The sequence below is a fragment of the Zingiber officinale genome, chromosome 7A (genome assembly GCF_018446385.1).
Source record: "Zingiber officinale cultivar Zhangliang chromosome 7A, Zo_v1.1, whole genome shotgun sequence".
In the NCBI taxonomy this organism is placed as follows: Eukaryota; Viridiplantae; Streptophyta; class Magnoliopsida; order Zingiberales; family Zingiberaceae; genus Zingiber; species Zingiber officinale.
In genome coordinates, this window is record NC_055998.1 from 59,967,340 (window position 1) to 60,039,428 (window position 72,089).

Genomic DNA, 72,089 nt, shown 5'->3' on the forward strand with positions numbered 1-72,089 from the left:
ACCGTTCTAAGCAGAAATAAACCTAGTCCTAAGTATTGAGTTTGGTTAGTCAAGTTGGTTGTATTATTTTTCTACTTGCTCCCCCTGAGTCATAGCTTAGATAAGGTCTATCTAAGTAATGGATTTGACTCTTAGGGACCAAGTATAGATTTGGTTCAATTTGTTTGATTAAAAATTTTGTTTGAACCCATGCTTGGACTTGCCTTCCATTATTTTGACTGATTAAGGATAAGTATGATTTGTTTGTTTGTTTGGGTTTATAACAGAGTCCTGATTTGTTGTACACGGCTCGTTGCGATCCAAGTACCATATTTAGACACTTGGATCCCATTTCAAACCTTTCCAACATTTTCTTGAGTCGTTCGACTTGACCTTTCAAATCAGAATTTTCTTCCTCAAGCTTTTCAACTTGAGTTGAAGTTCCGATTTGAACTTGGTTAGTCGAGTCACTCAAGTTAACTTACTGCTTAAGGTGGTCCATTTCCTTAAGTAACAAGTTATTTTGTTTTTCAGATTTTGATAATTTTTAAACAAACATTTAACTACTTTAAGTAAATTAGACTTGGAATAAATTGTTACCATATTTGGATCTTTTGATCCGTTGCTTTCGTCAGACTCGATGTCGATCTCAGATTCGTACTCTTCGTCGGACTCGGACCCGGAATCTTCATTTCTTGCCATAAATGCAAGATGGCTCGAGTGCTTTGTTTGCTCCGTGTCGGATTCGTCGGAAGAAGTTTCATCCCATGTTGCATGGAGAGCCTTCTTTCGTCTTGTTGATTTGGGTCTTTCTTCTTTCCGATTTGGGCATTCATTTTTAAAATGCCCCTTCTTGTTGCATCCATAGCAGATTACTTCTGATTTGTTTTGGATCTAGTTCGGTGGGGTCTTCTTGGCTCTTCTTCTAAACTTCTTCTTAGTCAACAACTTTTGAACCATGTTGACTAATTCTTCTTCGTTTGTTGAGTCCGAGTCTAGTTCTCTTTCTGACTTGACCTTCGTTTTTATTTTGTTTCCTTGCTTGAACCTGCATACAGCGCTACACCTTTCTCGACATGGCTTGTGTTAGACTATTCGTGTAATTCCAATTCACAAAATAACTCGTCTAACTTAGGAATTGAAAGATCTTTGGAAACTTTGTATGCATCAACAATCGATGCCCACAAAGTATTCCTCGGAAAGGCGTTCAGAGCGTACCTTATCGTGTCACGGTTTTCCAGGTTATGTCCGATTAGGTGGAGGTCGTTGAGTATGTCCTTCAGACGAGCGTGTAGTTGCGAGGCCGTCTCTCCAGGAAACATTTTTATATTAAATAAATTGTTTAAAAGTAAATCCCTTTTGTTTACCTTCGAGTCGTCAGTTCCTTCGTGTAGTTTGACTAGTGAGTCCCACAATTCTTTGGCGTTGTCGTAGGGACCGACTCGTTCAACTCCTCCATTGTGAGCCCGCACTGAATGGTGTTGATTGCCTTGTAATTCAATTGAGTCTTCTTGATCATTTGAGGAGTCCATTCTTCTGGTTCTAGGGTTGTTCCGTCTTTCGTCGGTAGAGTGTAACCTTTTAGGATTGTTAACCAGAGCTCGATGTCGGACTTCAAGTAGTACTCCATTCTATTTTTCTAATAACTAAAGTTTTCTCCTTTGAACAGTGGAGGCCTTACGGTGCTATAACCTTCTTGATAAGAATTCGACATCCTTGCAAGATAAGAATTAAGAGAAAAATATTTCCAAGACATTCGTCTTGGGATTAGTAGTGCTTGAGAAGAAAAATAAAATAAATAAAAAAAATGTTTCTAAAAGAAAAGAGAAAAGTTTTAAAAAATTGCTTTCAAAATCGCTTAAGAAATTTCAGAGCTAACCAGCTCTGATACCAATTGATAGATCGAGTAGTTGCGATAGAGTTGCGATAGAGGGGGGGTGAATATCGCTTTTTAAAACTCTTCTTTTCGTATATTAAAAATCAAAGTTAAGCAGCGGAAATTAAACAAAGAGACACGTTCTTTTACTTCGTTCGGAGCCTAGCTCGACTCCTACTCGAAGGCCCGCGGTCCTTGACCGCACCGATGGGCAAATCACTATAACTCTTCTCTCCGATATCCTCGGAGAGAAGCAGATCGTACAAATACAAATAGAATAAGATAGTAACAATCCTACTATCGTATTAAAATTAAGTGCAATATAAAAATATACCGACAATTATGTATAGGTTGAAGCTCGGTCGACACTTCCGGACGGAGTAGATTTGCGGAGTCGAAGACTTGTAGCACAATTCGTACGCAAAGAGAAGACTTGAAGATGATCAGAAAGTTCTATATGGCCTCTGTCTTCGAGCCTGTTTTTATAGATGTATTGGAGGTTCGGTCGACCGATCCCACTGTTCATTCGACCGAACCCACTCCCTTCCTTCCTGGCTGAAGTTCGAAGCTGGTTTGATCTTTCGCATTTACTGGTCTTTAATGGTTCGGCCGACCGATCATGTTTTTCGGTCGACCGAATAGCTTCCTTCTCTGTTCGTCGTGATTCTACCGAGATCATCATTTAATGCTGAATAAATGTTGATTGAATCGGTCGACTGATCCCCAGTTTCGGTCGACCGATCAACTTATTTCCTTTACTGCAGATCGATGCTGATGATCTGTCTTGTGCTGAGTCACTATGGTTCGGTCGACCGATATGTCGGTTCAATCAACCGATCAGGCTTTGATATGACTTGGACTCAATTCTGATCTGATATAATTTCTGTGCTGATTCTGCTTGGTTCGGTCGACTGATCCTACTATTCGGTCGACCGATCAGCTCAGATCTGCAAAACAGTATTTAGACAAAAAATCTCTTGCAAAAAAGATGTTAGAGGAATAATATAAAGCAGAAATAATATGCAGGACAGTAGGACTGTCTTGATCTCAACTTTTGAAACCTTCTCGGTTTCTTCAGTTGGATCAGCGACCTAAGGGTTTTTCCCTTCGGGAACCTGACCTCACTATCGCTCCTCCAGTTTGTTTACCTCAACCTACCTGCCAAACTTAGATCCTCCAGATCTAGTTTAGACTTTTCACTAAGCCTTGATTGGCTCCCCACGACTTTTCCTTTGATCTTCGGTCCTCCAGACCTCTCGATCACACCGCCAAGTATCTGGTCCCCTCGACTAACTTGGACTTGCACCTAGGTTCCATGATCTGCTAAGATTTCTCCTACCTAGTCTCCAACTAGGTCTTTCCCAGTTGAGTAAACATCCTGCACACTCAGTCAACTTGTTAGATCACAATAAGACTTAACCTGAACCTTTGACAACATCAAAACTTAGGTTTGATTCTGGTGCAACTTGCACTAACAACAGCGATTAAGTTTGTAGCAAATCTAGCGTAAACATCAAATGAACTTAAGAAAATATTTCAAACGGATACAATAACTAAGCAGGAAATTGAATGCAGAAATTCAAACGAGATCAAATTTGTGAATGATAGTAATTTGATCATGAGATCTGAACAATTAAGATTGAAATCATAGGTAAAAAAAAACATTCCACAACTCAAATCGAGGTCAAACTCCTTCTCTCTATAGTGATACAGAGATGCTCCTGGAGACCTCCCTTCAAGTGATTATCGGAGTAGAACCAAGCTCCAAGCCCGTACAGATGACACTAACAGCTCATGGGTACCTCCCTTCAAGCTCGTAATCGATCAACAAACTCAACGCACGATGAACTAGAGTAGTGTAACTAGTACTCACTCATCCGATCAATTGCATCGATCGAATCAGGAGTCGCGGGCAAAATGGCAGACAGAATGGAATCAGAAACACCAAGAAAACTCTGTCGTCATCTCTGATGGAGGTTGGAAACCAAAGATCGAGGAAACTGCCTCTGATCTGCAGTGAGGTAGGAAAACGCAAGAAACAAAATCGCGATCATGGAAACTCCGCCTGCTGCGCTCTAACCTTCGGGTGATTATCGTCGAAAGTTGGAAATTCACCGTAGATGAAGAAATCCAAATCTCAGATCTAGAAGTGAAGCAGGGTCCACGATCATGCTCTCAGAAAGAAACTGGCATAGTCAATAGTGGCGAAGCCACTGTTCATTGTGCCATGATCAAACTTTTAAATTCCCTTCAAACCGATTCAACTGGTCTAGTTGGGTTCAGTTGGTTCACCAGGTTTGGGTCCAAATTACGAGTTGGCTATAATTGGTTGAACCCGAATGCGATCAATGAGTCCAAACCTACAAAACCCAATTATATTTGTAAGGCAAAATGTTGTTAAGAGTAGTAAATGTGGTTAGCTCAAATCAATCCTTGTTTAATAATCCAACTCGCAAATCAATTTCTCATTCAAAATTGTCACGCCCCAGGTAGTCCCTGCCAGAAGAAATTTCGACAGCATCTCCCCTGTACAGGTGACAATACGAATCCAGAATACATATATCTATACATCGGCCACACACGGCCGGAACAATACAATACAAATAAGAAACAAACCACGCAGTTTATATCAACATTTCCAAACAGTTCAACATAAAATCAATCCACGCAGTTTAATAGGGAAATGATGATAAAGAATCCTCGAAGATATATGTAAACATCCGACTCCACTACAACGAAGAAAACAAATCCATGAAGTAATGAGCAAATCCGCAGTGGAAAACAAAAGTAGCAAACCCGAATGTTCAATGTCCACAATATAAACCCACAATACAAGTATATAAGATGCAAAAGAAAAATATAATCCGACAAAGAAAATCCTCGCGATAATGGGGCTAGCGACTGGAATATCTCCCGACGGCCTTAACCTGAAAAATAGTAACAACGGAGTGAGTTCAAAGAACTCAGCAGGTAATCCAATAGATATGTACAGGAACATATAACTACCAGTAATATCCTAAGGTACAGTCTCCTAAACCATAGAACCTACAGTACAGTCTCCTAACAATATAACAGGTATGCATAGCTGAATAAACTGTAATGAGTAACAAGAAGCATGTAATACAGTTTACAGTAAGAATAATAAGAAATACATAACTGAAATAAACTGTACTCACCTGCGAGGCTTGTGCAACTAACTGTGAACATACACAAATAAACATAGTCAGAGTAAAAGCATGTATCTTGTATGCATGTCAATCATATGCAATCACCAAAATGCATTATCACAAGGAATGCAATCTGTGCATATGATGCAAATGGCATGCCCTGGTCACCCCTGACACCAGTCTGCCATCTCACACGCAATGGTGAGACCAAGTGGGTAGGGCTGTGACACCGTGCACTCTGCCATCACTACTCCTGATGAGTGACCAAGTGGACGAGATGCTGTCGGAGTACACCTATCCTCCTACCTCAAACATAGTGAGGGAGCGCAATACTCTCATCTGCCGGTACACGATGACGGGGAGGGATCCCTGTCCTGCTACCACGATGCGTAACACTAACCCATGAGTTTACCAGCGGAGCCCTCGACAGAGCAACCTACCATACACACCCTGAGTGCTGTGCCACTACCCATGCAGTGGACACGTTGTGTGCAGGCCCTCATGTAGCCGGTCGACGAGCTCAACAATAATGGAGTCGTCAATCACCCAGCATGCAATCATGCGGTATGGTGCATGCGGCTACAGAATGTCATACCTGAACATATCCTCCTCCATATGCGTAGGTGCCAAAAAGGTAAACGCATATATATAACAGAGATATAAACAACATGAATCCAACAATATATAACAAGTATCTCCAGCAACTAATCATGGGTAGATAAGCACTATAAGTAACCATAACCACGAACACATATACACATGGCAAGAGATAAAAGTAAACTAGACTAATGTAAAGCATCTAACAGTAGAAGCATGTGATAGTTATCAACTAAGCTAAGACCAAGGAAGAGATAAATATACCATCTACTACTAGTAATTATATATAAACTACACATATCATAAGACAATATCAAAAAGATAAGCCAAAGGGTACTCGCCTCAAATAGAAGGTACAATAACGCCAAATCCAACATCGAGACGCCAGTCTTGAATTAAAGTCCTGTGTCAAACAATATATATATTTTATTTAGCTAAATCAAAATGAATAGCTAAATAAAATCCCTAAAACTAAATTAGGGTAAAACCCTAATCACCACAACCTTATCCTATCTACTTAAATCTAACGGTCAATTAGGATTAGTTATCTAATCCCTAATCTCCCATTAGATTAGAAATCCAACGATTGGCTATGGTTAATTATCTTAACCCTAATCATTCCATTAGATTAACTCTAAGCAAATAAATCTAATCACAATATTCCAATCAACACATAATCTACAATTAACATGTATCATCTAATGATATACTAACCATCTAGTAATCCAATTCAACCCTAATCCAATACATGAATCTAATTCATCAATACATCATGTACCCAATTACTCCTACACATACCTTAAACAAGCTACTGTTGATGCTGGTTTGAGTGCTGCCGGCAAAGAAACACCACTGGAACAGAACTTCAATGATGGATGGGTTGCTGCCGGCACCAAGAACACCACAGCAAGAACAGAACAGAACCTCCTGATCAGATCAAGCAATGAATCAAGCAAGAAGATCACAAATCCAAACACCAACCGAATTAATAACCTAACCTTACCTCATTCGGTTGTCTTCAAAGAATTCACCCAATCCGTGACCTAAATCAACCTCAAAGAAGAGGATCAAGATCTGATCCCGCAATATCAGTAGGAAGAATCAAAGGGTAAGGCTTGAAGCTAGGGCACAAATCAAAGAATAGGAAAGAGGAAGGATCAGTCACTTACCCGTGGAACCCTAATTGCCCCCAGTCAGCCAGCATCTGCCAAGATCTAGCACCGGCCACGGACCTAGGGCATGGCTTGGAGAGAATCAAGAGAAGAAGAAGAATTACCGACTGTGCTAGGGCACGAATCGGAGAAAACCCAAAGAAGAGGAAGATCCGGTTAGAGCTAGCTTACATACGCCGGTGATCTAGCTGATTTGGATCGATCCAGCGGCGTCGGCAGTCAGCTATAGGAGACGCCGAAGATTGAAGGAGGCGACATACTTCCCTCCTCGCTCCAAGACCCGATCTGCGCTTGCGACGCCGAGAAGATGAAGAAAAGATCCAGCAATTTGGGTGGCACCGCGAGTCGATCCCACGGCCTCGAGGTCACGGGAACACCACCGGCTGAGGAGGACAACCCGGCAACTGTACCCCTGGTCGGCGGCGAAGACGCAACAGTGTGGATCGGTGCTGGTGAGTCATCCGCGAGAGAATAGAGAGAGGAAGAAGGGAGGTCGTGCCGAGGAAGAGAGGAAGAAGGGTCGGGATCGGCGTTTGGGGGAAATAAAAAGAAAAGGAAAAGGTTTTATAAATAAAACATTTTCTTCATTAAACGGGTATCCCAAACAAGCTTAATCCAAACCCGAAATTGATCCCCTCAAAACCCGTCTTACAAGCTCCGAAAAAATTCCCAGAAAATTTCTAAAAATTCTGAAAAAATTCTATAAGGCTATTTCCCAAATAACCCTATTTATTTAAATTTTCTGATATCTTACATTCTCCCCTACTAATAAAAATTTAGTCCCTAAATTTCGCTATAACCAACAGTAAACACTAGAATATAACCAAACAGTATAAATGCTGAAAGAAACTCTAACCCACATACCCCAAGTAAAAAGATGAGGGTATCGGGCTCGGATCGTATCCTCCAACTCCCAAGTAGCCTCCTCATCAGAATGATGCTGTCATCCGACTTTAACCAGCCGGACAGTCTTGTTCCGCAACTGACGCTCTCTATGATCTAGGATCCGTACAAGAACCTCCTCGTAAGTAACATTAGGCTGAATAAGAATAGATATATCTGACAGAACATGTGCCGGATCGGATACGTATCTCCTCAGCATAGATACGTGGAATACATAGTGAATGCCAGCTAGAGATGGTGGTAGCGCCAGACGATAAGCTACTGCTTCAATTCTCTCCAAGATCTGGAATTGCCCAATATATCGGAAGCTAGCTTACCTCGGAGACCAAATCTCTTCACCCCTTTCATGGGTGAAACTCTAAGAAATACATGATCACCAATGGAGAACTCCAGGGGTCTCCGTCTCTGATCAGCATAACTCTTCTGACGGTCCTGAGCCTCAGACATCCTCCGTCTAATAGTACGAACCAACTCTGCCTCCTGCTGAGCTCTCTGAGGTCCTAACAGCTAGGCCTCCCCAACCTCCTCCCAGAGGATGGGTGTTCGACACGGTCTACCATACAAAGCCTCAAACAGTGCCATCTGGATAGCCGAATGATAGCTGTTGTTGTAGGCGAACTCCACCAAGGGCAAGTGGTCCTCCCAACTGCCTCCGAAGTCCATAACACAAGACCTCAGCAAGTCCTCCAAAGTTTAAATGGTTCGCTCTGACTGTCCATCTGTCTGCGGATGAAATGCCATACTGAAACGGAGCTGTGTGCCCAAAGCCTGCTGCAGACTCTGCCAGAACCGGGACGTGAATCATGGGTCTCTATCTGATATAATACTCAAAGGAACACCATACAACCTGATAATCTCTCGACAGTATAACTCTGCTAATCAATCCAGAGAATCAGTCTTCCGGATCACTATAAAATGTGTGGATTTGGTTAATCGGTCCACGATTACCCAAATCGCATCATGGCCTCGTCGAGTCCTAGGCAATCCTACCACAAAATCCATAGTAATATGCTCCCACTTCCACTCTGGAATAGGGATCCTCTGAAATAATCCAGCAGGTCTCTGGTGCTCGGCCTTCACCTGTTGACAGATAAGTCATCTAGCAACAAACTCCGCGATGTCTTTCTTCATACCGTTCCACCAATAGGAACGCCTCAAATCATAATACATACGAGTTCCACCAGGGTGGATAACAAATCTAGAGCGATGAGCCTCCTGAAGTAACTCTTCCATGACCGGGTGAGACTGAGGTACACATAATCTGCCTCAAAAATAAACAATACCCTCATCATCTTGTGTAAACTCGGTCTGCTGTCCGGAAGCTATTTGGCTGCTAATGAACTGTAAATGCTGATCTCTGGCCTGGGCCTCTCGAATCCTCATCCTGATCGACAACTGAGCAACCATGGTAACAAGAATACCCTGCTCTGTCTGTCCCTGCTCCTCAAGGCCCAACTCGGAGAATCCCTAAATCAAGTCCGTGACTAAAACTCGATGACAAGCTAAAGTCCCTCTGGACTTCCTGCTAAGTGCATCACCAACCACATTAGCTTTACCCGGATGGTAGCTAATAGTACAATCATAATCGTTCAGGAACTCCATCCATCTCCTCTGTCGGAGATTGAGTTCCTTCTGTGTGAAAATATATTTGAGACTCTTAAGATCAGTAAGAACCTCAAAAGTAATACCATAAAGATGATGTCGCCAAATCTTCAAAGCAAAGATAATAGCGGCTAGCTCTAAATCATGTATTGGATAGTTCTTCTCATGCTCCTTCAACTAACGAGAAGCATAGGAGACTACCCTACCGTGCTGCATCAAAATAGCGCCCAAGCCCTGAAGAGATGCGTCTGTGTAAAGTACGAATCTGTCATCACCAGAAGGTAAAACCAAAACTGGTGCTGATGCTAATCTCCGCTTCAGCTCCTAGAAGCTGGTCTCACAAGCCTCTGACCATGTGAACTTCATGCCTTTTCTGGTCAGACGCGTCAATGGCATAGCAATACTGGAGAAACCCTCAACAAATCGTCTATAATATCCAGCCAATCCCAAGAAACTATGGATCTCCTGGACTGACTTAGGCTGCTCCCAGCTGGTAATAGCCTCGATCTTCTGAGGATCTACTGAAATACCTCAGCTAGACACTACATGTCCCAGAAAACCAACTGAGGATAGCCAAAATGCACACTTGCTGAACGTCGCATACAGATGATGTCGTCGCAGAGTCTCCAAGACTATGCGAAGATGCTGCGCGTGCTCCTCCTCAAAATGCGAATAGATCAATATATCATCGATAAACACAATAACAAACTGATCTAGGTACTCCAGAAAGATACAGTTCATCAGATCCATAAATACTGCTGGAGCATTGGTAAGCCCAAATGGCATTACAAAAAACTCGTAATGTCCGTATCTGGTGCGGAATGCTATCTTCTGAATATCAGAATCTTTGACTCTCAGCTAATGATATCCAGACCACAGATCAATCTTGGAATACACTGATGTATCTCTAAGCTAATCAAATAAATCCTCAATCTGTGGCAAGGGGTACTTATTTCTGATAATCACTGCATTCAGCTGCCTATAATCGATGCACAACCTCAGAGTACCATCCTTCTTGACGAATAGTACAGGAGAACACTAAGGCGGAATACCGTGGGGTTCTCCACAAGGACACCGGAATGCTCCTGCCCGTGCATGCCATAAGTAGGTGCTGCAGGGGGATCTGTCCTCTGCTGACGATGCGAAGATTGGGCTTTCGGCCCTCCTCGCTGAGTCCCAGACTGACCAAATGGTCCTCCCGAAACAAAAACTCCGGAAGTTACATGTTGAGGCTTCAGTGAACAGTTTCGACTCATGTGCCCAGGCAGTTTGCAATAATAGCAAATTTACTGCCCCAGGGTGCATGCCGAGATGATGTGATCTCGGGATCCGCATAGGGTGCAGTGAGGGTCACTGGTGGACTATTTCCGGTTCAGCTGAGAAGACCGGGAACGTACAGATGAAGATCGTCTGAATGCGACTGCTTTGCTGCTGTCCCGTAGTTTGTGTCTGCTGGATCTATCCGATCAGTTTGCTTTCTCTTCTTGTCTGCATTCACTCACTGAATGAGCAGACTCAATCATAAGAGCTCTATCCAATGCCTCTATGTATGATGAACTACCAAAATCGGCAATCTTCACCTGAAGATGCCCGTCCAGTCCGTGGACAAACTGAAGCATACGAGATCTATCCTCGGTAACTAACTCAGGACAGAATCTGGTCAACCGATTAAATTTGGCATTATACTCCATCACTGAGTAGTTATTCTGCCGAAGACTCAGAAAATCCTGCCGACGTGTCATCTGATACGCTCGGGGAAAATACTGACTCTCGAATGCCTTTCTAAATCTCACCCAGGTAATATGTTGCTCTCCTATAATCGAGCGCTACGTGTCCCACCAGATCTCTGCCTCATCTCGTACCTCAAGTACGCAGTAGTAGGCACAACTGGAAGGGGTGCCGGGTATACTGAAGGTGATACCACTAGTTGTACAATCAAGATATGTACCTCTGAAGTCGGAACCGTCGAGATCTTATAATCCGACGTGCCTATAATATCTTGACGAGTTTGTCCCTAACGGACAGGCTCGATCCTAGCATATCTCTCTAGAGACTCTGTCTCCGGAGAATCTATCGCCCTCTTACGTGTGCAACCACGTCTAAGTACTAGAACATGTGTAAGTGTCATATCTGTAAATAAAATGTTACTCAGATATCACTACAGGTATAAGAACTATAAAATTATCTAATTTACCTATTTGTCGTCTGGAGATGTCCTGTCACTACTTAGCCCCCAAATAGAACCTCGTCAAAATACCTCGGAATTCCGAAATGAGAAAATCAACGGAATCCGTACAAATCCGAAAATATCCAGATACGCAAAACAAGTATCGTAAATCCGCTCTGATACCAAATAAATTGGAATCAGATAAACTCACAAATCACAAACACGGAAGCAGGTATACCTGCTCTGATACCAAATAAATTGTCACGCCCCAGGTAGTCCCTGCCAGAAGAAATTTCGGCATCATCTCCCTTGTACAGGTGACAATATGAATCCAGAATACATATATCTATACATCGGCCACACACGGCCGGAACAATACAATACAAATAAGAAACAATAACAGAAATCTAAAATAAGAAATCCTTGTAACGAATAAGAAACTGGCACGGTCAATAGTGGCGAAGCCACTGTTCATCGTGCCATGATCAAACTTTTAAATTCCCTTCAAACCGATTCAGCTGGTCTAGTTGGGTTCAGTTGGTTCACCAGGTTTGGGTCCAAATTACGAGCTGGCTATATTTGGTTGAACCCGAATGCGATTAATGAGTCCAAACCTACAAAACCCAATTATATTTGTAAGGCAAAATGTTGTTAAGAGTAGTAAATGTGGTTAGCTCAAATCAATCCTTGTTTAATAATCCAACTCGCAAATCAATTTCTCATTCAAAATAGTCTCCATAACTAGACAATTCCATCAAAATAAAATGTCACATAAACTCATCATCAAGGCCATAACCATGTCATGTTTAATTAGCGTATATATTGATGTATGCCATGATATGCCATAAATGTTCATCATCAGGGCCACAATACAATACAAATAAGAAACTGGCATGGTCAATAGTGGCGAAGCCACTGTTCAACGTGCCATGATCAAACTTTTAAATTCCCTTCAAACCGATTCAGCTGGTCTAGTTGGGTTCAGTTGGTTCACCAGGTTTGGGTCCAAATTACGAGCTGGCTATAATTGGTTGAACCCGAATGTGATCAATGAGTCCAAACCTACAAAACCCAATTATATTTGTAAGGCAAAATGTTGTTAAGAGTAGTAAATGTGGTTAGCTCAAATCAATCCTTGTTTAATAATCCAACTCGCAAATCAATTTCTCATTCAAAATAGTCTCCATAACTAGACAATTCCAGCAAAATAAAATGTCACATAAACTCATCATCAGGGCCATAACCATGTCATGTTTAATTAGCGTATATATTGATGTATGCCATGATATGCCATAAATGTATGTGATGCATTTGTAGTTATTGTAATTAGGTCCTTTTCAAATGCCTACCAAATTTTGATAATCACTCCTACCTCGATCATTTGTAGTCAGGTTTTGCTAAAGTAAAGTGACTCGTTTTATCTTGGTAGAGTGCGAGAGGATAATTGTGATGTCCAACTATTAAATTTTGGGTGTGACTTAACTAAGTTGAGAACTTAGAGGTGTTAGAGTGTATACTAAAAGCCTAGCTTTTTGTAAACATTTAATTTTGAAATAAAGAATCACATTGGTCAAATTGACTACATTTATGCTAAGTGTAGTTGTTCGATTAATTTATATTGTAGATAACATGGTGTGTGGTGTTACATGCGGAAGATCATGTTATCGGTTCTTTATAAATTTTAAACAGTAGCTCACGACTGAGATGGAAAGGAACAAACCATTGGAATAGTCGTAGTGTAATTAGGTGTTAGTTTATCTTGACTAATAAATTACACTAGTACACTATGAGTGTATTGAGTAGGACCATTTAAGGTAAGTTCTTTTTATACTGACTTAATAAAAGAACAAGACCTTAGTTATTATGGAAGTGTATGCTCTTAATCCTAATATAATAACGAGCACATATATTTAGTATTTATTTCTTTGACTTATCAAAGGGTGAGATTTAGCTCGATAAATCAATAGGCCCGATAAATTGGGAAATGATATTACTTATAGTGTGTGTTGTTGATTATAGAAGGAAACCGTGTCCTATTAATCTAGGTTGATAATGTCCCCAAGGGGAGCTCATAAGGATTGTCATGTAAACCCTGCGGGTGGACTTAGTCCGACATGACGATAAGGTTGAGTGGTACTATTCTTGGACTAAGATATTAATTAAAGTGAGTTGTCAGTAACTCATTTAATTAGTGGACATTTAACATCTTAAACACAGGGAGATTAAATATTAATTAAAGCGAGTTGTCAGTAACTCATTTAATTAGTGAACATTCGACATCTTAAACACAGGGAGATTAACACACTCATAATACGAAGGAGCCCAAAATGTAATTTGGGATTGGTGCGGTAGTTCAATAATAATTCTTTAGTAGTATGAATTATTATTGATGAAATTAAGTTGGGTGTTCGGGGTGAACACGGGAAGCTTAATTTCATCGGGAGACCAAAACTAATTCCTCATCTCGGTCTCTATCGTAGCCTCTTAATTATAAAGTATTATGCCCACCTTCTTACCCAACCTTAGGTGGTCGGCCAAGCAAGCTTGGAATCCAAGCTTGGACCGGCCAAGCCAAAGGATTGAGCCAAGTTGAGGGGGGCAACCATAGCTTGGAGCCCAAGCTTGTTGTGGCCGGCCCTAATAAAATTAAAAGTATTTTAATTTAAAATCTTTCCATATATGGAAGTCATGATTTAAAAGAGAGTTTAAAAATTAAATATTTCCTTTTATAAGTTTCTACAAAAAATTAAGAGAAAGATTAGATATCTTTCCTTGTTTGTAGTTAAAAGGAATATTTTAATTTTGGAGATAACTTTCCTTTTTGTAATCATCCACATATTTTTAAAAGAGAGATTTTAATTTATAAAATTTCCTTTTATAACCAAACATGAAGGGAAAAATTATTAGAGAAAATTTTCTTTTAAAAATTTCCAAAAGCAAATAAGGAAGTTTTAATTTTGTGTTTAAAACTTGCCTTATTTGGAGCTTGTGATGTGGCCGGCCATGATAAGGATTAAAAGGAAACTTTAATTAAATTTTCCTTATTAACCAAAGGCAAGGAATATAAGGGAATTTTAATTATAATTAAATTTTCTTATTTACCAATACCAAGAAATATAAAAGAGGGGGTAGAGGTGCCTCACCTTAGAACAACTCTCTTCTATTTTTCCTCTCCCCTTCCTTGGTGTGGCCGGCCCTATTCTTCTCCTCTTCTCTTCTTCTTTAGTGGTTGGTTCATCCCTCTCTTGGACCTCTTGTTGGTGGCCGGTTCTTTCTAGGAGAAGAAGGAGAGAAAAGAGACTTTGCTCTTGCATCCCTTAGAGCTTGAAGGTTGGTGGCCGAAACTTGCAAGAAGGAAGGTGTTGGTGATTCTTATCTCGGTAGATCGTTGCCCACACAACATCCGAGATAAGAAGAGGAATATGATAGAAGATCAAGAGGTTGTTGCTTACAAAGAAAGGTATAACTAGTAATTGTTTTCCGCATCATATTAGTTTTCTTTGTATGAATTTTAAACACAAGAGGCTAGAGATTCTAGATTTTTGGATTTGTAATTCAAAGTTGTGTTTCTTTTATTTTACTTTTTCGATCTTGTGATTCGATTGTTCTTTTTGGTTAAACCTAGAGTTACTATAAGGAAATTAAATATTGAATTTCGTTAAGAGGCTTTGACGAGGCAGTGGTGGATGCTCCCATACCCAAGAAGGCCATGTGCCTGCCATGTTTGACCTAGGAGTCGATTTTCGAAATAAATATTTAATTGAATTTGTAACATAGGTGGATTTGGATCTATAATGTTAAGTATCGTTTGCAATCTAAGTCTAAACCTCTAAGAACAGATACGTTAAATTTGGAATCAATAATGTTAAGTTCCATTTGTGATTCCGAATTTAATTTCTAAAGAACACAATAGGTTGTTAGGAAAAGTTCAGGACTTGTACAAAATTTTTGTACAAGGGAACCGGTACGATGTTCCTAGGATCACCCAACAAGAGGCATATCCCATATGATGAAATCCAAGATATAGTAGTCTTGGGCGATTAGCCAAAGCTAACTCAAGATGAGTTATAATGTGGATTTCATAAGATGGGCAAATGAACAAATAGTTTTGGTCACCCAATGATACAAGAGTTACATAGGATGTAATTGGTAAACATTATCTACATAAGTTATACAAATCTTGGACGATTAGCCAAAGCTAACTCAAGATAAGGTATAATATGGATCTTGTCCAATTGGTACACATTGCCTACCTAAGTTATACAAGTCTTGGGTGATTAGTCAAAACTAACTCAAGATGAGGTATAATATGGATCTTGTCCCACTTGAATGTCTTTGCTCCTAGGTTTAGAGCTAGTAGTGATTTGCTCCTACCAAGATTTAGAATTCAGTGGGAGAATTATTTAATTGAAGGCTTACTTAAATGATCTAAATATGATACCTATTTCTGAATTTTATTGTTATAGATCATCATGTCGTCTAGTACATCGAATACACTATCTCTGCAATCTGTCCTTGTTAAGGACAAGCTCAATAGAGCTAACTTCCTAGACTGGTATCGAAACTTGAGAATAGTTCTCAAGCAATAGAGAAAATTATATGTCCTAGAGTGGCCCATTCCTAACCTACCCCCACTTCTACCACTAGAGCAAATAGGGATGCTTATAAGAAGCATCAAGATGATGCATTAGATGTATCAGGCCTTATGCTTGCCACCATGAACTCTGAGCTTCAGAAGCAACATGAGAACATGGATGCTTATGATATGGTTGAACATCTTAGACAACTATTTCAAGGACAAACAAGGCATGAGAGATTTGAGTTCTCCAAGGCTTTATTTCAATGTAAAATGCAAGAAGCTAAGGAAGTCCCGTAGGGCCTTATGTGCTCAAATTGATCGGGTATGTAGAGAATCTAAAAAGGTTAGGATTTTCACTAGGCCAAGAAAATTGACCACTAACATTATTCTACAGCAATTACCAGAGAGCTACAGTCAATTTATCATGAATTATAATATCAATGAAATTGACAAACCATTGCCTTGAGCATGTTGAGAACTGCTGAACTCAATCTTGAGAAGGCAAAGCCAAGTACCATTTTGATGGTGCAAAAGGGCAAAGGCAAATGGAAGCCCAAAGGTAAGGGTAGGACACAAGCCAAAGGCAAGAGTAAGACTCATGCATTGAAACCCAAAGGTGGAGTTGTTAAGAAAGGAACCTGCTTCCACTGTGGTGAGACCCGACACTGGAAGAGGAACTGCAAGTCGCACCTAGAGGAACTGAAAAGGAAGAAAAGTGAGACTTCTGCCTCAGGTATATATGTTATAGAAGTCAATCTATCTATTTTTTCTTCATGGATATTAGATACCGAGTGTGCATTTCACATTTGTACTAATATGTAGAGACTGAGAAATAGTAGATCATTGATAAAGGGTGAAGTGGACCTATGAGTAAGTAATGGCGCAAGAGTTGTTGTTGTAGCTGTAGGAACATATTCCTTATCTTTGCCCACTAGGTTAATTTTAGAACTTAAAGATTGTTGTTATGTCCTTGCATTAACTAAAAACATTATTTATGTTACTTGTTTGGATAAGAAATGTTTTTCATTTGTAATAAATGATAAATGTTGTTCTGTTTATTTCAATGAAATATTCTATTATAGTGCACATCTTGTGAATGGACTTTATGTTCTAAACTTTGACAACCCAATCTATAATATAAATACCAAATAGTTCAAGTCTAATGATTTGAACCAAATATATCTCTGCCATTGTCACTTGGGTCACATAAATGAGAGTCGTATATCCCAACTCCATAAGGATGGACTTTTGGACTCATTTGATTTTGAATCATATGAGCCATGCAAATCTTGTCTTCAAGGAAAGATGACTAAGACTCCATTTAGTATACACAGCAAAAGAGCTATTGATCTGTTAGGGCTCATACATACTGATGTATGTAGCCCTTTCAGAATAGCAGCTAGAGGAGGATATCATTACTTCATTATTTTCACTGATGATTTCAGTATGTACAGTTATGTGCATCTAATGAGACACAAGTCAGAATCCTTTGAAAAGTTCAAAGAATTCAAGAATGAAGTACAAATCTAACTTGGTAAGAGTATTAAGATGCTTCGATCAGATCAAGGTGGGGAATACCTTAGCTAAGAGTTTCATGACCATCTCATTGTGTAACACCCATAGGATCCCTATCAATTTTATATAAATTATTGCATGATTAAAATTGGCTTTATGTAGACTTTTCAAAAATAAAGAGCAAAAAGAACCAAAAAGAGGCATGACCAAGGTTTGAACCTTAAACCTTGAACCTCTTGGTAAATGGTTGTAGGTGATAACCAGTAGCCCAGCAGGAGTGTGCTGTTAGGAAGAGAAGGGAGATTGTAGTTAAGGGTGGTGAAAGTGAAGGCCCCCTTCACATAGAAGGAAAAGTTTGAGTTTCCTTCTTCCTTCCCAATGAAAAGATGGTTTTGCCTTCTTCCTTCATTTAGCATAAATAAGAGAAAGGAAAGGAAAATTTCATTTTTTTTCTTCTTTCTTCCTCCTTCTCCTTCCTCCACCGAAAATCCAAGCCTTTCTTCCCTCATTGCTGAAATCAAGCTAAGAGCCTTCTTCCTAGGAAAACTTCTCAAGCAAGGGTACTCTTCCTTAATAAACCAAGCGAAAGGATGTAAGTATTTCCCCTCACCTGCAGTACAAGTAGCTTACGTATGCTTCTATGTTCAAATGTTGCTTGAAAAACCTAGGGTCTTGTCTTGCAAGTTTCGGCCAAGATAAGGATAAGAGATTACCTATGATTGTCAAAAGTTTCATGCTACTTGTTGCTTAAAAAGTGTAGAACCATCTCCTTTAGGTTTCGGCCAACAATAGATAAAAGATTTAGAGAAAAGTTTTGAAACCTAACTATGCTTGTTCATGATTTCTTATGATGTATGATCTCCTATATAATGTTAGTTTAAGTTTTCATGCCATATGTTACTTGAAAAGTTAGAACCATCTCCTTTAGGTTTCGGACAAGAATAGATAAAAGGTTTAGAGAAAAGTTTTGGAACCTAACTATGCTTGTTCATGATTTCTTATGATGTATGATCTCCTATATGATGTTAGTTTAAATTTTCATGCCATATGTTACTTGAAAAGTTAGAACCATCTCCTTTATGTTTCGGCCAAGAATAGATAAAAGATTTAGAGAAAAGTTTTGGAACCTAACTATGCTTGTTCATGATTTCTTATGATGTATGATCTCCTATATGATGTTAGTTTAAGTTTTTCATGTCATATGTTACTTGAAAAGTTAGAACCATGACATGTAGGTTTCGACAAAGAATAGATAAAAGGTTTAGAGAAAAGTTTTGAAACCTAACTATGCTTGTTCATGATTTCTTATGATGTATGATCTCCCATATGATGTAGTTTAAGTTTTTCATGCTTATGTTGCTTAAAGACCTAGAACCATGATATGTAGGTTTCGTCCAAACCAAGGAACTAAGGTTTGTGTTTGCTAAAGGTCACACATGTGATGCTATGTATCATGAAACATTAGATAATTGAGTCATGTTTAAATGTTGCTTGAAAAACCTAGAACCATGACATGTAGGTTTCGGCCAAACCAAGAAAACTAGGGTTTATGTTGCTAAAGGTTTCCTATGTTATGATAAGTACCATGTGATACTAATGTGATGCTTTCCTTGTTTAAAATTTTGCTTAAGATCCAAGACCATAACCCTTGCAAGTTTCGGCCAAGTCATGATTAGGGTTTGTAGAAAGTTTTAAGAAAAAAAAAAGGGATTCCAACTATGCATGATAATGACTCGCTATGATATGCTATGTGAGATGTGAACTTCATGATTACCATGTTATGTTTATGCAAGACATATGTATGATGATATGCTATAAGAGTTGCTTCCCTATAAGTTGGGATCAAGAGCACTCTTCATGATATGACAAGAACATACTATGCTCCATGGTATGACAAGTACATGCTATGCCTTATGACATGACAAGAACATGCTATGCTTTATGATATGACAAGAACATGCTATGATTTATGATATGTCAAGAACATGATATGTTATTTTATTTTTGTATTGTCTTGTACCGGACCCTAAGAATGGTCCATGGGATGGGCTCCTAAGTTGCCCCTAGGTCGATGGTTAATGAAACATGCCTAGAAAGGGATGGGCTCCTAAGTTGCCCCTATGTCGATGGTCAAAGAAACGGGCCTAGTTCTTAATAGGTTCGAGATTAGCTACCTCGGATTTATTTAGGATGCGTGCAAATTCATGTATGTGGTACAAAGTCGGGCCCTCATGTTGAGATTATGTTTAAGTACCTATGTAATATATGTTTTCAAAAGAACATCTTGCATATATGCATTATCATAAGTTTTCAAAAGAACATCTTGCATATAAGCAGGCTATATGATTTTCTTTATGCTCTCATATACTATGTTTCCATACTCTCTTGAGTGATGTCTAAAATGCCTATATGAACATGCTATATGGTTTTCTTTATGCTTTCATATACTATGTTTCCATACTCTCTTGAGTGATGTCTAAAATGCCTATATGAACATGCTATATGGTTTTCTTTATGCTCTCATATACTATGTTTCCATACTCTCTTGAATGATGTCTAAAATGCCTCTATAAACATGCTATATGGTTTTCTTTATGCTCTCATATACTATGTTTTCATACTCTCTTGAGTGATGTCTAAAATGCCTAGATGAACATGCTATTACCTTATGCTTACGCTCTCATGTGCAATGTTTATTATTCATGTTTCTATGTTTTTTTTTCATGTTATGATTCATGGTTTTGTGAGTAGGAAAGGGATCTTACTAAGTGTTAGTTAGAGCCCTAGAGCCAATCATTTGATGATTGTATGGACTCATGTATATCATATTCTTATATATATATTAAGGCATTTGGTTTTTGGTTATTATGCTTATTTGTATTAGTGCCAGATAAAGTAAGTATAGTAACGTCCTTGAGTAGAAGGTTCTTACCTATATCAATCGATTAGTTGAATCGATAGTGAGATGATATAGGGAACACTACTCTAAATCATTCCTAGTCGAGTATTAACATTCAGGGACAATGTTAATACAATAAGACTAGCATGTAGGTCAGCTCGGTGACTTGATCTCACAAGTCATGGATATAGAGATATTAAGCTGACACATGGGTATGCATTAGAGAATGTATACTGAATGACCCGCCATGAGAAAGTATCATGGATCGTTATATGAGTGTCATATACTTTCTCATGTGGCTATTAGTATGACTATTAGTCCTTTGACCTGAAGTCACCATGGATCCCTACATAAGGAGTTATGTACTTTGGTTTCGTCAAACGTCACCCGTAACTGGGTGGACTATAAAGGCGATTACTGGGTATGTAACAAATTATGCAGAGGGATGTGAGTGATGTAGATGGGATCTATCCTCCCATATGACGGGAGCGACATCACTATTCTTGATAGAGTGAGACCACTAAGTGCATGGCCATGCCCAAATGAGTCAACATTAGATGTTGAGCTCATTTGATCGAGTGAGTCTACTTGGAGTTCAAGATTTAGATTGATTAGAGGATGACACGGTCTATGCCTCATATTGATCAATCTAGATGTCTAGGATAGAAGGACAATGTCACATATTGTGAGGAGTCACAATTAGTAGTCACAAGGTGATGTTGGATCTTAACATTTCTTGTAACTTGGGTAGCAATGATGTATTGCTAGATGCCGCTCATTGCTTATGTTTCTAAAAGAGTTTAGAAACATTGCCAACGTTACAAGAACCTATTGGGTCACACACAAAGAACATGTGGATGGAGATTAGGTTCATATGATGAACCAATTGGATTAGGTTCATATGATGCACCAAAGATTGGATTCAAAATTAGACTTATTGAGTTAGACTCAATTAGATTCAAATGTTGAATGAGTCTAATTTAAATTTGATTCATTGGGTCAATTTATATTAATGAATTAGATTCATTAAATTAAAATTGACTTGAATCAAAGGTTGGATTTAACTCAACAAGGAAGAGAATTGGTCAAGTTTGACTTGACCAAATGGAAGTTGAAACATCAAGTTTGACTTGATGTCTTGCCACATCATCATGAAGGTTGACTCATCCTACTTGGCATGACCAACCTAGCCACATCATTAGCCACATCACCACCTCATAATGGTATGCCACCTCATTGGAGGTTACACATCCAATTGGTTTTAATGTGGCCACATTAATGAGGGGCTTTATGGTGTGGCCGGCCACACATTAGATGGTGTGGAGGTTTTTGTTTTGGGTATTGATGTGGTGTCATTATTCCTTCTTCTTCCTTGGGTTCTCCTCTCCTCTTGAGTTGCTGTGGTCGTGGCTATCATGGTGAGGAGAAGATGTTGAGTTGTTTCCAAGAGCACAAGGGAAAGTGAAGGTCACAAAGGAGGGTACTAAAGGAGTGTATGTGATTCTCTCTTCTATTTCTCTCTTTTCTCCTTTTTGTTCCCATCCGAGAGCTCTAGAAAAGTGCTAGCACACTTGGGGCTCTCTTCTCCATCTTTGAGTGGTAGAAGACCACTCCTTGTTCGTGTGGATATCACTAGAGGAGTGTCTACATTGACACTCTCGAGATCCAACGCTTCCTTGGACGAGCGGGACTAAACGAAGGGCACGCTTCAAGGGTAAACTCTTAACATATAGATCTAGGAGTAGATCTAAAATTATGAAACTCGTACTCGTATTTTTCATTTGGTTTTCCTTGCACGAGATCCATGGCTTGGGCGATTCGGGGTTTCCGCGACGCGAAAAGCGGTTTTCGCGGCCCGAAGAACCCAACAGTGGTATCAGAGCCACGTGCAAGGCTTGTACGAGTTTGTTTTTATTTTTATGAAAAATAAAAACCTTCTGTGATTTTCTGTAAAAATTAGTTTTTTATGATTTTATGGGTAATTTTTCCGTAGAAGCGAAGCACAAGTGTCTCGGCACTTGTAGGCTTCGGCTACCGGAAAGATCTTTCAAAACCGGCTTCGTTTTGCCCCAAATCCGTTTGGGACAGCGGGCTTGGGTGCCATTAGATCGCAAAGGAGCAACTCACGATGGTTAGATCGTGGGTAGGGGTACTGCCCCTAACCCCGCAAGGGGATTTGCTCCGCGATCGCACCCGAAATCGCTAAAAACGAACCCGCCGGGAAGATTTTTCCGAAACGGCAATGTCTCGGCCCAAATCATTTTGGGACAGCGGGTTTAGGCGTTGTTGGATCGCAAACGAACCCTCGCGATGGTTAGATCGCGGGTAGGGGCGCTGCCCCTGGGCCCCGCAAGGGGATCCGTTCCGCGATTGCGCCCGAAACCGCTAAACGGGACCGCCGGGAAATTTTACTCGTAAAAAATTGTAAAAATTATTTTAAAATTATAGAAAATTATGAAAATATATAATTTTGAATTATATATTAATTTTGTGATAGTCATGGCCCAAAAACCCAATATGATTGGATTGTGTTGTAATTCATAATACGGCCTGCGTGCCGTTATGTGTTTGCGAGTGTTGTATTATATTCGCGACCTGCGCGTCGTGCCTTTCTCTTATATTCTTGTTGTAAATTAGATTTAGACTCGAATGTAACTCGAGTTTCAAATTGTAATGTACAAATTGGAGCGGTGGAGGGTCCACACGAGACGGAGTTCCGAGGCGGGCACGAGCAACACAAGGTGGTCAAAGGGAGGAGCTTGGAGAAGCTGTTGACCCTAGGTTGACCAATCGATCTTCTCATTGGCTTGAGAAGATCGTAGTAGGGCCATGACTAAATCACAAATAAATTAATTAATTGCTTGTGTATGTGATGCATATTTAATAAGTAGTTAATTAATTAGTGCCTTACGATTAGATTAGATCTAAGTCGTGCACATGATGCACCCTTGCGATTAAATTAGATCTAAGTCGTGCACAAGATGCATCCTTTTTCGATTAGATTAGATCTCAATCGACTCAACTCTAAATGTCTAACCGTGCCGTGATACCTATCACTACCTCGATCACATGTATTGTTGAATCTGCCAAAGTAGAGCAATACATATTATCTTGGTAGGGTACGGAAGGACAATCTTGGTCCCGCCTATCAACGCATGGGAGAATACAAACTCAATTAGATTGAGTATTCCTAGTTACTCGGTTGGATCGAGTCAACTATAGGCATTATTCCAACGGTTGGAAAAGATAGGTCAAAATCACATCTATATTAACTCTCGGGCGTATTAGCCAAAGCTAACTCGAGTTTTAATATAAATACGGATATTGATTCTATAAACAAGAGTTGCATAGAGATGTAATTGGTAATCGTTACCTACCGATCATAATAAGCCTTGGGTGTATTAGCCAAAGCTAACTCAAGGGTTAGTATGATGTGGATCTTGTCCCACAAGAATTATAGAATTCATTGGGAGCATCATTTAATTAAAGGCCTAATTAAATTATTTTAAAGAATATGATACTTATTTCTGCATTTATTTCTGTTGTAGAATTGCCATGACGTCGAATACGAACATTTTCTCCCTGCGATCTGTCCTTAAGAAGGACAAGCTCAACGGAGCAAATTTCCTGGACTGGTACAGGAACCTGAGAATAGTTCTCACTCAGGAATGTAAACTGTACGTTCTGGAGAAGCCCATTCCGGAGGCTCCTCCTGCCAATGCCCCGCGAGCTGACAAAGATGCTTACAAGAAGCATCAAGATGACGCATTAGATGTGTCATGTCTAATGCTCGCGACCATGAACTCTGAGCTTCAGAAGTAACATGAGTTAATGGGTGCTTACGATATGGTTGCACATCTTTGTCAACTATATCAAGGACAAGCAGGGCACTGGAAGAGGAACTACACAAGATACCTGGAAGATCTTAACAAGAAGAGAAATAAGATTTCTACTTCAGGTATAAATGTTATAGAAGTCAACCTCTCTATTTCTTCGTCGTGGGTATTAGATACCGGATGTGCTTCGCACATTTGTACTAGTGTACAAGCACTGAGAAATAGCAGAGCATTGACAAAGGGCGAGATAGACTTACGAGTAGGCAATGGAGCACGGGTTGCTGCTGTTGCTGTAGGGACTTATTTTCTATCTCTGCCCTCTGGGCTTATACTAGAGTTAGACGATTGTTGTTATGTGCCTGCATTGACTAAGAACATTATATCAATTTCTTGTTTGGACAAGAAAGGATTTTCGTTTATAATAAAGAACAAATGTTGTTCTATCTATTTAAACGATATGTTCTATTGTAGTGTACCTCTGATAAACGGACTCTATATTCTAGATCTAGAGAGCCCTATCTATAACGTTAGTACCAAGAGGTTTAAATCGAACGATATGAACTACACCTATCTCTGGCACTGTCGCTTAGGTCATATAAATGACAAGCGCTTATCCCAGCTCCATAAGGATGGTTTGCTGGACTCATTTGATTTTAAATCATATGAGGTATGCGAGTCATGCCTACGAGGCAAGATGACCAAGACTCCCTTTAGTGGGCACAGCGAGAGAGAGACTGATTTGTTAGGACTCATACATAGTGATGTATGTGGCCCTTTCAATATCGCTGCTAGAGGCGGTTATAGGTACTTCATCACATTTACTGATGACTTCAGTAGATACGGTTATGTGTACTTAATGACACATAAGTCCGAATCCTTTGAAAAGTTCAAAGAATTCAAGAATGAAGTATAGAACCAGCTTGGCAAGAGTATTAAGATACTTCGATCCGATCGAGGTGGAGAATACCTTAGCCATGAGTTCCGTGACTATCTAGCTGAGTGTGGGATTCTATCCCAACTTACTCCTCCTGGAACACCACAGTGGAATGGTGTATCCGAACGGAGGAATCGTACCTTATTAGATATGGTACGATCTATGATGAGTCACACAGATCTTCCGACATATCTATGGGGATATGCTCAAGACACGGCAGCTTTCATTCTCAACCGAGTTCCATCCAAGGCCGTGATAAAGACACTATATAGGATATGGACTGGGAGAGATGCCCACGTGTCTTTCATGAGGATTTGGGGTTGTGAGGCTTACGTACGACGTCAAGTCTCAGACAAATTAGGACCCAAATCCGACAAGTGCTATTTCATCGGATATCCCAAGGAAACTAAGGGATATTACTTCTACATTCCCAGTCAGCACAAGGTAGTTGTGGCAAAGACTGGGGTCTTTCTAGAAAGGGACTTTGTTTCTAGAAAGACTAGTGGGAGCACGTTCGATCTTGAAGATGCTAACACTGATGCCTCGATGGAAGTTGAACTGGAACCACAAAGTGTTGTGGATGATGTTGTTCCACAAAGAGTTGAGGAACAACAACCAGTTCAAGTAGACATACCTCTTCGCAGGTCTGATAGGGTACGTCGTCAGCCTGAGAGATACTCATTTCTCTTGTCTGACCATGATGACGTTGTGCTCATAGAGGATGAGCCTACCACCTATCAGGAAGCTGTGATGAGACCAGATTCCGAGAAATGGCTAGAAGCCATGAGATCCGAGATGGAATCCATGTACACCAACCAAGTATGGACTTTGGTTGATCCACCTGAAGGGGTAAAACCCATTGGGTGTAAGTGGGTCTTTAAGAGAAAGACTGACATGGATGGACTTATCTATAAGGGTCGCTTGGTAGCTAAAGGTTTCAAGCAGATTCATGGTATTGACTATGATGAAACCTTTTCTCCAGTAGCGATGTTTAAGTACATTCGGATCATGCTTGCTATTGCAGCCTACCATAACTATGAGATATGGCAGATGGATGTCAAAACCGCGTTTCTGAATGGAAACCTACTAGAGGATGTGTACATGACACAACCTGAGGGTTTTGTAGATGCACAGCATACTAGTAGAGTATGCAAGCTGCATAGGTCCATTTATGGACTAAAGCAAGCTTCTCGGAGCTGGAATCTTCGATTTGATGATGCGATCAAACAGTTTGGTTTCATCAAGAACGAAGATGAGCCTTGTGTCTACAAGAAGGTTGTAGGGGACATAGTTGTCTTCCTCATATTGTATGTGGATGACATACTACTCATTGGGAAGGACATTCCTATGCTTTAGTCTGTCAAGACCTGGCTAAGGAGTTGCTTCTCAATGAAGGACTTAGGTGAGGCATCCCGCATTCTAGGGATTCAGATCTATAGAGATAGATCTAAGAGATTGCTTGGCCTAAGTCAGAGTACATACATTGACAAGGTACTCCTTCGGTTTGCCATGCAGAACTCCAAGAAGGGATTTCTTCCGATGTCACATGGCGTGAGTCTTTCGAAGACTCAAGGTCCCTCTTCTAGAGAGGAGAGAGACCGCATGGATCAGATCCCTTATGCCTCAGCCATAGGATCGATCATGTACGCCATGCTATGTACTCGACCTGATGTCTCGTATGCTTTGAGCATGACGAGCAGATACCAGTCTGATCCAGGTGAAAGTCACTGGATAGCGGTCAAGAATATTCTTAAGTACTTAAGAAGGACTAAAGAATATTTCTTGATATATGGCGGCAATGATGAGCTAGCTGTAAAGGGTTACAGTGATGCTAGCTTCCAGACCGACCAGGATGACTATAGATCGCAGTTGGGGTTCATGTTTTGCTTAAATGGTGGTGCTGTGAGCTGGAAGAGTTCGAAGCAGGACACAGTAGCTGATTCTACAACAGAGGCCGAGTATATTGCTGCATCAGAGGCAACAAAGGAGGTAGTTTGGATCCGCAAGTTCATCACTGAACTTGGGGTGGTTCCTAGTATCGCTGACCCAGTTGAGCTCTATTGTGACAACAATGGAGCTATAGCACAGGCGAATGAACCTCGCTCACACCAGCGGACCAAGCACATACTACGGCGCTTCCATCTCATTCGAGAGATTATCGATAGAGGAGATGTGAAGATTTGCAGAGTACCTACAGAGGCTAACATCGCAGATCCCTTGACCAAGGCTTTGGCACAGAGAAAGCATGATGGTCACACTAGGTCTTTAGGCCTTAGAGCCTATACTGATTGGCACTAGTGCTAATGGGAGATTGTTAGTTAGAGCCCTAGAGCCAATTATTTGATGATTGTATGGACTCATGTATATCATATTCTTATATATATATTAAGGCATTTGGTTTTTGGTTATTATTCTTATTTGTATTAGTGCCAGATAAAGTAAGTATAGTAACGTCCTTGAGTAGAAGGTTCTTACCTATATCAATCGATTAGTTGAATCGATAGTGAGATGATATAGGGAACACTACTCTAAATCATTCCTAGTCGAGTATTAACATTCAGGGACAATGTTAATACAATAAGACTAGCATGTAGGTCAGCTCGATGACTTGATCTCACAAGTCATGGATATAGAGATATTAAGCTGACACATGGGTATGCATTAGAGAATGTATACTGAATGACCCGCCATGAGAAAGTATCATGGATCGTTATATGAGTGTCATATACTTTCTCATGTGGCTATTAGTATGACTATTAGTCCTTTGACCTGAAGTCACCATGGATCCCTACATAAGGAGTTATGTACTTTGGTTTCGTCAAACGTCACCCGTAACTGGGTGGACTATAAAGGCGATTACCGGGTATGTAACAAATTATGCAGAGGGATGTGAGTGATGTAGATGGGATCTATCCCTCCCATATGACAGGAGCGACATCAATATTCTTGATAGAGTGAGACCACTAAGTGCATGGCCATGCTCAAATGAGTCAACATTATATGTTGAGCTCATTTGATCGAGTGAGTCTGCTTGGAGTTCAAGATTTAGATTGATTAGAGGACAACACGGTCTATGCCTCATATTGATCAATCTAGATGTCTAGGATAGAAGGACAATGTCACATATTGTGAGGAGTCACAATTAGTAGTCACAAGGTGATGTTGGATCTTAACATTTCTTGTAACTTGGGTAGCAATGATGTATTGCTAGATGCCGCTCATTGCTTGTGTTTCTAAAAGAGTTTAGAAACATTGCCAACGTTACAAGAACCTATTGGGTCACACACAAAGAACATGTGGATGGAGATTAGGTTCATATGATGAACCAATTGGATTTGGTTCATATGATGCACCAAAGATTGGATTCAAAAATTAGACTTATTGAGTTAGACTCAATTAGATTCAAATGTTGAATGAGTCTAATTTAAATTTGATTCATTGGGTCAATTTATATTAATGAATTAGATTCATTAAATTAAAATTGACTTGAATCAAAGGTTGGATTTAACTCAACAAGGAAGAGAATTGGTCAAGTTTGACTTGACCAAATGGAAGTTGAAACATCAAGTTTGACTTGATGTCTTGCCACATCATCATGAAGGTTGACTCATCCTACTTGGCATGACCAACCTAGCCACATCATTAGCCACATCACCACCTCATAATGGTATGCCACCTCATTGGAGGTTACACATCCAATTGGTTTTAATGTGGCCGGCCACATTAATGAAGGGTTTTATGGTGTGGCCGGCCACACATTAGATGGTGTGGAGGTTTTTGTTTTGGGTATTGATGTGGTGTCATTATTCCTTCTTCTTCCTTGGGTTCTCCTCTCCTCTTGAGTTGCTGTGGTCGTGGCTATCATGGTGAGGAGAAGATGTTGAGTTGTTTCCAAGAGCACAAGGGAAAGTGAAGGTCACAAAGGAGGGTACTAAAGGAGTGTATGTGATTCTCTCTTCTATTTCTCTCTTTTCTCCTTTTTGTTCCCATCCGAGAGCTCTAGAAAAGTGCTAGCACACTTGGGGCTCTCTTCTCCATCTTTGAGTGGTAGAAGACCACTCCTTGTTCGTGTGGATATCACTAGAGGAGTGTCTACATTGACACTCTCGAGATCCAACGCTTCCTTGGACGAGCGGGACTAAACGAAGGGCACGCTTCAAGGGTAAACTCTTAACATATAGATCTAGGAGTAGATCTAAAATTATGAAACTCGTACTCGTATTTTTCATTTGGTTTTCCTTGCACGAGATCCATGGCTTGGGCGATTCGGGGTTTCCGCGACGCGAAAAGCGGTTTTCGCGGCCCGAAGAACCCAACACTAAGCCTATGTGCTTATAGTTTATTTTCCTTGTACTGCAGAAAAGGGTAAAGAATGGTTAAATTAAAGGGAGCAGCAGGAAGGACAAGTGTGTGTGTGGCAGTGGCATGGTGGAAGTGATCTGCTTATATTTTCAAGACTTATATATGTTTTAAACTTTTGCATGTGAACTTATACTATCTCCTATTGCATGAAACCTTGTTAGTTATCATGAACTCTAGAGAATAATATCCATGTTAGTTCCTTCATATTTGGTACACTTTAAGCTCTAGTTAAACAAGCATGTATCATGTATCAAGTGGTAGATATCAAGTCAAGTTATGGACGCTAGCATGTTCACATGTTTAATATGTTACAAGATGATATTGTTCTCCATATTATGTTGTTAACATGCATATGATTAAATGAAATGAAAATTTTCTTCCGCTGCCATGACCCCATATGCATATGCATGTATGTATATAGCATTAGTAACGCCGTCCCTTCTGAGCACGGGAAGGGCGAGCATTACACAGTGAGTGCGGGATCATATCTCAACTCACTACACCTAGAACACCATAATGGAATGGTGTATCAAAAAGGAGAAATCATACTTTATTAGATATGGTACAATGGATGTGTTGGGTTTTTCGGGCCGCGAAAACCGCTTTTCGCGTCGCGGAAACCCCGAATCACCCAAAGCTGTAGATCCGTGCAAGGAAAACTGAACGAAATACAAGTACGAGTTTCAAAAAAAAACCTTTAGATCTACTCCTAGAACTATGTGTTGAGAGCTTTTACCCTTGTTGCGTGCCCTTTCGCGTTCCCGCTCGTCCAAGGAGTTGCCGGATCTCTAGACCGTCAAGCGTCGGTCCTCTAGAAGTATCCACATGGACACGTAGGTGAAGAAGACCTCACACAAAGGTGTGCTAGCACCTTGTGTGGTCACGGCAAGAGGAGGAGAGGGAGAGAGCTCTCTTGAGGAAGAAGAAGAAGAAGTAATGCCTTGAATGAAAATCAAATTTCATTCACCACTTTTGTGTGGCCGGCCACTCCATGGAGTGTAACTCCCATTCCACATTAATCACAATTAATGTGAAGCCATTAAGAGGTGTTGTGTAACTCCTATGATGTGGCACATCATGAAGATGTGGACCATTACCATTGGTCCACATCTTGCCACCTCACAATGATGTGGCAAATGAGTAGCCTCCACTCATTTAATGTGGCCAACCCACATTAAATGCAATGGAGGCTTGTAACCTCCATGAGGTGGCAAAGCAAGATGATGTGGAACAACACTATTGGTCCACATCTTGCCACCTCACTCATGATGTGGTAAAGAGTCAAGTCAAACTTGACTCTTCCTCTTCCTCTCTAGTCAAGTCAAACTTGACTTAATCTCTCTCATGGTTGATCTAATCTAACCATTTGATTCAAGCAACTTAATATAATGAAACTAATTCATTAAATTAAATTGATCTAATGATTCATAATCTAAATTAGACTCATTAAATACATGAATCAACTTGAGTCTAACTCAATTAGCCCAATTTGGATTACTCTTAATCCAATTTGATTCATCAAATGAATCTAATCCTCTTGGTTCATCGTATGAACCAAATCTCCATCTAATTGTCCTTAGTGTGTGACCCTATAGGTTCTTGTAACGTTGGCAATGTCCCTAAACTCATTCAGGAGCATAAGTAATGAGCGGTATCTAGCAACACATCATTACTACCCAAGTTACAAGAATGTTGAGATCAAACATCACCTTGTGACTACTAATTGTGACTCCTCACAATATGTGACATTGTCCTTCTATCCTAGACATCTAGATTGATCAATGTGAGGCATAGACCGTGTCATCCTCTAATCAATCTAAATCTTGAACTCCAAGTTGACTCACTCAATCAAATGAGCTCAACATCTCATGTTGACTCACTTGGGCATGGCCATGCACTTCGTGGTCTAACTCTATCAAGAATATTGATGTCGCTCCCGTCATATGGGAGGGATAGATCCCATCTACATCACTCACATCCCTCTGCATAATTTGTTACATACCCAGTAATCGCCTTTATAGTCCACCCTGTTACGGGTGACGTTTGACGAAACCAAAGTACATAACTCCTTATGTAGGGATCCATGGTGACTTCAGGTCAAAGGACTAATAGTCATACTAATAGCCACATGAGAAAGTATATGACACTCATATAACGATCCATGATACTTTCTCATGGCGGGTCATTCAGTATACATTCTCTAATGCATACCCATGTGTCAGCTTGATATCTCTATATCCATGACTTGTGAGATCAAGTCATCGAGCTGACCTACATGCTAGTCTTATTGTATTAACATTGTCCCTGAATGTTAATACTCGACTAGGAATGATTTAGAGTAGTGTTCCCTATATCATCTCACTATCGATTCAACCAATCGATTGATATAGGTAAGAACCTTTTACTCAAGGACGTTACTATACTTATTTTATCTGGCACTAATACAAATAAGCATAATAACCAAAAACCAAATGCCTTAATATATATACAATAATATGATATACATTAGTCCATACAATCATCAAATGATTGCCTCTAGGGCTCTAAGTAATAATCTCCCACTAGCACTAGTGCCAATCAGTATAGGCTCTAAGGCCTAATTACCTAGTGTGACCATCATGCTTTCTCTGTGCCAAAGCCTTGGTCAAGGGATCTGCGATGTTAGCCTCTGTAGGTACTCTGCAAATCTCCACATCTCCTCTATCGATAATCTCTCGAATGAGATGGAAACGTTATAGAACTGCTGTGAACTCTGCCAGCTCATAGCACTACCATTCAAGCAAAACACGAACCTCGACTGTGATCTTTAATCATCCTGATCGGTCTGGAAGCTGGCATCACTATAACCCTTTACAGTTAGCTCATCATTGCCTCCATATATCAAGAAATATTCTTTAGTCCTTCATAAGTACTTAAGAATATTCTTGACCGTTATCCAGTGACTTTCACCTGGATCTGACTGGTATCTGCTCATCATGCTCAAAGCATACGAGACATCAGGTCGAGTACATAGCATGGCGTACATGATCGATCCTATGGCTGAGGCATAAGGGATCTGATCCATGCGGTCTCTCTCCTCTCTAGAAGAGGGACCTTGAGTCTTCGAAAGACTCACGCCATGTGACATCGGCAGAAATCTCTTCTTGGAGTTCTGCATGGCAAACCGTAGGAGTACCTTGTCAATGTATGTACTCTGACTTAGGCCAAGCAATTTCATAGATCTATCTCTATAGATCTGTATCCCAAGAATGCGGGATGCCTCACCTAAGTCCTTCATTGAGAAGCAACTCCCTAGCCAGGTCTTGACAGATTGAAGCATAGGGATGTCCTTCCCAATGAGTAGTATGTCATCCACATACAATATGAGGAAGACAACTATATCCCCTACAACCTTCTTGTAGACACAAGGCTCATCTTCGTTCTTGATGAAACCAAACTGTTTGATTGCATCATCGAATCGAAGATTCCAGCTCCGAGAAGCTTGCTTTAGTCCATAAATGGACCTATGCAGCTTGCATACTCTGCTAGTATGCTGTGGATCTACAAAACCGTCATAGATAAGTCCATCCATGTCAGTCTTTCTCTTAAAGACCCACTTACACCCAATGGGTTTTACCCCTTCAGGTGGATCAACCAAAGTCCATACTTGGTTGGTGTACATGGATTCCATCTCGGATCTTATGGCCTCTAGCCATTTCTCGGATTCTGGTCTCATCACAGCTTCCTGATAGGTGGTAGGCTCATCCTCTATGAGCACAATGTCATCATGGTCAGACAAGAGAAATGAGTATCTCTCAGGCTGACGACGTACCCTATCAGACTTGCGAAGAGGTATGTCTACTTGAACTGGTTGTTGTTCCTCAACTCCTTGTGGAACAACATCATCCACAACACTTTGTGGTTCCAGTTCAATTTCCATCGAGGCTTCAGTGCTAGTATTCGCATCTTGAACTTCTCCAAGATCGAACGTGCTCCCACTAGTCTTTCTAGAAACAAAGTCCCTTTCTAGAAAGACCCCAGTCTTTGCCACAACTACCTTGTGCTGACTGAGAATGTAGAAGTAATATCCCTTAGTTTCCTTGGGATATCCGATGAAATAGCACTTGTCGGATTTTGGTCCTAATTTGTCTGAGACTTGACGTCGTACGTAAGCCTCACAACCCCAAATCTTCATGAAAGACACCTGGGCATCTCTCCAATCCATATCCTATATGGTGTATGTATCACGGCCTTGGATGGAACTCGGTTGAGAATGAAAGCTGCCGTGTCTAGAGCATAGCCCCAAAGGTATGTCGGAAGATCTGTGTGACTCATCATAGATCGTACCATATCTAATAGGGTACGATTCCTCCTTTCGGATACACCATTCCACTGTGGTGTTCCAGGAGGAGTGAGTTGGGATAGAATCCCACACTCAGCTAAATAGTCACGAAACTCATGGCTTAAGTATTTACCACCTCGTTCTGATCGAAGTGTCTTAATACTCTTGCCAAGCTGGTTCTGTACTTCATTCTTGAATTCTTTGAACTTTTCAAAGGATTCAGACTTATGTGTCACCAAGTACACATAACCATATCTACTGAAGTCATCAGCAAATGTGATGAAGTATCTATAACCGCCTCTAGCAGCGACATTGAAAGGGCCACATACATCACTATGTACGAGTCCTAACAAATAAGTCGCTCTCTCGCTGTGCCCACTAAAGGGAGTCTTGGTCATCTTGCCTCGTAGGCATGACTCGCATATCTCATATGATTCAAAATCAAATGAGTCCAGCAAACCATCCTTATGGAGCTGGGATAAGCGCTTGTCATTTATATGACTTAAGCGACAGTGCCAGAGATAGGTTTGGTTCAAGTCATTTGACTTGAACCTCTTGGTACTAATGTTATAGATAGGGCTCTCAAGGTCTAGAATATAGAGTCCATTTATTAGTGGTGCACTACAATAGAACATATCTTTTAAATAAACAGAACAACATTTGTCTTTTATTATAAAAGAGTATCCTTTCTTGTCTAAACAAGAAACTGAACCTATGTTCTTAGTAAGAGCAGGCACATAACAACAATCATCTAAATCTAGTACAAGCCCAAAGGGCAGAGATAGCTGATAAGTTCCTACAGCAACAGTAGCAACCCGTGCTCCATTGCCTACTCGTAGGTCCACCTCGCCCTTTGCCAATGCTCTGCTATTTCTCAGTGCCTGCACATCAGTACAAATGTGAGAAGCACATCCAGTATCTAATACCCATGATGTAGAAATAGATAGATTGACTTCTATAACATATATACCTGAAGTGGAAGTCTCACTTCGCTTCTTCTTAAGATCCTCCAAGTATACCTTGCAGTTCCTCTTCCAGTGCCCGGTCTGACCGCAGTGGAAGCAGGTAGCATCCTTGGCGACCCCTCCTTTAGGCTTCAGTGGCTTGCCCTTGCCCTTGTGCTTCTGGACCATCAGAATGGGCTTAACCTTCTTAAGGTTAATCTCAGCAGTTCGTAACATACTAAGTAGCTCGGGCAGTGGCTTGTCAATCTCGTTCATGTTATAGTTGAGAACGAATTGACTATAGCTATCCGGCAAGGACTGCAAGATCAAGTCAGTGGCCAGCTCTTGGCCAAGTGGGAACCCCAGTCTTTGTAGGTTCTCTATGTACCCAATCATCTTGAGTACATAAAGACCTACAGAAGCCCCGTCTGACATCTTGCACTGAAACAGTGCCTTAGAGATCTCAAATCTCTCATGCCTCGCTTGTCCCTGGTATAGTTGGCGAAGATGCTCAACCATATCGTAAGCGCCCATCAACCCGTGTTGCTTCAGCTCGGAGTTCATGGTCGCGAGCATTAGACAGACACATCTAATGCGCCGTCTTGATGCTTCTTGTAAGCATCTTTATCGCTCGCGGGGCATTAGCAGGAGGAGTCTCCGGAATGCTGAACGTACAGTTTACGTTCCTGGGTGAGAACTATTCTCAAGTTCCTGTACAAGTCCAGGAAATTCGCTCCGTTGAGCTTGTCCTTCTCAAGGACAGATCGCAGGGAGAAGGAATTCGTGTTCGACGTCATAGTTATCTACAACAGAAAATTTGCAGAAATAAATATCATATTCTTTTAAAATCATTTAATTAGGCCTTTAACTAAATGATGCTCCCACTGAATACTATAATTCATGTGGGACAAGATCCACATCATACTAACCCTTTAGTTAGCTTTGGCTAATACGCCCAAGGTTTAGTATGATCGGTAGGTAACGATTACCAATTACATCTCTTTGCAACTCTTGTTTATAGGATCAAGATCCATATTTATATTAAAACTCGAGTTAGCTTTGGCTAATATGCCCGAGAGTTAATATAAACGTGATTTTGTCCTACCTTTCCAACTATTGGAAGAATGTCTATAGTTGACTCGATCCAACTGAGTAACTAGGAATACTCAATCTAATTGAGTTTGTATTCACCCATGCGTTGATAGGCGGGACCAAGATTGTCCCTCCGTACCCTACCAAGATAATATGTATTGCTCTGCTTTGGCAGATTCAACAATACATGTGATCGAGGTAGTGATAGGTATCACGGCACGGTTAGGCATTTAGAGTTGGTTCGATCGAGATCTAATCTAATCGAAAAGGATGCATCTTGTGCATGACTTAGATCTAATCTAATCGCAAGGGTGCATCATGTGCACGACTTAGATCAAATCTAATCGTAAGGCACTAATTAATTAATTACTTATTAAACATGCATCATATACATAAGCAATTAACTAATTAATCTATTTGTGATTTAGTCATGGCCCTACTATGATCTTCTCAAGCCAATGAGAAGATCGAATGGTCAACCTAGGGTCAACAGCTTCTCCAAGCTCCTCCCTTTGACCACCTTGTGTTGCTCGTGCCCGCCTCGGAACTCCGTCTCGTGTGGACCCTCCACCGCTCCAATTTGTACATTACAATTTGAAACTCGAGTTACATTCGAGTCTAAATCTAATTTACAACAAGAATATAAGAGAAAGGCACGACGCGCAGGTCGCGGAAAAATAAAAACATACAACACGCGCAAACACATAACGGCACGTAGGTCGTATTATAAATTACAACACAATCCAATCATATTGGGTTTTTGGGCCATGACTATCACAAAATTAATATATAATTCAAAATTATATATTTTCATAATTTTCTATAATTTTAAAAATAATTTTTACAATTTATACGAGTAAAATTTCCCGGCGGTCCCGTTTAGCGGTTTCGGGCGCAATCGCGGAATGGATCCCCTTACGGGGCCAGGGGCAGCGCCCCTACCCGCGATCTAACCATCTCGAGGGTTCCTTTGCGATCCAACAGCGCCCAAACTCGATGTCCCAAAACGATTTGGGTCGAGACATTGCCGTTTCGGAAAAATCTTCCCGGTAGGTTTGTTTTTAGCGATTTCGGGTGCAATCGCGGAGCAAATCCCCTTGCGGGGTTCGAGGCAGTACCCCTACCCACGATCTAACCATCGTGAGTTGCTCCTTTGCAATCTAATGGCACCCAAGCCCGCTGTCCCAAACGGATTTGTGGCAAAACGAAGCCGTTTTGGAAAAATCTTTCCGGTAGCCGAAGCCTACAAGTGCCGAGACACTTGTGCTTCGCTTCTACGGAAAAATTATCCATAAAAACTATAAAAATCATAATTTTACAGAAAATTACAGAAACTTTAGTTTTCATAAAACCAAAAATTAAACTCGTACAAGCCTTGTACGTGGCTCTGATACCACTGTTGGATTTTTCGGGCCTCGAAAACCGCTTTTCACGTCGCGGAAACCCCGAATCACCCAAAGCCGTAGATCCATGCAAGGAAAACCGAACAAAATACAAGTACGAGTTTCAAAAAAAAACCTTTAGATCTACTCCTAGATCTATGTGTTGAGAGCTTTACCCTTGTTGCGTGCCCTTTCAGGTTCCCACTCATCCAAGGAGTTGCCGGATCTCTAGACCGTCAAGCGTCAGTCCTCTAGAAGTATCCACACGGACACGTAGGTGGAGAAGACCTCACACAAAGGTGTGCTAGCACCTTGTGTGGTCACGGCAAGAGGAGGAGAGGGAGAGAGCTCTCTTGAGGAAGAAGAAGAAGAAGTAATGCCTTGAATGAAAATCAAATTTCATTCACCACTTTTGTGTGGCCGGCCACTCCATGGAGTGTAACTCCCATTCCACATTAATCACAATTAATGTGAAGCCATTAAGAGGTGTTGTGTAACTCCTATGATGTGGCACATCATGAAGATGTGGACCATTACCATTGGTCCACATCTTGCCACCTCACAATGATGTGGCAAATGAGTAGCCTCCACTCATTTAATGTGGCCAACCCACATTAAATGCAATGGAGGCTTGTAACCTCCATGAGGTGGCAAAGCAAGATGATGTGGAACAACACTATTGGTCCACATCTTGCCACCTCACTCATGATGTGGTAAAGAGTCAAGTCAAACTTGACTCTTCCTCTTCCTCTCTAGTCAAGTCAAACTTGACTCAATCTCTCTCATGGTTGATCTAATCTAACCATTTGATTCAAGAAACTTAATATAATGAAACTAATTCATTAAATTAAATTGATCTAATGAGTCATAATCTAAATTAGACTCATTAAATACATGAATCAACTTGAGTCTAACTCAATTAGCCCAATTTGGATTACTCTTGATCCAATTTGATTCATCAAATGAATCTAATCCTCTTGGTTCATCGTATGAACCAAATCTCCATCTAATTGTCCTTAGTGTGTGACCCTATAGGTTCTTGTAACGTTGGCAATGTCCCTAAACTCATTCAGGAGCATAAGTAATGAGCGGTATCTAGCAACACATCATTACTACCCAAGTTACAAGAATGTTGAGATCAAACATCACCTTGTGACTACTAATTGTGACTCCTCACAATATGTGACATTGTCCTTCTATCCTAGACATCTAGATTGATCATTGTGAGGCATAGTCGTCATCCTCAATCAATCCAAATCTTGAACCCAAGTAGACTCACCAATCAAATGAGCTCAACATCTCATGTTGACTCACTTGGGCATGGCCATTCGTGGTCTAACTCTATCAAGAATATTGATGTCGCTCCCGTCATATGGGAGGATAGATCCCATCTACACTCACATCCCTCCGCATAATTTGTTACATACCCAGAAATCGCCTTTATAGTCCACCCGTGACGTTTGACGAAACCAAAGTACATAACTCCTTATGTAGGGATCCATGGTGACTTCAGGTCAGGACTAATAGTCATACTAATAGCCACATGAGAAAGTATATGACACTCATATAACGATCCATGATATACTCATGTGTCAGCTTGATATCTCTATATCCATGACTTGTGAGATCAAGTCATCGAGCTGACCTACATGCTAGTCTTATTGTATTAACATTGTCCCTGAATGTTAATACTCGACTAGGAATGATTTAGAGTAGTGTTCCCTATATCATCTCACTATCGATTCAACCAATCGATTGATATAGGTAAGAACCTTTTACTCAAGGACGTTACTATACTTATTTTATCTGGCACTAATACAAATAAGCATAATAACCAAAAACCAAATGCCTTAATATATATACAAGAATATGATATACATGAGTTCATACAATCATCAAATGATTGGCTCTAGGGCTCTAACTAACAGGATGATGAGTCAAACAAATCTTTCTACTTCCTTCTGGGGTCATGCTCTAGAGATGGTCGCTTTCACACTTAACCATGTTCCATCTAAGGCTATCATAAAGACACCATATATGTGTTAGTTAGAGCCCTAGAGCCAATCATTTGATGATTGTAGGGACTCATTGTATCATATTCTTGTATATTAATAAAGGCATTTGTTTGGTTATTATACTTATTTATATTAGTGCCAAATAGACTAAGTATAATAGCGTCCTTGAGTAGAAGGTTCTTACCTATATCAATCGATTGGTTGAATCGATAGTGAGATGATATAGGGAACACTACTCTAAATCATTCCTAGTCGAGTATTAACATTCAGGGACAATGTTAATACAATAAGACTAGCATGTAGGTCAGCTCGATGACTTGATCTCACAAGTCATGGATATAGAGATATCAAGCTGACACATGGGTATGCATTAGAGAATGTATACTGAATGACCCGCCATGAGAAAGTATCATGGATCGTTATATGAGTGTCATATACTTTCTCATGTGGCTATTAGTATGACTATTAGTCCTTAGACCTGAAGTCACCATGGATCCCTACATAAGGAGTTATGTATTTTGGTTTCGTCAAACGTCACCCGTAACTGGGTGGACTATAAAGGCGATTACTGGGTATATAACGAATTATGTAGAGGGATGTGAGTGATGTAGATGGGATCTATCCCTCCCATATGACGGGAGCGACATCGGTATTCTTGATAGAGTGAGACCACTAAGTGCATGGCCATGCCCAAATGAGTCAACATTAGATGTTGAGCTCATTTGATCGAGTGAGTCTACTTGGAGTTCAAGATTTAGATTGATTAGAGGATGACACAGTCTATGCCTCATATTGATCAATCTAGATGTCTAGGATAGAAGGACAATATCTCATATATTGTGAGGAGTCACAATTAGTAGTCACAAGGTGATGTCAGATCTCGACATTCTTGTAACTTGGGTAGTAATGATGTGTTGCTAGATACCGCTCATTACTTATGCTCCTAAATGGGTTTAGGGCATTACCAACGTTACAAGAACCTATAGGGTCACACACTTAGAACAATTAGATGGAGATTAGGTTCATATGATGAACCAAGAGGATTAGATTCATTTGATGAATCAAATTGGATTAAGAGTAATCCTAATTGGGCTAACTTGAGTTCGACTCAAGTTGATTCATGTGTTCAATGAGTCTAATTTAGATTTTGACTCATTGAATCAATTTAATTTAAAGAATTAGATTCATTATATTAAGTTGGCTCGAATCAAATGGTTAGATTAGATCAACCATGGTAGAGATTAAGTCAAGTTTGACTTGACTTGAGAAGGAAGACCAAAGGTCAATTTTGACTTGACCTTTTGCCACCTCATTGGTGAGTTGGCATTAGGTGGACCAATAATGATGTTCCACATCATCATGGGTGCCACCTCATGGAAGTCATAAAGCCATTCTCTTTAATGGCTTCATATTAATTGCAATTAATGCAATTAATTTGGGAGTTTTTTGAGAGTAGCCGGCCACTTTGTGTTTGTGTGGGAATTCATTTTTCATTCAAGTGGTGTAACTCTTTCTTCTTCCTAGTGTTATCTTCTTGCTCTCCCTCTCTTCCTTGCCGTGACCTATCAAGGTGCTAGCACACCTTTGTTTAGGTTTTTCTCCATCAAGAATTGTTCGTGTGGATACTTCTAGAGGACCGACGCTTGACGGTCTAGAGATCCGGCAACTTCTTGGACGAGCGGGAATGCGAAGGGCTTCGCTACAAGGGTAATGATCTTAACTTTAGTGTAGATCTAAAGTTTATACAAACTCGTACAAGAAAAAGGTTTTTCGAAAAGTTTTGTTTACGAATCTTTGCACGAGATCCATGGCTTTGGGTGACTCGGGGTTTCCGCGACGCGAAAAAGCGGTTTTCGCGGCCCGACGAACCCAACAATATGATATGGACTGGGAAGAGTCCCAAGATGTTTTTCATAAAGATTTGGGGATGTGAGGCTTACGTTCGACGACAAGTCTCAGATAAACTAGGACCCAAATTAGACAAGTGTCATTTTATAGGATATCCCAAGGAAATAAAGGAATATTACTTTTATAATCCCACACAAGGCAAAGTGTTTGTTGCAAGAACTAGTGTCTTTCTAGAAAGGGAATTTGTTTCTAGAAAAACTAATGGGAGTAAAGTCGATCTTGAAGATATTCAAGATACACAAAACTAACACTGACACCTTGATAGAAACTGAATAGGAACCACAAGATATTGTGGATCATGATTTTGTTACACCATAAGAAGTTGTGGAGCAACAACCTATTCAAGGAAGTAGAACAAGCTCTACATAGATCTGATAGGACCCGTCGTCAACTTGAGAGAAATTATTTTCTCTTGTCTAACAACGGTGATATAGTGTTAGTTGATCTCAACGAGCCTACATCTTATCAGAAAGTTGTACAGGGCCTAGATTTTGAGAAATGGGTAGAGGCCATGAGATCCGAAATGGAATCCATCTACACTAACCAAGTATGGACTTTGGTTGATCCACCTGAAGGGATTGAACCCATTAGGTGTAAGTGGGTCTTCATGGTGAAAACTGACATGGATGGTCATATGCATACCTATAATGGTAGATTGGTGGCTAAAGGATTCAAGCAAATTCATGGTATAGACTATGATAAAACCTTTTCACCAGTTGCGATACTAAAGTCCATTCGGATCATGCTCACTATTGCCACTTACTATGATTATGAGATATGGCAGATGGATGTTAAAACTATATTTCTTAATGGAAATCTCCTCAAAGATGTGTACATGACACAACATGAGGGTTTTGTAGATCCAGAACATGCTGAAAAGGTATATAAGTTGCAACAATCCATATATGGATTGAAGCAAGCTTTTAAAAGCTGGAATCTTTAATTCGATGATGCAATCAAAGAATTTGGTTTCATCAAGAATGAAGATGAATCTTGTGTCTACAAGAAGGTTAGTGGGACTACAGTCATCTTTCTCATATTGTATGTAGATGACATACTTCTCATTGGAAATGATATCCCTACTTTTCAATCAGTGAAGACTTGGCTTGGAAATTATTTCTCAATGAAGAACTTAGGTGAAGCAGTCTACATTTTAGGCATCAAGATCTATAGAGATAGATCTAAGAGATTGCTTGGTCTAAGTCAGAGTACATATATTGACAAGGTGCTTAAACATTTTGCTATGTACGATTCTAAGAAGGGATTCCTATCAATGTCACATGGTGTGAGTCTTTCAAAGACTTAATGCCCCTCTTCTAAGGAAGAAATGGACCGCATGGATCGGATTCCTTATGCATCTGATATAGGGTCTATCATGTACGTTATGCTTTGTACTCGCTTAAATGTCTCATATGCGTTAAGCATGATGAGCAGATACCAGTTAGATCCAGGTGAAGGTCACTGAACAGTAGTAAAAAATATTCTTAAGTACTTGAAAAGAACTCAAGATTATTTCTTGATCTTTAGAAGCTATGAAGAGCTTGCTATAAAAGGTTACATCGATGCAAGCTTCTAAACTAATAAGGATGATTCCAAATTGCAGTCAAGGTATGTATTTTACTTAAATGGTGATGTCGGGTATTAGATATTCCAACACTTTCATCTCATTCTAGTGATCATCGATAGAGGAGATGTGAGACTATGTAAAATATTGGCCAATGCTAACATTGCAGATCATTCAACCAATACTTTGGCACAGAGAAAGTATGATGGTTATACAAGGTCAATGAATATTAGATATTTTAGTGATTGACACTAGAGACATAAGAAAATTGTTAGTGTAAGCCCTAACAGCCAATTAAGAGCTGATTGACTTAAGACATATTGTATCATATTTTATTTTATTAATAAAAATTAAAGTTGGTTATTATATTTATTTCACTTCAATGTCGAATGAATAAATATAATAATGTCCTAGGATAATAGTTCTTATATACAACATATCAATTGGTTGAATTAATTGTGGGATATTGTAGATTTGTATAAAACTCTACTCTTAATTATTCTTAGTCAATCATTAATATACAAGGACAATATTAATATGCTAAGACTAACATGTAGGTCAATGGATGACTTTATTTCACAAGTCATGGATATGAGATATCAGGTTGATACATGAGTATATATTAGAGAATATATACTGAATTAACCTGCCATGAGAATATTTCATGGATCGTTATATGAGTGTCATAAACATCCTCATGTGACTATTGGTATGAATAGTCCTTAGACATGAAGTCAATACAGTTCCCTATATAAGAAGTTGGGTACTTTGGTATCGTCAAACGTCACCTGTAACAAGATGAACTGTAAAGTCAATTACATGGTATGCAATGAGTTATACGAAGAGATGTGAGTGATGTAGATGAGATCTATCCCTTCCATATGACGAAAGTGATATTTGTGGGCCCCTTGATTAGTAGGACACAAGAATGCATGGTCATGCTCAAATGAGTCAATATGAGATATTGAGCTTTTTTATTTTGACTGTGTCTACTTAGAGATCAAGTAATACAAATATTGATAAGAGGATGACATGGTCTATTCCTCATTAATCAATCTAGATATCAAGAATAGAAGGATTGAGTCATATAAGATAATAGCCACGAACAGATTAGGTCGGATCATGACTTTCTCATCACTTGGGTAGTAATGATGCCACTCATTGCTTATGTATCACAAATGTTAATTTGGATACATTGACAATGTTAAGAGAACCTATTGGGTCACACACAAAGAACAAGTTAAATTAGAGATGGATTCATATTTAGTTTGACTAAAATATATTAACACATGGGACTATTGAGTTAGACTCAACCTTAATTGACACTAGTGCTAGTGGGAGATTGTTAGTATTAGCCCTAAGATCCAATCATACAATGAATTAGATTCATGGATCATGCAATGAATTAGATTCATGGAGTCAATTGAGATTGACGAGGTCCAATGAGTTAGACTCATTGGGTGAACTTGAATTCACCAAGGAAGAGGAAAGATCAATTTTGAATTGATCATGTAATAGAAAAGAAAATGGTTTTTCATAGAAGATGAAAAGGCTCTTCATGAAAGATGGCTAAGAGTCATTCATGAAGGAAGAGCAAAAGGCAAAAGAGACTTTTGGTATTCCATTGGGGGTACAAAAGGTGACTTTCGGCCAATGAACAAGAGGTGTTCATTTGGTATTCTTCTCATCTTCCTCTCTTCTTCTTTCCTCCACCAAACCACCTTGCTTGGTTGCTAGCACAAACTTAGGTGGTTTTCTTCTCCACTTTGTGAGTTTGTGAGAGAAATGAAGGCTTCTTTATGTGGACATCATAGAGGCACGGCCACTTGATCGCGTTGAGAGCATCCAAAGAAACGTTGCTATCGGTGTAAAATACCAGGAAATAGGTGAATATTAAGGAAGGAATTTTTCGGAATTTTTAGAAATTTTTTGACAATTTTTCGGAGCTCGTACGGGCGAGTTAACGGAGATAAAAAATGGGGTCCGGAAAAAGCCTGTTTTGGCTACCCCTTTAAAGGAGGAAATGTTTAATTTTCTTTTTAAATTTTCTATTTCTTTTGATTTTGTTTCTTATTTTTTCCTTCGTTTTCCCCTCTTCCGTGTGCTTTCCTCTGCCGAAACCGCTCGCCCGACGCCGTCTCCCCCTGCCCTAACTACTCGAGCGTCGCCGGCCACCTCCTCGGTACCGACCACCAGATCTGACCCAGCGCCGTGTCGCCTTTGCCCTAGCGCCGTCAACCGAGCCCTCTCCGCCGCTGGGATCAAGACGCGCCGCTCGTCCTTGTGAGCCGACGCCGACTGTCGGCCCTCCTTCTGATTTCCGCGACACTGAGCCCTAGTCTTTAAGCAGCAGTCGTCGCCTCGGCATTCAGGAAGAAGTCACCGCCGGCCTCCCTTGTGATCTTGCGCCGCCGATTGCCACCCACAGCCGACTGGCACAGTGTGTCCACCATGCCGAGCCTAGTTCTTCCTCTCCTCTGTGCGCTACCCTGAAACCCACCGCCAGCATCCTATGTACCTGACTGCAGCCCTTAGTGCCCTAACTGCCACGGTCAGAGAGGTTCTGTGGGTTCTCCAGCAAGGAGGAAGCTGTCGACACTGAGTTGAGGTAAGCTACGGCTGAGAACAGATTTGGTAGGAAATGTAGTTTGCATTTTCTATATAGGTTTGTAGAAATTAGGTAATGTTTGGTTTGTAATCGTCACAGCTTGATCTGACCTTTTGATACCTTTCGATCCGATGTTTTCAGTAGGGTGTGCTGTTTGGTGGATCTGGAAATTTGGGGTATTGTGGACTGCTCTTTGGTCCAGCAGCCACTCCTTTTGGCAGTAGATCAGTGACCACGACAGGGATATTGAGGTAAGGTTTAGGGTTTTGAGTTTCGTGTAGATTGATTGTGTTTATGTTGGGAATAGGTAGATTGGAGCTTTAGACTTTTAATCTAATGTTATGATTTGGGTTAAAGGAAATTAACCTTAGTTAATTGTGGATTTAATTAAGGTAGGTTGAGATTATGATTTAGGGTTTTCCCCTAAATTATTCTTAAGGATTTTTATTTAGCTATTCGTTTAATTTGTAGCTAAATAAAAATGTATGTTTGATATCACAGGACTTTGACGCGAGACGAGTATCTCGACGTCGTATTCAGACCAGATTGGACATTTCTATTTTAGGAGGCGGGTACTTTTGACTTATGTCATTTGATATGCTTAGTAATTAAATTAACATGTTGTATTAATTGTGTTTCTTATCTGTTTTGGTTAATCACTACCCAAATCTTACATGCTTGATTGATTGATTGGTTTTGCATCTCAGGTATATTTTACTTGTTTATACCTGCTTATAGGGGTAGTGATATACCATGTTTCACCATATTCAAGACCTAGGTTTTATACCTTCTGTATACCTTTGGATTGTTTTGGATTCGTTGACCTTTGATGCATTTTTATATATATGTGGATTAGGTCAGGATATTCTTGTGGTTAGTGTCATGCACCATTTGCATGATTGCATGCTGTGCGATAGTCCGCTCCATTATTGTTGAGCACATCGCCAGTTACATGGATCTGCACACACCACCACTCATGGGTTAGTGGTCGATTCAGGCTGAGTGTGTTGCAGCAGGGACTCTGTTAGGCACCGTTGGTCCGCTCATGGGTAGTGTGACACAACGTGTTATCCGGCAGGGATTCCTCCCCGTCTTTGAGTACCGGGAGATGAGAGCATTGCGCTCCCCCATTTATGATTTGGGGTAGGAGGATAGGTGTACTCCGACAGCATCCCGTCCACTCGGTCACTCATCAGGAGTAGTGACGACAGAGTGCACGGTTGTCACAGCCCTACCCACTCGGCCTCACTATTGTGTGTGAGATGATCGACTGGCATCAGGGGTGACCAGGACGCATCATTGGCATCATATGCATGATGCATTTATTGCTTGTGTTTGTGTTTGCTGCATTTATATGCTGCATATTGTTTGGATACCTATGTTTGACATGCATACAGGATTTCCTTATCCCTCGGACTGTTTGACCTTATACTCAGGACCTGGTTAGTACAGTATTCTCCTGTTTACTTCAGATGCATTTTTATCTTTCTTATCAGGAGACTGTACGCATGATTAGTGCTAGGTGTTGTTTCTTTACTTTGCATATCAATTGTACCTGCTGAGTGTTGGACTCACCTCCATTGTTGTTATTTTCAGGTTGATGCTGTCAGGAGGGAGTTCCAGTCGCTAGTCCCCACTGCACGTAGTGCTACTGCGCTGCTGGTTTTTGAGTTGTTGTTTCATTTTAGCTTTTCGCTATCAGACTTTGTTTTAGTTTTGTTTTGGACTTACATATGGATATTGTATGGAATCTTTCCGTTGGATGGACTTTTAGTATGATTTGGATTTACTCTACTACATGCCTGCTTGGATGGCAGAAGAGGTAAGAAAAATCGGATTTGGGCTTTACGAGTGTAGTTGAGTAGGGTTGATTTCGAGTCAGAGTATTACTATGTTGTTTATTTTATATAAACTGCGTGGTGATTGATTTTATTTACTGTTATTATTCCAGCCGCCTGTGGCTGAGGTATTTGTGAGATGTAGAAAAGTTTCAGATTGTCCACCGTACAGGGGAGATGCTGCCGAAATTTTCTCGGACAGGGACTCCTCTGGGGCGTGATAATTTAGTGGTATCAGAGCGAGGTTATACGATTCTTTGATTTCGTATTTTTGACATTTGGGATAACCTGATACCAATTTATTTGGTATCAGAGTGTCGAGGTTGGCGATACTTGTTTGATTTATTTTCGTGTTATAGATTTTTGAGATTTGGCAGATACCAATTTATTGGTATCAGAGTGGGTTATGACACCTGCTTTAGGTATTCTGGATTTTTTTGGATTAGCCCAAGTTTGCGAGTCAAACTGGGTAGTTGTTTGAGTGACATGGATTTTTCCATTACGATTGTGTTTGGATTTCCGTTTCGGATTTATATGGATTTCCGGTGATTTTTATGATCGGAAATTTTGAGGTCAAGTTGGGGACTGGACAGCGACGGAACATCTCCAGACGGCATATAAGTATGATGTTTAATTTTATAGTTTATGACAGGTATTAGCATTCTTTATTTAGTACCTGTTTGGTTGCTGTAGCACATATTACTTGTGATGAGTTAGCCATTGAGGATGGTTGACCTTAATAGAGATAAAGGATTATAATCTCTGGTGATTTTTCTTATCATACCATCAGTAGTGTTAGCTTCTATTACTACTCGTAGGAGATGGAGGCACATACCAGCCTCTGCTATTATTAGCTGGGTAGTGGATGATACCTATATATTTCTGTTGACTTAGCCAGGAGAGTTTTATACTCATATCTTTTGGATATTAGGGTACTAGGTACGATGGAAATTGGTCATTGGGGGTTACCATGTTTGATCATTGTTGAGAATGGTTTGAGGTTGAGGGATATTGTGAGATAAGATATTATGATCTGTTGATTTCTAATGATTTATGAGGGTAAATGTTATGTGGTTGTTTGATGATCAATTACTAGATATTTGTTTTGATGATCTATTAGTGGATAACTATTTTGATGATTTATATTTGGGTTGTCATTGATGGTGACATAGTGAGTGTCATTTATGATATTCACAGGTTTGATGATTATGGTTGGTGATCAGATTATAAATTGGGTGCTGGAGAGTTTTACGGTTGAATGTGCCTATAAGATTTTAATAAACCTGGTTGGTTACAGATAGTTAACAGGATGATATAAAAAAAAATGATATATGCTTCCTCTGATATGGGACTATGTGGATAAATAATGATTGATGTTTTGAATGCTAATTTGCCCTCATGTGGAGTAGAGATTTATTCATCTGATATTGTGTGGGCTGATGTTTTTGAGGATGAAGATGAGAGTGTTTTGATGTTCTTAAATTCTGACTTTATCTTTTGGGTCGTATACCTTTATACATATGATTATTGTGGGTTTCTAGTAGATTATACCCGAGTGGTTAGACATACATGTCTGATTGTTTATTGGAGGTATTTGTCAATTAAAAACTATGTTGTGGAATGTGCACATATGTTTGAGTGTTTTATTGGATGTATCTTATCGATCTAATCTGAGTTGTGATATGTGCAGATGTGTTGGGTGTAATATTTGAGGTATCTCGTTTATTATATGATTGTTTTGAGAGTATACACGTGTCGATTATGATTTGTTGGAAGTATTATGTTGATTATACTCTTGGCATAGGTGTACATATGTCATGTGAGTGTTGTTGAGGTGTATTGTTGATTATACCTATGTTGATATATGCACACGGGTTTGACAGGTATTGTTGGAGGTATCACACTGATTTATACCTGTGCTATGAGTGTATTTGGTGTGTACAAATTGGAGGATTATGTCGATCATACTTATGTTGTGTGTGCATGTGTGCCAGGTGTATGGTTGGTAGCATCATGATGATTCTACCTATGTTGAATGTAGAATGTTGAGTGTCTATATTATATTATTGGTTGTATAACCCGGTCAACTAATTCTCCTATTAGTGGATGACCAACCCGCTAGGATGATGATAGAGTTGACTATGGATTTGATTTGTTTATTAGGTTGTTGATACCTTTGGCTGCCCACAGTAATATGTGGTGGAGTGGTCTCTTGCAGCCTTTAGATGGATAGTTAGGTGCCTTGGACACTTATGGATCGTTTGTGGTGGAGCGGAGCTCCCACATATACATGTTTCGGATTGCTTGTAGCGAAGCATTTCTCCCATATCTATTGCAGATACATGTATGGATTATTGTTACTCCTACATATTGAGGATTTCTTGTGGTAGAGCGTTGCTCCCACATATGTGGTGTTTTCTGTGATGGAGCGTTGCTCTCACACGGGTGGATCTATTCTTGGTGATTTGTATTGTTGGTGATTATATTTCAGACTTATTGTCATGGATCTTATGGTTAGAAATGTCTGTGATACGGACATTATGGGTCATGATTTTACCACTAGGGTTTGGGAAGCCTTAGATGTTTTCAGAGACTTGATGATTTTGGTATTCCCAGGATGTTTGGATCGGTTTCCATTGTCTTTGTTGATGATGTTGTGATCTATTTCGGAGTTACGGTGAGTCACGCACATCAGCTTTGCATAGTTCCAGAGATGTTTCGGTGGAAACGTCTAGATGTGAAGATCAGTAGTGCGTATTTTGGTTGTCTTCTGTGAGATGTTTGAGACACACGGTCACCAGTAGGAGTATACCGTGGTTCCACAGGAGGACGAGGTTGTTACCGTTGGGAGTAGATGGAGTCTATAGAAGAGACTCGCAACTTCCTTTGTTTGGCTCGATATTTCCGGAGATACGTTGAGGGTTTCACTCGGATAGCTATGTCACTGACACGCCTGACCTGGAAAGGTGTGAAGTTCACTTGGACTAAGGATGACAAGACCAGCTTCTAGGAGCTGAAGCGAAGGCTAGTGTCGGCTCCGATTTTTGTTTTACCTTCTGGAGAGGACGGATATGTCCTCTACACCGACGCATCTATTCAGGATTGAGCGCTGTTCTGATGCAACACGATATGGTAGTCTTATATACTTCTCGTCGATTGAAGGAACATGAGAAGAACTACCCTGTACATGATCTGGAGCAAGTCGTCATTATTTTTGCCATGAAGATTTGGCGATATTATTTATATGGCGTTACATTTGAGATTCTCACTGATCATAAGAGTCTCAAATATCTGTTTACTTGGAAGGAACTTAATCTCCGACGGAGGTGATGGATGAAGTTCCTGAAAGATTTTGATTGTACCATTAGCTATCACCCGGGGAGAGCTAATGTGGTTGTCGATGCGCTTAGCAGAAAGTCTGGAGGGATTTTAGCTTGACACCGAGTTGTGGTCACGGACTTGATTTAAGGTTTCTCCAGTTTGGGCCTTGAGGGGTAAGGACAGACAGAGTAGGGTAGTTTGGTTACCATGGTTGCTCAGTTGTTGATCAGGACGAGGATACGAGAGCCCTAGGCTGCTGATCAGTATTTGCAATTTATTTGCAGCCAGATAATTTCCGGGCAGCAGACCGAGTTCACACGAGACGAGGAGGGTGTTATACACTTCCGAGATAGATTATGCGTACCTCAGTCTCATCCGGTCTTACAGGAACTATTTCAGGAAGCTCATCGCTCTCGATTTGCGATCCACCCAGGCGGGACCCGCATGTAACGAGATTTGAGGTGTTTCTATTGGTGGAATGACATGAAGGACGACATGAAAGAAGACATCGCGGATTTTGTAGCTAGATGTCTTGTCCGTCAACAAAGAAAGGCCGAGCACCAGAGACCTGCCGGTTTACTTCAGCAGGTTCCTAATCCTGAGTGGAAATGAGAACACATTACTATGGACTTTGTGGTAGGTTTGCTGAGGACACGACGAGGCCATGACGCAATTTGGGTAATTGTTGATCGATTAACCAAATCTGCGTACTCGTTAGCGATCCGGAAGATTGATTTCCTGGATCGATAGGTAGATCTGTTTTGCCGGGAGATTATCGGATCACGTGGTATTCCGTTAACTATTATTTCGGATGGAGACCCCTGGTTCACGTTTCGTTTTTGACAGAGACTGCAGCAGACCTTGGGCATGCAGCTCTGTTTCAGTAACTTTTCATCCGCAGACAGATGGACCGTTAGAGCGGACCTTTCAGACTCTAGAGGACTTGCTGAGGTCTTGTGTATTTGATTTCGGAGGCAGTTGGGAGGACCATCTACCGTTAGTAGAGTTTGCTTACAACAACAGCTTCCATTCGGCTATTCAGATGGCACCGTTTGAGGCGTTGTATGGTAGACCTTGTCGAACACCCGTCCTCTGGGATGAGGTTGGAGAGGCCCAGTTGTTGGGACCTCATAGAGTTTAGCAGGATGCAGAGTTGGTCCGTACTATCAGACGGAGGATGTCAGAGGCGCAGGATCGCCAGAATAGTTATGCTGATCGGAGACGCAGACCACTAGAGTTCTCTGTTGGCGACCATGTATTTCTGCGAGTTTCACCCACGAAAGGGGTGAAGAGATTTGACCTCAGAGGTAAGCTAGCTCCGCGGTACATTGGCCCTTTCGAGATCTTAGAGAGGATCGGAGCGGTAGCTTACCGGTTAGCACTACCACCGTCCCTGTCAGGCGTGCACGATGTATTCCTCGTATCTATGCTGAGAAGATACATACCTGACCCGACACATGTGCTGGCAGATATTCCAGTTTCAGTTCAGCCTGACATTACCTATGAGGAGATTCCGGTACGGATTTTGGACCGGAAAGAGCGTCAGTTGCGGAACAAGACTATCCGGCTGGATAAAGTCGGATGACAGCATCATTCAGATGAGGAGGCTACTTGGGAGCTCGAGGATACTATCCGAGCTCGTTATCCCCATCTTTTTACTTGAGGTATGTGATTTAGTTTACCGTTCAGCATTTATACTTTATATCTGTTGTTGGTACTTGCTGATGGTAGATAACGAAATTTGGGGACCAAATTTTTATTAGTGGGGGAGAATGTAAAATACCAGGAAATAGGTGAATATTAAGGAAGGAATTTTCCGGAATTTTTAGAAATTTTTTGACAATTTTTCGGAGCTCGTACGGGCGAGTTAACGGAGATAAAAAACGGGGTCCGGAAAAAGCCTGTTTTGGCTACCCCTTTAAAGGAGGAAATGTTTAATTTTCTTTTTAAATTTTCTATTTCTTTTGATTTTGTTTCTTCTTTTTCCTTCGTTTTCCCCTCTTCCGTGTGCTTTCCTCTGCCGAAACCGCTCGCCCGACGCCGTCTCCCCCTGCCCTAACTACTCGAGCGTCGCCGGCCACCTCCTCGATACCGACCACCAGATCTGACCCAGCGCCGTGTCGCCTTTGCCCTAGCGCCGTCAACCGAGCCCTCTCCGCCGCTGGGATCAAGACGCGCCGCTCGTCCTTGTGAGCCGACGCCGACTGTCGGCCCTCCTTCTGATTTCCGCGACACTGAGCCCTAGTCTTTGAGCAGCCGTCGTCGCCTCAGCATTCAGGAAGAAGTCACCGCCGGCCTCCCTTGTGATCTTGAGCCGCCGATTGCCACCCACAGCCGACTGGCACAGTGTGTCCACCATGCCGAGCCTAGTTCTTCCTCTCCTCTGTGCGCTACCCTGAAACCCACCGCCAGCATCCTACGTACCTGACCGCAGCCCTTAGTGCCCTAACTGCCACGGTCAGAGAGGTTCTGTGGGTTCTCCAGCAAGGAGGAAGCTGTCGACACTGAGTTGAGGTAAGCTGCGGCTGAGAACAGATTTGGTAGGAAATGTAGTTTGCATTTTCTGTATAGGTTTGTAGAAATTAGGTAATGTTTGGTTTGTAATCGTCACTGCTTGATCTGACCTTTTGATACCTTTCGATCCGATGTTTTCAGTAGGGTGTGCTGTTTGGTGGATCTGGAAATTTGGGGTATTGTGGATTGCTCTTTGGTCCAGCAGCCACTCCTTTTGACAGTAGATCAGTGACCACGACAGGGATATTGAGGTAAGGTTTAGGGTTTTGAGTTTCATGTAGATTGATTGTGTTTATGTTGGGAATAGGTAGATTGGAGCTTTAGACTTTTAATCTAATGTTATGATTTGGGTTAAAGGAAATTAACCTTAGTTAATTGTGGATTTAATTAAGGTAGGTTGAGATTATGATTTAGGGTTTTCCCCTAAATTATTCTTAAGGATTTTTATTTAGCTATTCGTTTAATTTGTAGCTAAATAAAAATGTATGTTTGATATCACAGGACTTTGACGCGAGACAAGTATCTCGACGTCGTATTCGGACCAGATTGGACATTTCTATTTTCGGAGGCGGGTACTTTTGACTTATGTCATTTGATATGCTTAGTAATTAAATTAACATGTTGTATTAATTGTGTTTCTTATCTGTTTCGGTTAATCACTACCCAAATCTTACATGCTTGATTGATTGATTGGTTTTGCATCTCAGGTATATTTTACCTGTTTATACCTGCTTATAGGGGTAGTGATATACCATGTTTCACCATATTCAGGACTTAGGTTTTATACCTTCTGTATACCTTTGGATTGTTTTGGATTCGTTGACCTTTGATGCATTTTTATATATATGTGGATTAGGTCAGGATATTCTTGTGGTTAGTGTCATGCATCATTTGCATGATTGCATGCTGTGCGATAGTCCGCTCCATTATTGTTGAGCACATCGCCAGTTACATGGATCTGCACACACCACCACTCATGGGTTAGTGGTCGATTCAGGGTGTTGCAGCAGGGACTCTGTTAGGCACCGTTGGTCCGCTCATGGGTAGTGTGACACAACGTGTTATCCGGCAGGATTCCTCCCGTCTTTGAGTACCGGAGTTGAGAGCATTGCGCCCCCATCTATGATTTGGGGTAGGAGGATAGGTGTACTCCGACAGCATCCCGTCCACTCGGTCACTCATCAGGAGTAGTGACGACAGAGTGCACGGTTGTCACAGCCCTACCCACTCGGCCTCACTTTTGTATGAGATGATCGACTGGCGTCAGGGGTGACCAGGACGCATCATTGGCATCATATGCATGATGCATTTATTGCTTGTGTTTGTGTTTGCTGCATTTATATGCTGCATATTGTTTGGATACCTATGTTTGACATGCATACAGGATTTCCTTATCCCTCGGACTGTTTGACCTTATACTCAGGACCTGGTTAGTACAGCATTCTCCTGTTTACTTCAGATGCATTTTTATCTTTCTTAGCAGGAGACTGTACGCATGATTAGTGCTAGGTGTTGTTTCTTTACTTTGCATATCAATTGTACCTACTGAGTGTTGGACTCACCCCGCCTCCATTGTTGTTATTTTCAGGTTGATGCTGTCAGGAGAGAGTTCCAGTCGCTAGTCCCCACTGCACGTAGTGCTACTCCACTGCTGGTTTTTGAGTTGTTGTTTCATTTTAGCTTTTCGCTATCAGACTTTGTTTTAGTTTTGTTTTGGACTTACATATGGATATTGTATGGAATCTTTCCGTTGGATGGACTTTTAGTATGATTTGGATTTACTCTACTACATGCCTGCCTGGACGGCACAAGAGGTAAGAAAAATCGGATTTGGGCTTTACGAGTGTAGTTGAGTAGGGTTGATTTCGAGTCAGAGTATTACTATGTTGTTTATTTTATATAAACTGCGTGGTGATTGATTTTATTTACTGTTATTATTCCAGCCGCCTGTGGCTGAGGTATTTGTGAGATGTAGAAAAGTTTCAGATTGTCCACCGTACAGGGGAGATGCTGCCGAAATTTTCTCAGAACTCCTCTGGGGCGTGACAATCGGGATTGTGAAGGACATGCAGCAAAGGTATAACTCTCATCAAACTTAGTATATGATTGTTTTTCTCCTTCGCATGGATCTTTTGGAGAGGATCTAGTAAATTTTTCACTACACTTTTCTACGTGTTTAGCGTGCTAGATCCTTACAGTTGACACATTGGCGAACCACACAGTTGCTAGAGAGTCAAGTGATCCAAGTGGCTAGTTTAGTGGCAGGGACCCCTGAGAAATTCCAGGGCGGCCAGAAGTGAATCTTGTTGAGCATTGCAATATAGTAAATCAGAGGAGTAGGAAGCTGCTATAAGATGTAAAAGGAAAGACGAAAGATGTAAAAAAAAGTTTTTTTGAAGATGACGATAATTTCCAAGGAGCGATAGAGGACTTAAGGGAATCTAAGGATCTATATGAAGATCCCTTGCTGAAGCCCCCAATTCAAACTTATCAACCATAAATCCCATGTCCCCAAAGATTAGCTATGGTGAAGCAAGATAAAGAACTTGGCAAAGTTTGAGAAATGATGAAAAAGATTTGTGTTGATGTGCCTCTACTAGACATCATGCACCGAATGCCACAAACAAATTTGTGAAGGAAATCATTTCTCATAATAGGAGGAAGGAGGATCATGAAACTGGCGCACTAACTGAAGAATGTAGTGTTATAATTCAGAATGAGTACCCTCTGAAATTGAAGGATCTAGGAAGTTTCTCTATTCCCTACTTTATCAAGAACAAAAAGATAAGTAAAGCTTTCTACCATTTGGGAGTGAGTGTTAGTCCAATGTCTTTCTCCATGTGCAAATGGCTAGGTTTGGGGGACCTCAAGCTCATCACCATGATTTTACAGTTAGCGGATCAATCTTACCGGCATCCCTTGGGAATTTTAGAGAATGTTTCGGTTCAAATTGGAGGGATTGTAGTGCCTACTGATTTTGTAGTATTAGATATGGAGGAAGATCCCCGTATTCTAGTAATTCTTGGTCTTAGCAACAGTAGGAGTTATCACCACAAACTTTCCTTTGCAGTGGGAACCAACAAGTTTGAATTTGACCTCTTTAAATTGTCAAGTGGTTTCCATGAAGTAAGAGAGAAGAAGAAAATTCTAATCAATTTGAGGAGAAAGTTGAAAAGCCTCCAAATACGGAGCCAAGTATAGAACCTTCAAAGCACAACAAATGCATAATTCCAGCAAAAGCTCCACCAAGGGAAGAAGCTTTCAGGTTTGGAACACTTGGAGGAGGGGAGAGGAACCCCCTCAAAGCTAAGGCTCCAATTTGAGTTTTGAGAAAGGGGTCGAGCTAATGACCTTAAATAATCACTTCTTGGGAGGCAACCCAATCTTTTCATTTCTTAGACTTTTACTATTTTCAAGTGTATACAATCTTATTTTGAAGTAGTTTTAATCTGGTCATTTTAATTTGTAGGTCATCGGATAAAAGTTGGAGCTAAAAATCCAAGATTGGAGTTGAACACGGGCCGCGCCACTAGGCACAATCGCTCATGTTCCTTTCTATTGGAGAAACACGGGTAGTTGTGCCAAGTAGCATGACCCTTGTTCTTCTCTATTGGAAAAACACAGACGCTCGTGTCTTTCCACAACACGCTCATGTAATCCGTCACCTATTTAAAATCCACAACCCATACCCAAAACCCAACTGCTTGTGCCAACATGAGAAGCCTCAAATCCTTCATCTCCAACCCTGAATCTCCTCCACAAACCCTAGATCTACTTCCTCAAGTCCCTAACCTCCTTCCTTGTGCTAGATCTTCACTAGATCACATTTCTCCTTTGCCCTAAAAGACCCAAGTTCAAAGAAAAAATGAAGATATCAAGAAAGGGAGAAGCTTTGTCATCCAAAGAGAAGGTTTTAGAGAAAACAAGCGACAAGGGTAACAATCCTTATAGTATTGTTTTTCATGATGATGTTCATAAGGCGTGATTTGATATCCTTGTTAAGCAAAAGATTGCACCCACAATGTACATAAATGATCATGCTATGGAGGTTTTAGGTATTAAGGAGGATGTGAATTGGATGATAATAAGGTGCATTGGGATGGATTAGAAAGTATACGGTGTCCCACCTATGCTAGGATCACATTAGAATTTTTAAGTTCATTGGAAGTTGAGGTCCTAATGGGAAGGAGTTGTGTTGAAGGATCAATTAATCAGAGATAGGTAGATATGACCCTTCGAGTGCTAAGGCCTTACACCTACAAAATCCTGTGATCCGCTATATGTGTCACGCCCCAGAGGAGTCCCCGTCCGAAGAAATTTCGGCAACATCTCCCCTGTACGACGGACAATCAAAAAATTTCTACATATCACATATACATCAGCCACAGGCGGCTGGAATAATAACAATAAGCAAAAACAAACACCACGCAGTTATTATAATTTATTCAGCCTCTGGCTGTCACAACCACGCAGTTAAGATAAGTAACATCACAATAATACTCTGACTCAAAATCCACCCAACTCCACTACACTCGTAAAACTCAAATCCGACGAAGCTCACCTCTTCTGCCGTCCAGGCAGGCATGTGGTAAAAACATATCAAATAGAACATCCATCAATATCAAAAGAAAAACATACGATGTCCAAGTATCCAAATAACCAAGTACACACATAATCAAATAAGAACCAAACTAAATGATAAATAAATCATCGAGGTCTGCAGGGATCTAGCACTACGTGCAGTGAGGACTAGCGACTGGAACTCCCTCCTGACAGCATCAACCTGAAAATAACAACAATGGAGGCGGGGTGAGTCCAACACTCAGCAGGTACAATTGATATGCAAAGTAAAGAAATAACACCTAGCACTAATCATGCGTACAGTCTCCTGATAAAAATAAAGATAAATGCAAAACGAGGTAGACAGGAAAGAATCTGTACTAACCAGGACCCGGTATAAGGTCAAACAGTCCGAAAGATATAGAAGACCTGTATGCATGTCAAACATAGGTATCCAAACAATATGCAGCATATAAATGCAGCAAACACAATCACAAACAATAAATGCATCATGCATATGATGCCAATGTCATGGTCACCCCTGACGCCAGTCAGCCAACTCATAACAAAAGTGGGACCGAGTGGGTAGAGCTGTGACGACCGTGCACTCTGCAACACTACTCCTGATGAGTGATCGAGTGGACGGGATGCTGTCGGAGTACACACGTACTCCTACCCCAAATCATAAATGGGGGAGCGCAATGCTCTCATCTCCCGGTACGCTATGACGGGGAGGGATCTCTAACGTGCTACACGCTGCGTCACACTACCCATGAGCGGACCAACGGAGCACCGGAAGAGCCAAACTGACGTGCTACCACGCTGTGTCACGCTACCCATGAGCGTCACAACGGAGCACCGAACAGTGATGAAAACTGGCAAAGTGCTCAACAATAATGGAGCAATCTATCGCACAGCATGCGATCATGCAAATGGTGCATGTCACTAAGCATGGTAATATACTAAACCAACCTCTGGACATATAACAATGGGCACCATAGTGAATAAATCATATCAAGGTATACTGATCAAATAAGGTATCAAACCTAGGTCCTGACATGGTAAAACATGGTTATATCACTACCCATGAGCATGTGAAATCAGATAGGTATCAATACGAGATGCAAACAAACAATCAATCAAGCAGGCAACATGTATCGGGCAGTGATTAACCGAACAAATAAGAAAACACAATTAATGCAAATTGTTAATTTCATTGCTAAGCATATCAAAGACAATAAGTCAAAAGTAGCCGCCTCCAATAGAACGGATCAATCCGGTCCAACTCGGACGTCGAGATACTCGTCTCGCGTCAAATTCCTGTATCACCAATTTATACACATTCTTTTATTTAGCTACAACTCAATAAATAGCTAAATAAAATCCCCTAAACTAATTTAGGGTAAAAACTCTAATCATATAACATTAACCCTTCCTAATTCATCATGTAAACCTAATCATCTAACAAGATCCAATACAACATGATCTATGAAACAAAAACTCACTTGTTGGAACACTTACACTTATCAGATCAAGATGGAAATCAAGAAAACAACCAGGCGTTCCGTGCTGTGGTGGTCGGAAATCCAGCAACTTCACACTATTGTCCACTGCCAATTGGACCAACATTTCCAAATCTATCAAATAGGAAATCTTTACAGTAGCATACAAAAATTCTACATCACTGTTGTAATTAACAAAACCATCACCTGTCCTTCTTCTCCGACAATGGTAGCAAGCAGCAGTGGCTGGGATGCTCTTCTATCAACCCATTGCCGAAACCCTAAGTCAGTGCTGGAGAAGAGAGCCCAACTGAAAGACCAAGGCTAGGGCACCACAAGAACAGCAACAATGGTGTTGATCCTTCCTTCCGACGAGCGAGGTGACTGTGAACCCAATCTAAGGCACGAAATTGGACGACTTGATCGGCGTCGTCTATGCTCTATGCAGGAAGAAAGCTCGGCTAAGGCACGGGGTGGCCGGCGGTGGCGCCGGCACTCGGGCAGAGAAGGAGCGGCTCTGCTCCGTGCGACGACGGCGTCTAGGGCTCAGTGTGGAGAGGTCGGCGCTGTCCCGTGCGACGGCGGCGCTAGGACACATGCGACCGGTACCGATCCTGGTGGCCGGCGGTCGGCAGCAGAGAGGGACACGAGATCTAGAAAGTCGGGCTCAAATCGCCGGTGATCTGCCCCGAGGCGTCGTCGACGTCGGAGAAAAGGAAGGAGGACGGCGCTAGGGCAGAGGAGAATCGACTGGGGAAGAAGAAGATGAGAAGAGAAATGTCGGCTTCTCTTGTTATCGGCTTATGCACGCGAGGGAGAGGAGGAAACCGCCGAGCGGCGTCGGTTAGGGCACAGTCGGCGCAAGGGGAAGGTCGCGTGAGGGAGCTCGGGTGAGGCACGGGGCGAAGAAGAGGAATAAATCGAAATAAAATAAATTAAAAGAAAAAGGGAATGAGTTAAAGAAAATAAACATTTCCTCTTTAAAATAGGGTAGCCCAAATAGACCTTCCCGAGATCCTGTTTTTATCCCCGTAAACTCGTTCATACGAGTTCCGAAAAATTCCCGAAAAATTTCCAAAAATTCCCAAAAATTCCCTTATTAATATTCGCCTATTTTCCGGTATTTTACATTCTCCCCCACTAATAAAAATTTGGTCCCCAAATTTCGTTATCTACCATTAGCAAGTACTAACAACAGACAGAAAGTATAAATGCTGAACGGTAAACTAAATCACATACCTCAAGTGAAAAGATGGGGATATCGAGCTCGGATAATATCCTCGAGCTCCCAAGTAGCCTCCTCGTCCGAATGATGCTGTCATCCGACTTTAACCAGCCGGATAGTCTTGTTCCGCAACTGACGCTCTTTCCGGTCGAGAATCCGTACCGGAACCTCCTCATACGTAATGTCAGGCTGAACTGGAACTGGAATATCTGCCAGCACATGCGTCGGATCGGGCACGTATCTCCTCAGCCTCGATACGTGAAATACATCGTGAACGCCTGACAGGAACGGTGGTAGTGCCAACCGGTAAGCTACCACTCCAATCCTTTTCGAGATCTAGAAAGGTCCAATGTATCGTGAAGCTAGCTTACCTCTGAAGCCAAATCTCTTCACTCCTTTCGCGGGTGAAACTCGCAGAAATACATGATCGCAAATAGAGAACTCTAAGAGTCTCCGACTCCGATCAGCATAATTCTTCTGGCAGTCTTATCCCTCTGACATCCTCTGTCTGATAGTACGGACCAACTCTGCCTCATGCTGAGCTCTATGAGGTCCCAACAACTGGGCCTCCCCAACCTCATCCCAGAGGGTGGGTGTCCGACAAGGCCTACCATACAATGCTTCAAAACAGTGTCATCTGGATAACCGAATGAAAGTCGTTGTTGTAAGCGAACTCTAACAATGGCAAATAGTCCTCCCAACTGCCTCCAAAATCCAATACACAAGGTCTCAACAAGTCCTCTAGAGTCTAAATGGTCCGCTCTGACTATCCATCTGTCTGAGGATGGAAAGCTGTACTGAGTCGGAGCGGGGTGCCCAAGGCCTGCTGTAGACTCTACCAGAAACGAGACGTGAACCGGGGGTCTCTATCTGAAATAATAGTCAACGAACCACCACGTGATATGATGATCTCCCGGCAAAACATATCTACCAATCGATCCAGGAAATCAGTCTTCCGGATCGCTAACGAGTGCGCGGATTTGGTTAATCGGTCAACGATTACCCAAATCGCGTCATGGCATCGTCGTGTCCTCGGCAAACCTACCACAAAGTCCATGGTAATGTGATCCCACTTCCACTCAGGAATAAGAATCTGCTGAAGTAATTCTGCAGGTCTCTGGTGTTCAGCCTTCACCTGCTGATAGACAAGACATCTAACTACAAATTCCACAATGTCTTTCTTCATGCCGTTCCACCAGTAGGAACGCCTCAAGTGTCGATACATACTGGTCCCGCCTGGATGGATCGCAAATCAAGAGCGGTGTGCCTCCTGGAGTAGCTCCTGTAAGACCGGATGAGACTGAGGTACGCATAACCTGTCTCGAAAGTATATAATACCCTCCTCGTCTCGTGTGAACTCGATCTGCTGCCCGGAAACTATCTGGCTGCAAATAAACTACAAATACTGATTAGCAGCCTAGGGCTCTCATATCCTTGTCCTGATCAATGACTGAGCAACCATGGTAACCAGAGTACCCTGCTCTGTCTATCCTTACCCCTCAAGGCCCAAATCGGAGGAACCTTAAATCAAGTCTGTGACCACAACTCGGTGGCAAGCTAAAGTCCCTCTGGACTTCCTGCTAAGCGCTTCGACAACCTCATTAGCTCTCCCCGGGTGATAGCTAATGGTACAATCATAATCCTTCAGGAACTTCCTCCATCTCCTCAGTCGGAGATTAAGTTTCTTTCTAAGTGAACAGATATTTGAGACTCTTATGGTCAGTGAGAATCTCAAATGTAACACCGTTCAGATAACACTGCCAAATCTTCAAGGCAAAAAAATAATGGCGGCCAGCCACAAGTCATGTACTAGGTCGTTCTCCTCATGCTCCTTCAACTACCGAGAAGTAGGAGACTACCCTGTCGTGCTGCATCAGAATAGCGCTCAAACCTTAATTAGATGCGTCGGTGTAGAGGACATATCCGTCCTCTCCAGAAGGTAAAACCATAATCGGAGCCTACACTAGTCTCCCCTTCAGCTCCTAGAAGCTGATCTCATAATCCTCAGTCCAAGTGAACTTCACGCCTTCTCTGGTCAGGTGTGTAAGTAGCATAGCAATCCGTGAGAAACCCTCAACGTATCTCTAGAAATATCGAGCCAAACAAAGGAAGTTGCGAGCCTCTTCTATAGACTCCGTCTACTCCCAACGGTAACAACCTCGATCTCCTGTGGAACCACGGTATACTCCTACTGGTGACCGTGTGTCTCAAACATCTCACAAAAGACAATCAAAATACGCACTACTGATCTGCGCATATAGATGTTCCCATTGAGACAATCTCTGGAACTATGCAAAGATGATGTGCATAACTCACCGCGGATCCGAAATAAATCGCAACATCGTCAACAAAGACAAGGGAAACTGATCCAAACATCCTCGAAATACCAAAATTATCTAGTCTCAGAAAATTTCTAAGGTTCTGCAAGCCTTAATGATAAAACCAAGATACATAATGTCTGTATCACCGACATTTCTAACCATAAGATCCCTGACAATAAGTCTGAAATATGATCACCAACGATATAAATCCTCTAAGCATAGATCCTCCAGTGTGAGAGAAACGCTCCATCACAGAAAATACCACATATGGGGGAGCAACGCTCTACCACAAGAAATCCTCAATATGTAGGAGTAACACTCCACTACAAATAATCCATAACATGTATCTGCAATAGATATGGGAGCAATGCTCCGCTACAAGCAATCTGAAATATGTATATGTGGGAGCTCCGCTCCACCACAAACGATCCATAAGTGTCCAAGGCATCTAACTATCCAACTAAAGGCTGCACGAGATCACTCGACCACATATCACTGTGGGCAGCCAAAGGTATAAATAACCTAGTAAACAAATCAAATCCATAGTCAACTCTATCATTATCCTAGTGGGTTGGTCACCCACTAATAGGAGAATTAATTGACAGGATAATACAACCAATAACATAATGTAGACACTTACACTCTACATTCAACATAGGTAGAATCATCATGATACTACCAACAATGCACCTGGCACACGTGCACACACAACATAGGTATGATCGACATAATCATCCAATTAGTACACACCAAACACACTCATAGCACAGGTATAAATCAGTGTAATACCTCCAACAATACCTACCGAACCCGTGTGCATATATCGACATAGGTATAATCAACAATACACCTCAACAACACTCACATGACATATGTACACCTATGCCAAGAGTATAATTAACGTAATACTTCCAACAAATCATAATCGGCACAAGTATACTCTCAAAACAATCATATAATAAACAAGATACCTCAAATATTACACCCAACACATCCGCACATATCATAACTCAGATTAGATCGATAAGATACATCCAATAAAACACTCAAACATATGTGCACATTCCACAACATAGTTTTTAATTGACAAATACCTCCAATAAACAATCAGACATGTATGTCTAACCACTCGGGTATAATCTACTAGAAACCCACAATAATCATATGTATAAAGGTGTACGACCCAAAAGATAAAGTCAGAATTCAAGAACATCAAGACACTCTCATTTTTTATCCTCAAAAATATCAGCCCACATAATATCAGATGAATAAGTCTCTACTCCCCATGAGAGCAAATTAATATTCCAAACATCAAATCATTATTTATCCACATAGTCCAATATCAGAGGAAGCAAATATCAATTTTATCATCCTGTTAACTAACCACAACTAACCAGATTTATTAAAATTCATAGGCACACTCAACCGTAAACTCTCTAGCACCTGATCTATATCTGATCACCAACTATAATCATCAAACCTGTGAATATCATACATGACACTCACTATGTTACCATCAACGACAACCCAAATAATAGATCATCAAAATAATTATCCACTAATAGATCATCAAAACAAATATCCAGTAATAGATCATCAGACCACCACATAACATTTACTCTCACAAACCATTAGAAATCAACATATCACAATATCTGATCCCCCAATATCCCTCAACCTCAAATCATTCTCAACAATGATCAAACATGATAACTCTCAAATGACCAATTTTCATCGTATCGGATACCCTAATATCCAAACGATACGAGTATAAAAACTCTACTGGCTAAGTCCACAGGAATATATAAGTATCATCCATTACCCAGCTAACAATAGCAGAGGCTGATATGTGCCTCCATCTCCTAATAGTAGTAACAGAAGCTAAAACTACTGATGGTATGATATAAAAAATCACCAGAGACTATAATCTTTGATCTCTATTAAGGTCAATCCTGCTCAAATGGCTAACCCATCACATGTAATATGGCTACAACAACCAGACAGGTAATAAAGATAAAGTGCTAATAGATGTCCTAACTATCATAAAATAAACATCATACCTATTTGCCGTCTGGAGATGTTCCATCGCTGTCCAGTCCCCAACTTTTGACCTCAAATTCCGAAAGAGAATATCGCCGGAAATCCAAATAAATCCGAAACGGAAGTCCGAAACATAACCATAACGGAAATCCGTACAAACCGAAATAGACATCCAAAAATCCAGAACACCAAAAGCAGGTATCCATAACCTGCTCTGATACCAATAAATTGGTATTAGATAAATCTCGAAAATCCAAAATACAAAAATCCAACAAGTATCGCCAAACTTGGCGCTCAGATACCAAGTAAATAAATTGGTATCAGGTTATCCCAAACATCAAAAATACGAAAACAAAAGATCGTATACCTGTGCTCTGATACCACTAAATTGTCACGCCCCAGAGGAGTCCCCGTCCGAAGAAATTTCGGCAGCATCTCCCCTGTACGGCGGACAATCAAAAAATGTCTACATATCACATATACATCAGCCACAGGCGGCTGGAATAATAACAATAAGCAAAAACAAACACCACGCAGTTATTATAATTTATTCAGCCTCTGGCTGTCACAACCACGCAGTTAAGATAAGTAACATCACAATAATACTCTGACTCAAAATCCACCCTACTCCACTACACTCGTAAAACACAAATCCGACGAAACTCACCTCTTCTGCCGTCCAGGCAGGCATGTGGTAAAAACATATCAAATAGAACATCCATCAATATCAAAAGAAAAACATACGATGTCCAAGTATCCAAATAACCAAGTACACACATAATCAAATAAGAACCAAACTAAATGATAAATAAATCATCGAGGTCTGCAGGGATCTAGCACTACGTGCAGTGAGGAATAGCGACTGGAACTCCCTCCTGACAGCATCAACCTGAAAATAACAACAATGGAGGCGGGGTGAGTCCAACACTCAGCAGGTACAATTGATATGCAAAGTAAAGAAATAACACCTAGCACTAATCATGCGTACAGTCTCCTGATAAAAATAAAGATAAATGCAAAACGAGGTAGACAGGAGAGAATCTGTACTAACCAGGACCCGGTATAAGGTCAAACAGTCCGAAAGATATAGAAGACCTGTATGCATGTCAAACATAGGTATCCAAACAATATGCAGCATATAAATGCAGCAAACACAATCACAAACAATAAATGCATCATGCATATGATGCCAATGTCATGGTCACCCCTGACGCCAGTCAGCCAACTCATAACAAAAGTGGGACCGAGTGGGTAGAGCTGTGACGACCGTGCACTCTGCAACACTACTCCTGATGAGTGATCGAGTGGACGGGATGCTGTCGCAGTATACACGTACTCCTACCCCAAATCATAAATGGGGGAGCGCAATGCTCTCATCTCTCAGACTCCCGGTACGGGAGGGATCTCTAACGTGCTACACGTGTCACACTACCCATGAGCCGACCAACGAGCACCGGAAGAGCCAAAGACGTGCTACCACGTCGGTCGCTACCCATGAGCGTCTGGCGAAGCACCGAACAGTGATGAAAACTGGCAAAGTGCTCAACAATAATGGAGCAATCTATCGCACAGCATGCGATCATGCAAATCGTGCATGTCACTAAGCATGGTAATATACTAAACCAACCTCTGGACATATAACAATGGGCACCATAGTGAATAAATCATATCAAGGTATACTGATCAAATAAGGTATCAAACCTAGGTCCTGACATGGTAAAACATGGTTATATCACTACCCATGAGCATGTGAAATCAGATAGGTATCAATATGAGATGCAAACAAACAATCAATCAAGCAGGCAACTTGTATCGGGCAGTGATTAACCGAACAAATAAGAAAACACAATTAATGCAAATTGTTAATTTCATTACTAAGCATATCGAAGACAATAAATCAAAAGTACCCGCCTCCAATAGAATGGATCAATCCGGTCCAACTCGGACGTCGAGATACTCGTCTCGCGTCAAATTCCTGTATCACCAATTTATACACATTCTTTTATTTAGCTACAACTCAATAAATAGCTAAATAAAATCCACTAAACTAATTTAGGGTAAAAACTCTAATCATATAACATTAACCCTTCCTAATTCATCATGTAAACCTAATCATCTAACAAGATCCAATACAACATGATCTACGAAACAAAAACTCACTTGTTGGAACACTTACACTGATCAGATCAAGATGGAAATCAAGAAAACAACTAGGCGTTCCGTGCTGTGGTGGTCGGAAATCCAGCAACTTCACACTACTGTCCACTGCCAATTGGACCAACATTTCCAAATCTATCAAATAGGAAATCTTTACAGTAGCATACAAAAATTCTACATCACTGTTGTAATTAACAAAACCATCACCTGTCCTTCTTCTCCGACAATGGTAGCAAGCAGCGGTGGCTGGGATGCTCTTCTATCAGCCCATTGCCGAAACCCTAAGTCAGTGCTGGAGAAGAGAGCCCAACTGAAAGACCAAGGCTAGGGCACCACAAGAACAGCAACAATGGTGTTGATCCTTCCTTCCGACGAGCGAGGTGACTGTGAACCCAATCTAAGGCACGAAATTGGACGACTTGATCGGCGTCGTCTATGCTCTATGCGGGAAGAAAGCTGGCTAAGGCACGGGGTGGCCGGCGGTGGCGCCGGCACTCGGGCAGAGAAGGAGCGGCTCTGCTCCGTGCGACGACGGCGTCTAGGGCTCAGTGTGGAGAGGTCGGCGCTGTCCCGTGCGGCGGCGGCGCTAGGACACATGCGACCGGTACCGATCCTGGTGGCCGGCGGTCGGCAGCAGAGAGGGACACGAGATCTAGAAAGTTGGGCTCAAATCGCCGGTGATCTGCCCCGAGGCGTCGTCGACGTCGGAGAAAAGGAAGGAGGACGGCGCTAGGGCAGAGGAGAATCGGCTGGGGAAGAAGAAGATGAGAAGAGAAATGTCGGCTTCTCTTGTTATCGGCTTATGCACGCGAGGGAGAGGAGGAAACCGCCGAGCGGCGTCGGTTAGGGCACAGTCGGCGCAAGGGGAAGGTCGCGTGAGGGAGCTCGGGTGAGGCACGGGGCGAAGAAGAGGAATAAATCGAAATAAAATAAATTAAAAGAAAAAGGGAATGAGTTAAAGAAAATAAACATTTCCTTTTTAAAATAGGGTAGCCCAAATAGACCTTCCCGAGGTCCTGTTTTTATCCCCGTAAACTCGTTCATACGAGTTCCGAAAAATTCTCGAAAAATTTCCAAAAATTCCGGAAAATTCCCTTATTAATATTCGCCTATTTTTCGGTATTTTACAATATGCATAGGGTGATGGCAAATAGCATTTTTGGAAGAGGGGATAATCAAGAGGTTGTGAGACTCAATGAGCTCTTATGTTTATGGACAATGTTGCATAGAGGGGATATCAAGGTTGGAAGTGAAGGTCTCTACTTGGAACTCCATTCTGCTTCCCTTGTACAAAAATTTGTAAAAGCACAGAACTTTCCTAACAACCTATGTGTTCCTCATGAGTTAAACTTGAATTGGAAATGGACTTACATTTTTACTTCAAGTTCAACTCATTTGTTCTTTAGTAGTTAAAAGTTGGATTGCAAATGATACTTAACATTATTAATCCAAGTTCATCCCATGTTACAGAAGTTGATTAAATATCTATTTTAAGAATTGACTTCTAGGTTAAACATGGTGAGGCACTCGACCTTCTTGGGTATGGGATCATCCACCACTTCCTAGATAAAGCCTTTCAAAGAAATTGGATATTTAAACTTTTTACAGTAACCCTAGGTTTAACTACAGAGACTTCAATAGAAGCACAAGATCAAAATACTAAATCGAAACACAAAAATGAAACACGAAATTGCTAGCCTCTTGTGTTGGTATTTCAGGATACATACAAAGAAAAAACTAGTTTCGCTGCGGAATTAAGAACTAGTTATATATTTCTTTGTAAACAAAGACCTCTTGATCTTCTGCTATATTCCTCTCCTCCTGTTGGGCGTCGTGTGGGTGATGATCTACCAAGATGAAATCCACCCAAACCACTTCTTCTCCTCCAAGAAATTCCGGCTACCAAGGAATGCCAAAATAGGAAACTTTCTTCTCTTCTTCTTCCTCTCAAACAACCGGCCACAAGAAGATGCCACTTGATGTGTCGTCAGCCCTAAGGAAAAAAAAAGAAAAGGAAGGGAAAAAGAGAGAGTGTCGGCCACCAAGGAATAGAATAGGAAGAGGAGGAGCCGACCCTTATGGAGCAAGAGAATTAAGAGATGTGTGTATGTCCCATAAGGCACCCTCTACCTCTCTTTTATAATCCTTGGTCATGGCAAAAAAGAAAATTTTAATAATAATTAAAATCTCTCTTTTAAATTTCGTATTGTGATGGCTACAAAAGGAAAGTTTTAAAATTAATCTCTCTCTTTTAAACAATGTAGAAGGCTAAAAAAAAAGAAAAGATTAAAATTAAAACTTCTCTTTTAAATCATAGTTACAAAAAAAGAAAGTTTTGTCAAAATTAAAATCTCCCTTTTAAACATTATACATAACTACAAATAAGGAAAGATTTTAACAAAATTAAAATCTCTCATTTAATCCTTTGTAGATAGCTATAAAAGGAAAGATTTTAAAATTTAAAACTTTCTTTTAAAACCATGTGGATGGCTTCAAAGAAGGAAAGATTTTATTGAAATTTAATTTTAAATAAAATCTCCTTTTCTATCATGCTATCGCCGGCCCCTTGCTTGGGCACCAAGCAAGGCTTGGCCAACCACTACTTGTGCTCCAAGCTAATGCTTGGCTGGCTCCTTTGCACCAAGCAAGGATGTGTTCGTCCCATTACTTGGGTAAGAAGTAGACTTGGTGGATATAAGGCTTTTTAGAGGCTACAGCAATAGGGATCGAGTGGAGGAATTGGTTTTGGTCTCCCGATGAGCTTGAGCTTCTTGTATTCGCCCCAAACACCCTACTCAAGTTCATCAATAATAACTCATACCACTAAAGAGTTATTATTGAACTACTGCACCAATCTCATATTACATTAGGGGCTCCTTCTTATTATGAGTGCATTAATCTCCCTGTGTTTAAAATATCGAATGCCCATTAATTAAATGAGTTACCGACAATTCTCTTAATTAATATCTAGCTCCAAAAATAGTACCGCTCAACTTCATTATCCTGTCGAAACTAAGTCCACCTGCAGGGTTTACATGACAATCCTTATGAACTCCTCAAGGGGACATCATCAACCTAGATAACCAGAACACAATTTTCTTCTATAATCAACAACACACCATATAAATAATATTATTTCCCAAGTTATCAGGCTTATTGATATAACGAAATAAATCTCACCCATTGATAAATTAAAGAAATAAATACTAAGTATGTGTGCTTATTATTATATCCGGATTAAGAGTACGCACACCCATAATAACAGAGGTTATATTCTTTTATGCAGTCAATATAAAAAGAACAACCTCAAATGGTCTTGCTCAATACACGCATAATGTACTAGTATAATTTTATAATCAAGATAAACTAATACCAAATTACACTACAATCATTCCAATGGTATTTTCCAATCCATCTAGGTTGTGAGCTACTATTTGTAATTTATAAGGAACTGATAACATGATCTTCTGTGTGACACCACTCACCATGTTATCTACAATATAAATTAAATGGACAACTACATTTAACTAAATGCAGATATTTAACCAATGTAATTCTCATTTCAAAATAAATGTTCATACAAAAAGCTAGGCTTTTAGTATACATCCTAACAATCTCCCACTTATACTAAAAGACTATGCTGCCATATATGTTGTCATACATCTGATTCTCATCCCCTCAACATGTCCATCAAAAGCTCTCGCCTGAAGGGACTAAGTGAAAGGATCTAGGTTTATCTGTTGATGCAATCTTGGCGACAACAACTTCTCCTCGTTTTACGATGTCTCATATTAGGTGGTACTTGCGCTCAATGTGTTTACTTGCCTTATGGGCTCGTGGTTCCTTCGAGATTACTATTGCACCACTATTATCACAATAAATTGTGATAATTTTGGGCAAACCAGGAATCACATCTAAGTCCATCAAAAAGTTTCTAAGCCATACAGCTTCTTTGGTTGCCTTAGAGGCTGCCACATACTTAGCTTCCATGGTGGAGTCCAAAATCTATTTCTGCTTAACACTCCTCCATGCTATGGCTCTACCTCCCAAAGTAAACACATACCCTGTGGTTGACTTACTATTGTCCCTATCTGATTGGAAGTCTGAATCTGTGTAACCCACAGGGAGCAAATCATCTGCCTGGTAAACTAGCATATAATCTCTAGTCCTTTTTAGGTACTTTTAATATATGTTTTACGGCAGTCCAATGTCCCTATCTTGGATTACTTTGATATCTGCTAACCATGCCCACGGTAAAATAGATATCCGGTCTCGTACATAGCATTGCATACATTAGGCTTCCTACTACCGAAGCATAAGGAACTGCCTTCATGTCCTCTATCTCCTTTGATGTTTTTAGGAAACATCTCTTTAGATAAAGGTACTTCATGCTGAAAAGGTAGAAAACCTTTCTTGGAGTTTTGCATGCTAAAACGAGCAAGGATAGTACCAATGTATATAAAGTTTGGGATAAGCACAACATCTTTTTCTTGTGATCCCTTATAATTTTGACCCCAAGAATATTTCCACATTCTCCCAAGTCCTTCATATCAAATTGCTTAGACAACCATACTCTTACGTCTGATAATACTTTGACATTGTTGCCAATGAGCAAAATATCATCTACATATAGTACAAGAAATATCACCACATTTTCGTCACTGTTCTTGTATACACAAGACTCATCCGGACACAGAATAAATCCATAAAACTAGATCACTTCATTAAATCGGATGTTCCAAGATCTCAAAGCTTGTTTCAGTCCATAAATATACTGATTGAGCTTACATACAAGATGCTCTTTGCCCTTCGTAATGAATCCCTCTGGTTGCTTCATATGGATGTTTTCTTCAAGACTTCCATTAAGGAAAGCTATCTTGACATCCATTTGCCAAATCTCATAATCCATATGAGCGACAATAGATAAAAGAATCCGGATAGACTTGAGCATAGCTACCGGCGAAAAGGTTTTCTCATAATCGATTTCCTCTTTCTGAGTTTACTCTTTTGCAACAATTCTTGCTTTGAAGGGTTCCACCTTCCCGTCCAACCCTCTTTTTCTTTTGTAGAACCATTTACATCCAATGGCTTTTATACCATTCAGTGATTCTACAAACTCCCAGACCTAATTAAAATACGTAAATTCTATTTCAGAATACATTGCACTCTACCAAGGTGCTGCATCTTTA